General features: G+C 35.0%; 1 protein-coding gene across 7 annotated transcripts; it reads left to right on the plus strand.

Moving 5' to 3' along the window:
* Positions 1-9,519: 9,519 nt before the first annotated feature.
* Positions 9,520-57,614, plus strand: LOC127843160 (uncharacterized). Of its 7 annotated transcripts, none has more exons than XM_052373016.1 (7): positions 9,520-9,965; positions 10,071-10,156; positions 35,285-35,925; positions 36,540-36,695; positions 39,404-39,677; positions 41,883-43,667; positions 53,559-57,614. In XM_052373016.1, exons 3-7 carry the CDS (start codon positions 35,356-35,358, stop codon positions 55,250-55,252), a joined length of 4,479 nt encoding a protein of 1,492 aa, XP_052228976.1. In that variant the 5' UTR covers positions 9,520-9,965; positions 10,071-10,156; positions 35,285-35,355; the 3' UTR covers positions 55,253-57,614. The 7 variants fall into 7 exon arrangements, with proteins under 7 accessions (XP_052228976.1, XP_052228979.1, XP_052228977.1 ...); XM_052373019.1 differs by lacking the exon at positions 10,071-10,156 and adding an exon at positions 26,298-26,432; XM_052373018.1 differs by lacking the exon at positions 9,520-9,965 and adding an exon at positions 26,298-26,432 and having other exon boundaries at positions 9,976-10,156.
* Positions 57,615-72,089: the final 14,475 nt, after the last annotated feature.

The raw sequence follows: 72,089 nt of genomic DNA on the forward strand, positions 1-72,089 counted from the left end.
CCGCCAAGATGGCCGCCAAAACCTATTAATGATCATAACTATGTAAATATCAACTCAAATTTGATTATGTTGGGGGATATAAATAGGTTTCAAGGGGCAAAGAACACATGGAGATCATCAGACATTGTTTAAGTTTACTATATTACACACAAATCCAACATGGAGCCCAAAATGGCCGCCAAGATGGCCATCAAAACCTATTAATGATCATAACTATGTAACTATCCACTCAGATTAGATGATTGTGTTGTCTATACCGTGGTTTCGAGGGGTAAAGAACACATTTTGATTGTCAGACATAGTTTAAGTTTATTATGTTACACAGAAATCTCACATGGCGTCCAATGACACAATACAAAGGACCGCAAGTCCATTACTTTTGACGTGATGCTTGTTATGTGAAACGCCATAGTTTGGACCTGCCGCAATTTCTGGATTTTGACAAGAAGATCGATATTTTTCAGCTTCAGGCAACACTGAATTGGCAGGGAATGATGCGTATCTTGCATCAGCAAAGCCAGTACCCTGGGCTGTTTTCAGTCAAATTCTTGCCTATGATTAATATGTACAATGGGAACAAAGCGTGCATTCTGTCAACATAAGTCTTAGTTTGCAACCTTGCCACAACCTTCACACCATTGTAACGTTTGACCAACCCTTGTATTGGAAATAATCATTGATGCGCCACAAAGTAGTTGAAAATGTTGTTCAGAATTTGGGATGTTTCATAAACGTATGAATTTGCGGGCGGGTTGGGCAAAGGATCCCTCGTGGAAGAAACCGCTCTCAAAAACACAATTGAGGCTCTCTATTGAGTAATGCAATTGTGCACATTGTGACACGCAAAGCTGTCAAGAGGCCTTCACGGGACCATCTTCTTGTTTAAAAGTGCATACACAGCAATCTTTCAGCCGAAATGACCAAGGAAGATCCAGACATTCAGATGCTGCTTGATCATGCCAAGGATTTGTACCCTTCCCTTTTGAGGGGCAAAACGACGCTAGCAGATGATATGTTATGCGATTTTAATCAAACTCGAGAGGGCTACAGAGAAATAGAAACATGAAATTGCCCAGACCTCAAAGACAAGCATAGTATGGCTGAATTATTAGCTTATGATTAACAATTCAATGGTGGTGATTAAACCATATCGTACTGGGTATTGGTTGATGCATTAGGCAGTGCCCAATTTGCTATATATCTTTGCCACTGCTGGATTCATTACCTGCAATCTGCGTATTACTTCATATATCTGCAGCAAGCAACCTAGAGGAAACGCACCCGGACGTTTATCGAAAGTTCGGTATTGGTTTTCACGTTGTTTGTAGGAGCCATCTGTGCTGGGCTGGGCTAGGACTTGATCTTGTTATTGAGAAAACATTGATGATGTTTTTATAGAGCACATGTGGTCTAACTCGCGGCAGTGGAATAACTAAGGAAATGCAAACCCCTCGAACCCTATCTGCAACATCCGAGCACGTCAGTGCGATGCAGGATTTCACAGACCTGACCTATACTACAAGTCCACAACACAAAGACTTAACTGAAGCGTGCATCAAAGGGGATTCTTCTGATATAGAGAAAATGTAGACTCAGATTACAACCTGATCACCATACACAGCTGACCGTACTCTCAGAAACATGGTAAATGGGAAAGTGGCAGGGTCACATGTGAAAGTTCATTCAATTGAGGCGGTTGGGAAAACGATCATAAGAGATATCATAGGAAAGTCGGTCTTCGGTTATAAATTCACGAGAAAATGCAGAGCCAAATCTCTTTGGAATAGCTTGGCTTTTAAGATCGCTTCTGACAGTGCTTTTGATCATGCTCTTCTGTTCCAGCGTTTTCTGGTCGTGTTAAAATATAAAGATCCTTCCCTTGTACTCGTATTGTCTTATGAACTGAGCTCCCATCCTGCTGCCTTCTTTGAAGCCTAGAACATACTTTGTACAGCAGATAAGCCTCAGATCGCTCAGGTAATTTGAGAGTATGCTGTAGACACATCATGTGAGGCTGTGATGAACTGTATTCATGAAACAGATGCATGATGGTGGCACTTCGCTGCATCGTTAACCATGGAGAAGGGCGACTCATATAACGCAATAGCCGAGTATTATGTAAATGCAGTGAAAGGCATTACGGACAAGCGACAGTGGGGTTCGATGTCTACGAAGACGGTGATTATAACAAAGACAAAACGCACCGGAAACGTGAATCATATTGTGAGTTTCAGCAAAGAGACAGAATGCTCATGTTAAAAGGAAGACGTTTTGTCTCGTGACAGAAACAAGGCCGGCATGATTGCTCTAATCAGCACAACTCTGACTAAAATGGGATGCTATGTTGTTCTGTCTTCAGGGGATGCAGACGTTCAAATTGTTAAATACAGTATAACGATCCCGTCGAAGCACCACAACGTTGGTGAGCGAGGATACTTATTTACTCATCTTGATCCTGCATTACACCAAAAGGGACAATAAGACCATCTACTGCCGCTTTTATGTAAATAAATAGTCAAAGGAACGCAAGGTGTATAATACTAACCTTTTGAAAGAACTCGTGCTTATTCAGGCTGTTATTAATCTGTAATGATTTTCAGCAACGATAACAAAATCAAGTCTACAGAAGTTAGTAAAACCTGATCCTATCATGAAGTCATGTGCTGGTTCATTCTCTCTTCAAGATGTCGTAAATTGGATTTTATGAGTATTCAACTTCTTGCTTGTCTCCTAAACTATGGCATTTTACATAACAACCATAACGTTTGAGTAACAAGTTATGGACTTGTGGTCCTTCGTATTGTGTTGATGGCCATTGTACGCCGTGTTGGATTTCTGTTTAACATAATTAGCTGACATTTTGTCTGATGATATAAATGTGATATTAATATGTTGCTTGCTCTCTGAAACCTGGGAATATACACCAAATTCATCAAATTTGTTTGGATAGTTACATAGTTATATTTTATAATCATAAATAAGTTTTGGCGGCCATCTTGGTGGCCATTTTGGACTCTGTGTTGGATTTGTGTGTAATATAATAAACTTAAACAATGTCTGATGATCTTAATGTGTTCTTTGCCCCCTGAAACCTATGTATAGACACCAAATTTTCAAATTTGAGTGGCTAGTAACATAGTTATGATCATTTTATAGGTCTTAGCGGCCATCTTGGCGGCTATTTAGGACGCCATGTTAAATTTCGGTGTAACATAATTAACTTACACTTTGTCTGATGATATTTATGTGTTCTTTTCCACCTGACACCTGGGTATAGACATCAAATTCATCAAATTTAAGTTGATAGTCACATAGTTATGGGCATAAATAGGTTTTGGCGGCCATCTTGGCGGCCATTTTCGACGCCATGTTGAATTGGTGTGTACTTAATTAAACTTAAACAATTTCTGATGATAATTATGTGTTCTTTGCCCCTTGAAACCTAGGTATAGACACCAAATGCATCTAATTTGATTGGATAGTTATGATCATTAATAGGTCATGGCGGCCATTTTAGCGGCCATCTTGAAAACAACATCTTTCCGTAGGTCCGAGTGTGGTAAACTTTTGATATGTTTTAAGGACCTTTTACCCGACCAGGATTAGTTAAAAAAAGTTTTGTAGCAATTGTTTGGTGGTCAAATTGTATATTGACCCTACTTCGGTTCAATTTCTCCCAGACAATTTATGAAAATTAAGCTGATTGAGGCCCGATTCAAAGGAGAAAAAAATACCAAAAGCTGCCAGTACCAGACTGTTATCAACCATTTTCACATGCTACTGGCATGCATCTTCCAAGATATATAGGTGTATTTTGCCCCCCTTACTGGTACACCCCACCTCGATTTTGCGTACTTGGCTGAAGGACTAAAGGGGGAAAATTCAAACAGTGAATTTATAATTTTTTATGACTTTTGTTTCTATTATATTTAATTGTTTACTAAGTACATTTTGTGAGCAATTCACATATATGTATACAGCTTATTGTGTGGAATTTTAATGTAAAAAACCTATAATTTAAATCATGTGTGCGTGTTAAACATATCAGGTTTTGGTATAATAAAAGATTGTAATACAAATAATTGAGTCTTGCTCTATACAGTAGACGAACGAAAATGTCAAGCACACAGTTCGGGTTTCAGTAAGGGATTTCTTTTGAGCATGCGCAGGCTATTAATATCCCCGCCAGGAGGTCGCATAACATTCCTACGAGATTTGAAAACATCACACTTGTTTAACTTTAAGACAAGCATTTAACGAATTTTTGCTTTCAAATTAAAAAAAAACAAACATCTGTAAGTATCTGACGAAGCAAATTCAGTTGCAGCGTTACAATACACGAAAAAAATAGAACGTCCGGTAAATACTGCTGTCCGACAAATACTCGCTTACCAGTATAATGGAGTACAAGGATTGGTTGCGGGAACTAAGTTCCCTTGATTGTATCAACCTAAAGGCAGTTTGTATTGCACTCAATACATGTATGTCGTTTTTTAGAAATAACAAAGTAAACCGAAATCTATATTCAGATATGAGAAAAAATATTCACACACTAACGAGTGGACCATTATGTACTGATAAGAAGTTTCACCTAAAGTGTTTCATCCCTACCTCCCTCCTTCCCCACGAACAGAAGGAAAGAAAGAAAGAAGAGAGAGGGAGGAGAGAGGGGAGGAGAGCTCAGAAGAGGGGGAGAGAGAGAAGAGAAGGGAGAGAGAGAGAGAGAGAGAGAGAGAGAGAGAGCGAGGAAGAGAGAGAGCGAGAGAGAGAGAGAGAGAGAGAGAGAGAGAGAGAGCGAGAGAGAGAGAGAGAGAGAGAGAGGAGAGCGAGAGAGAGAGAGAGAGGAGAGAGAGAGAGAGAGAGAGAGAGAGAGAAGAGAGAGGAGAGAGAGAGATCGAGAGAGAGGAGAGAGAGAGAGAGAGATAGAGAGAGAGGGAGAAGAGAGAGAGAGAGAGAGAGGGAGAGCTAGATCTAGATAGAGAGAGAGAGAGAGAGATCTAGAGAGAGAGCTCTTAGAGAGCTCTCTCTCTCTCGAGATCTCTCTCTCTCTCTCTCTCTCTCTCTCTATCTCTCTCTCTCTTCTCTCTCCTCTCTCTCTCTCTCTCTCTCTCTCTTTTCTCTCACACCCGTCTCATCCCACTTTGTAATATCTTTTTACATTTATGATTGTTTGATGAAAAAATATTAGAACTAAGGTCTGGTGAATTGTAAATACCTACTCCTATACTTATTTAAAATTGAAAATAACGTTAAACAAGACTTATCTCGGACTTTATAGGACATGGTACAATATATTACTTTTCGGGGTTTTATTACAAAACGGGTTGTTACTGTCGATCCGAAGTGTAATAATGCATCGCAACCCACTTTGTAATAAATTATTACATTCATGATTTGTTGATGGAGTCTATAAGAACAAAGGTCGGGGGAACATTCAATACCTACTCTAAAACAAATTAAAACATGAAAACAACTTCTAAAAAAGTCTGTATCTCTGATTTAATGGACATGATAAAATTTATTACATTTCGGGTTTTTATTACAAAACGGGTTGTTACTGTCGACCCGAAATGTAATAATGCAACGCAACCCACTTTGTAATAAATTATTGCATTCATTATTTGCTGATGGAGTCTATTAGAACAAAGGTCGGGGAACAGTCAATACCTACTCTAAAACTTATTTTAAAAAACCTACTCTAAAACTAATTTAAACATGAAAATAACTTCTAAAAAAGTCTGTATCTCTGATTTAATGGACATGATAAAATTTATTACATTTCGGGTTTTTATTACACAACGGGTTGTTATTGTCTCAACCCGAAATGTTATAATGCATCGCAACCCACTTTGTAATAAATTATGACATTCATGATTTGTTGATGGAGTCTTTAAGAACAAAGGTCGGGGTAGCAGTCAATACCTACTCTAAAACTAATTTAAACATGAAAATAACTTCTAAAAATGTCTGTATCTCTGATTTAATGGACATGATAAAATTTATTACATTTCGGGTTTTTATTACAAAACGGGTTGTTACTGTCGACCCGAAATGTAATAATGCATCGCAACCCAATTTGTAATAATTATTACAATTTGGGTTTTTATTACAAACGGGTCGTAAAACTAGTATAAATAAAGTATAATTCTGTTCTACTTTGTTTTTTTTAAAATAAACTGTTAAAAACAGTAGACAAGTATAAGCTTTATAGCCCCGTGTATTGAATATATGGCCATGCATGTTCTCATATGGGTGGTTTTAAAATGAAAAAAATACCTACGTAGCGACAACAAGTTAATACCTAAAGGTCAGTGTATAGTGGTAACTATTTACGTTCTACTCGCTAATAGTTCTTCATTATCCAATTAACGTTATAAGGAAGCATACACATATTGATAATTTATCGACAATAAACATATTTGATAACTCGCACAAACAACAATGTGTCATTTCATCATTATTTTTCTAAAATCATTATTGTTTGATTTTGAACATTACAGTTCCAAACACGAAGCATCCATTCATAACACAAGCTGCAAAAGCTTCTTTTTCATAACAATCATTACGTTCTAAACATATGGGCTTATGTAAAAGAAACGTCAACAGTAAACGTTTATTTTTCAATGATTTACTTATTGTGAACAGAGGTATAAGTATAAGTATTTTGCTAATGGTGTGGGTGTGTTGTGGTGGACCACATCGTTAACAAAAGCCATGGGCGAAGTTATCAATTTTAATGCTGACATTGACCCATCAATATAGATCAATATAGGCATAACGGAAAAACAGTACAAACGCAATAACACACATTAAAAAAGAGAATAAAAAAACACAAACATTATGAAGAACGAAATGAAATTAATATAACGTTTATTTCACACATATATCAGAATTATTTCACACATATATCAGAATACAATAATTATTATATTAACATAAAAATACTGAAACTCACCGGGTAGTAAAAGAGATATACTTGTAGAACTGGCGTCAAATTAATGTTATGGCTAATTTGCAAGCGTGGACAGTAAATTCATAACAAATGCAACAGTGATATTGAATTACCAGTGAAAATCTTGCCTCGGATAATTTTTTTGATATGATTTGACCTAATACTATTGCATCAGCACTCATGGGTGAAAGCGCACTAGAGAGAGGACAGAATTCCCACAAAACAAATAAATGTATATAAATACATGGACTGCAATTAAGTAGCAGTTTTCCAAGTGTGTTCGTCGTGCTTAATAAAACTTATCACAACCTTATTTCACGTCAGCATTCAATTTCTATCACATATTGGAGGCGTTACCTATAAGGGACAAAGATTGGAATCATGGGATTGCTTAATAGGTACGATGAAGCATAGTAGGAAAAAATATTGTTGAAATCTTCAAATCTTTATTTTCATGCAAGTTCATGGCAAATTACCTATATAATACACGTCAATAAACACAACACAATATAACAATATAAAACATTAAACAAGGATTAAAGCTGATAAAAAAACGTATGTGTGTTATTTCATTCTTATGCAAAATAAGAATGGATGGGTTGGTATCTAGGGAATTTTCATCACTGCAGTATTTATTAAAATTAAATGTCATGTATTTAATCGTAACAAACTATAAACATTTACTCGGGGGGAGGGGAGGGGGATGGGGGTTTCTTGTGCAGACTACGTTCAAGTGAGTTCAGCATATTTGTTTGGACGAATATTTTCACCCTTAAAGCCACTGTTTATATTTTATAAAGGACAGACGTTTTAATGTGTTAATGGTGTTTGTGCTTCTTTCGTTGTTTTTTTATTTGGATTAAACATATTTATTTCATCCAATACACATTTGTTTTACTTGACTTACATGGACAATTGATACAATGAACATGATACTACGTATAATACAATTTCCTCACATAAAAACGCAGGATTTGTGCCTTTGTACACTGAAATGTGACATAATCGCTGTGTGTATTTTTTAAGGCTCTTTTATCTACCCTAATCAATTTATGAAGAAATTAAATATTGGTAAAAATCCTCCTTGTAATAATTTTTAGAAGCACATTATGGGAGCTTACTAACAAACGACAACCACAGAGACCATACCAATGTACAATGGCTTAACAGATCATATGTTTTATTTGAAAACATATTCATTTTTTAAACACAATAATGTAGTATTTGTATTATTAAAGTAGCAAACGTGCAATTTTATGTATGTTTATTTGTATACAATATTTAAGCCGGAGTGACAAGGACGGGGGCGGATTGACAGACGAAGACAGAGAGAGAAAGTAATACAGAGAAACAGAAAGATAGCAAACTTGACATATGTTCGATAGATATCGGTATGAGAACACTTGAAAATAACTTTATCGTTACAAAAGCGTGGCGTTGAACGTCTTAATCGAAACTATGTGTGAAATAATAACCTAGTGCAGTGCTATGGTCACGATACGTGTTATCTATTTTTCAGTTAAAGATTATAGTTTCATTTAGTTTTATTCAAATAGAAATCAAGTTTAACCTCGCTTGTATTCCCGTATTTTATTTATACACACTACATTAATTGTATTTTATATATCAAGATGAGAATGATGTTTATGCAGATCAGTTTATAGTGTTAACCCTTTAGGTTGTTATATATATTTGTTATACGTGTTTAGCAAATCTATGAAAATTATAGTTGCACATTGATATTACTGCTATTCAATGGTTGTCACACAATTTACAAGTTGCGTAACTCCCATGAAAGTAAATAAAGCTGTTTACGACCTCTAATGCGTGCGGTTAATTAATAACAAGTGTTATTAATATTTGTGTTGTTGCTGTGTATTAAGAAAGATACCGTGAGTAAAATTTGGATAAAATTCATCGATTTGTGGCAGCGAGAACATGCCTAGATATATCAAGAATACAGGCTTACTGGAAAACAGGCTTACTCGGACGCCGCAATTCACTGTTTTATTTTAAACCTATTCATTTTAGCTCGATTGCATCGAAAGCCTAAGGCTTATATAAACGCTCTCGAGTCCGTTTCCTGGGCCTAGAATCAGTACTTGGTGTCTTTGGGGGAGATCTAAAGAACGTTCACGCAATGGGAATCGATACCGTGACCTCCCTGTCGCTAGGCGGACACCATATCCATTACACCACGGCGACCTGTATTACGCCACGGCGACATGTTTTAACATCAAGTAAATAACATTTTTCACAAATTTAATTGAAATAATATATTGTGGTTATAATCGTTAGATATTTATTAATTATTGATAAGGCATTCATATACAGGCTGAACATAACGGCCTAAATCGTTGATGAAAAAGCTGTCTGTTTAATTAAAAAAGAAAGCCTACTTGTCACCAATAAATAAAAATGTGAAAGGAATAGAACGTCAACCTTTTGTTAATGGCATTTGTAGGTTAACAATCCACTTAAGAATCTGCTATCTACTGAACATCCGATTACAGTCGCAACTTTATTTGTTGTAAATATTTGGTTAGTACATGTAGATGTGAATTAAGTTTAGTGTGTGCCACAAGGTTATTCGTCGCTTATCAAACACGGATTAACTCATAAACATTGCCACTTCATTTTTTATGAAAATGTATCCGGTAACCCATTTATTAGACCGATATTCCACAAAGAAACTGGATTTTTAAATACATCAGACAGTTTTGTATCAGGTCAATATCAGCCGTTCAGTATGATACCGAGACTATGATTATAGACGTCCGTGAACCTTACAACTGTTGATAAGAATATCTGACAAAGCGTTTTTTCTTATCTGTCATTGACCGAGTTTCGGTGATCACGCGTCCTCTATGTTATCAGTTAAAACGCATGTAAAATTCGTGTTTGGTTTGTTTCATATGTCTTTCAGTGTCGTTTAACAAATCACGTTTACATTCCAGTATAGCCTGGGGAAACCGTCTTAGTGAGTGCTTTCAGTTGATAAACGCATCCACAAGTAGGTAGAACAATTTAATAACTTATTTAAACTGGCAAATGATAATTATAAAACCGTCTCAATAGGAAAGCATTTTAAACAATACAGTTATGTGATATTTAATAGCGATATGGCGTTTTCAATATTCCCGAAGCCACTATTGCCCAGAAGTTGAAAGTTAGAAATTACCTCTTGATGTTCTGAGTTCGAAGGTAATAAGTTTTATTCAATTTGTAGTATTGCTATTGTATGTATTTAATACCATTCCAAATGTTAGTATAAAGTAACAAAACATTCGTTTATATATTGTATTTACATGAACTTTTGTACTCGAAAATCGACATGCATGTCTTCTACTTATTTAGGCAATATATCATTTTGCATATAATGTGAGAAACAAGAAACACCAATTTCACGTTCGAAGGAAAATATACAAACATGCTTAAACAGCTGTGTTATTACAGTTAAGAAACAACCATTTGTAAAATCTGTTTTTTGCTCATTAATCGTTAATATATTGACGGCGGTGCTTTGTTCTAGCGCATGAAGATGCATGTGAATAAAGTTTTGGCTTATTTTGGTAGGACATTACTTAAGCTATTGACCTTTAAATGAGTCAAATAGAGCAGTTTTTAACGCATGGGGTTAGTTTCATAGCAATAGCAGTTAGATGGTTCGTTAAATGTTATTGATTGGAGATTATATAAAAAGTAAACTGAATGTTGAAAACCATTAAGTACATTGTATAATGCATCTCGTTTATGAATTGCGTAATAGTTCATGCAAAAGTAAAATATAACAATATATTCGTAAAAAATGTGCCGGGTCACACTACTTTTAGTTCTTTTATAAGTTTTCAAAAATATAACACATCCCGAGTTATTGTAGTTAAATTAAAATCAGATCTTAAATGGACTTAAATCTTATTGTGTATTTGTGAACTGTGTATTGATAGTATCCCTAAGGTGGTGGAAGGGTATTGTAATCAAGTTGTGCTTGCCTATTAGATATTTGATAGCAACAAGATATGTACATGGGATATTTTTTAGTTAGTATTGAATACCCGGATGGCTATGTAGTTGATTTTGAACGTGAATGCAACTTGATGTATATTTAACTAGTAATTGGTCTGTATGAATTGCAATCTTTATTGTGTGTACAGTACAGCTCACGCCGCGGACAGATTCTTCTGTTAACGTATTTTAGCCGCGTATTTACTCGGCATGATGCCGAGGCACTCGGCGAAATTTCGCGGAGTGACGCCGCGTCTGTTTTTGCCTCGGCATCGATTCGCGGAGTAACGCCGCGTAGATGCGGCGATTCGCCGAGTATAACTATTTACAAATATTGATTGTATACTAATCTATAACACATGTTATCGAAATATAGAAACATACACAGAAAATACGCTGTGCGATTGTTAACATTTCTCTATATCTGCATACATTTAATTAAATTATCAATCGGATGTCATCTGTCAAAACAATTATTGTGTATGTCGATAACTAGATCTATATTGAGTAAAAGTTTACACAGTTAAATCCCGTAGATTATTTCGGAAACGAGACTTGCTTTAAACGTCTGTCATGTCGCCAAAATTGTTGCTCAATAATTTAAAGAAAATAAATGTAGTATTAGATACACATTTTACAACATGTACATGATTCTAGGCTTGTTATTCTTTAGCAAGGCAACCAGAATTCTAAATATGGCTGCCAGTGCAGCAACCATCTGCGAAAAAAGAGAGATATATTGTTGTTGCTTTGTCTAAGTTATCTCTATAACATTAATATGAGGATAAACAGTGCACCCACATCTCAACCTGTGCTTTGCGACACACTCTTTATAAATTTGAATGGGTTGTGTGCATTTCAAACTTGCGGTATAAAAAGCTATAACATAATTTTGAAAACTAAGATTATGCAATAGCGAACAACTTCAGTGCCTTCAGCGATTTGATATAATGTTTTATTTGACCGTACGATTATTAAACCTTTAACATAACATATTTTTATAAATCTTAAACTTGTAAAAATTCCAAAGTATGTATGTTATGTTCAAATACCCGTTATAATATAAAATGAAGCTTGCACTCTGGTATATATTGTTGGGACGCATTGGCCATGGCATGTATTACTAGTATGTATTTGTCTTTTGTTGAAGATCGTGTACCTTAAACATGATGAACGGGAGGGCTTGTGCGCTTGATATTTCGTTTATGTTAATACACTCAATATTTATAAGACCCATGGCGAACGCCTCATAAGTTTAAATTGTACTTGTGAAATCTGATACGGCTTTGGAAAATCCCGGTCTGTTGCAATCGATACCCCTGCAAAGCTTGTTTTTGTATATGATAAAATAGGTTTGCAAGTACGTCCTTTAATTTTTTTGGCTTGCTGTCTTAAGATTTTGTGAAATGGGAAGAACATATTTGCAATGCCAATTATTTTCAATGAATAACTTAAGTCGGGCAGACATAGCTGATATCTTATTAACTACTTTTATGTATAAAACTTCCGTGTGTAACGCAAATGCTTGATATATATTTGTTATTCAAATTTTCGGAACTGGACAAACCGATCGTTAAACTGATACTAGATTGCACACTCTTAAATAAAGAAAAGAAAATTCCCCTACAAGCTGGCCATTATTTACGTTATAAATAATACACTTAAAGTTTTTAGATGTGTATTTATATTCTTTTCCTACGAGACATGGTTTACTGGGATATACACGTAATAGGATGAGTTATTTTATTAAGTGCGATCAGTTATCATTTTCTGTTTGAAACAAGCATCATAAAATCGATTAATTGTATAATAGAAACACATAACATATTTTTATTATATATATTTATGGTTTTGAATTCATGTTGCATTTTATTATGTTTGTTTTTTTAATAAAAAAAGGGTATATCCTATGTACTGCAAATGACATTAAGTCTCGTCTTATTATCTACCATGTTGTTCTTTATATAATCGTCTTTTCCATAAACTCATTATAAGTATTATGGATATGTGAATAATAAAGCACAAAAATATAGTACCACATATAAATGGGGGACACACCTTCATATATTGGCAATACACCTCATTCGTTTTCTTATTTCATTCAAAAGTGTAAGCTCCCTTTAACAGGCCTACTTTTATTCCCGCATCATATTACAAGCTTAATGTTTACAGCACACAGCGGTAACATGTTACGAAACTGCAACTAAATTGCATGTTAAAACCCTCTTAAAAATGCAATAATTTATGTCAAGGCCTCAATTTCATTGTGGAAAAGTATACCGTACTTAAGCATGGCTTACGTGCATGTTAGCGCTGAAAACATGACAGTGCGCCGTTAGTTGTCAAACAAACATTTGAATACGTATTGTATCTTGCAATCTGATACAACGCCCGGAAATGGCGGTCTGATAAAATCAATATCCCAGCCAAGCCTGCTCTACATTAATATATTTTGCATACCAGCAGGCTGAATATAGTTTCTTAATTGTCCATGACAACAGGCAGATAAGTATTGAATGTGTAGAATTTCCAACGACTACAGGTGCATGCCATGGTGGTCTGATGTGTCATTATGCAAGGATATTTAATACGTGTTTCTTCCGATCATATTATTTTCCTGCCATTGTAAATTTTTTGCAATATGCATTGTATTATACATCAAGCCTTTTCAGACAACTATTTGTATGATCAAGGATAAGGAACATTCATGAACAACACGCTTTACATTGTAGTTAAGATCTTTAATCCTGTTACTTGCAAACGCCTATGCGCCATAGTGTGGTTTTCAGTAGTGAATCACATTATATTACATGTTAACTTGTATAAACAGCCATTGTATTTAAGTAGGTCATGGTTGTATTGATTGCTGAATATTTGCTTGGAGAGGCTTCTTAAGTTACAGGCGCGATTATGTAATTTGATTATTTAAGTCTAAAATAGTGTTCAGGTGATCATTTTCGTCGTAATTTTAAAGCTTTTTGGTAATGCGATCATTTTAAGTGTGGCAGTTAGAGCAGGTATAAATACCAAATGTTTCAATGCATATTTTGCCAAAAATCATGATAAAGGTTTACCACTGAAAACTTCACGCATCATTGCCTTCGATACGTATATGTAAGGCAAACGTATAATGGTGTTACGATTACAACCTTTTGGTAATTCATGACACGCAAGGAATTTTGTAAGAATAATGTAATGACAGTGTTCTTATTTTCTTAACGTAATGTTCTACACATGAATTTGCGGGGTACAGAATTCGCGCTATTTCGATTGCCAATGTGCTCCTGCGGTCTTTATCTTTAATACCCAGTCCATGTGAAGTAAAGCTACTTATTTGTAATCAGAACACTCGTTTAACCCTTTCCCTATCAGCAAAGTGGAAATGGCTATGTGCAAACAGCATAAAACCAGAACAGCCTGCGAGTAACTCGCAGTCTGTTCAGGTTTAATGCTCTTTGCTGCTCATCAGTATCTAATGTTTGTAGATGAAGGCTTAAGAACTTGAATCGAGTAAGAAAGGTCTTAAATTAAATATAACTTTCCAAGGGACTTCAAATGCGTGAAAATACGTATCTAAGTGGTAAAGGGTTAAATTGAAGCCTATTATGCTTGTTCGATGTACATGTATACACGTCAGTTCTAATGTTTAGCGGTCCACTTCTACATCTATGTTCAAATGCGGTCGTGATATTGAACATAATCAGCATCATCATCATCAGCAACAGCAGCAGCATCGGCGGCGGTGGCGGGGCGGCGGCGGCGTCGTGGTCGTCGTCGTCATTTTCATCACCATCATCATCATCATTTGCATATGATACTTCACGTGTCTGAAATATATGTGGTTCCATTAGCTGAAATACAATAATGTTCTGTGAACAGCAGTATTTGGCATACGTACGTGTTTTTTTTATGCCCCCCGAAGAGTGGCATGAAGTTTTTGAACTGTCCGTCAAGCCGTCCGTCTGTCTGTCTGTCTGTCCGTCAGTCCGTCCGTCCGTCCGAACACTTTATCATTGGTCATAACTTTTGCAATATTAAAGATAGAAACTTGATATTTGGAATGCATGTGTATCGCATGGAGCTGCACATTTTGTGTGGTCAAAGGTCAAGGGCATCCTTCAAGGTCAAAGATCAAATATATGGCTTCAAAGCGGCGCAGAAGGGGGCATTGTGTTTCTGACAAACACCTCTCTTGTTAGTTGTTCGCTTGCGAACAATTAAGATTAAGAGCTAGTTTTGCAAGTCGGTCTGCTCTTAACTACCCTAAGAACGATGACCACCGCATCTGCTTGTGCACACTGATTAGCCTGTTTATGCTTCACCACTGGTACACTGCAGACAGTGAGTGTGTGTATGTAATCAATAGTGTTTAACAGCCTGTGCGACGACATTGGCCAGTTTGTCATTGAAATCTGTACATATTGGCTGCATTCAGGGAAAACGGGGCCTTATGTATGTCCAATAAGTGGTGTCCTGTGCACACTGATTAGCGAGTGCAGTTCGCACAAGCTAATCAAGGACGACACTTTCTGATTCTATGGTGTTTTTCGTTTAAAGACAGTCTCTGGTACTGGGTTGACAATTTATGCATATGCATTAAGCCCTGTTTTTCCAAGAAGCTGCAGTCAGTATACAATACACTAATTGTTTCAGTAATGAAGGAACTGAAACAGCGTAACGGTAACGATACAGTGTGTTTAAATTATATTTTATTTAGAGGAATTGTCCGAACGTAGTTAATCTACATTGAATAAACATCATGATTTCGGAACTTGTAATCAGTTTCTATCCCAGGTAAATTATAGTTTATAAGATTGCTCGCCGAGTGACTCAGCGTCATATCACCAACAATTTCCTCGGCATCATGCCGAGGCGTGCCGCGGCGTGTCTCGGCGAACAGACACGGCGACTCGGCGACCAGATGGTCGATGCCGAGTCGACTCCGCGAACAATTGATGTCGTCAAACTCCGCGGATCGCGGAATTTGTTGGTTTTGCGTGAGCTGTACTGTATGCTAGGATAAGTAATTGTTTTATTTATGTATGGTTATACTATTGCTCAACATAACGCTTTCATTTGATTATATATAAATAATGATTAAGGTTATATAATGTGCGTACCGATCTATTTTGTAATATACTTTGCTTAACCAAAACTAATTAAAATTGTTTCTCCCGAGAGGGTTAGCTGTAGTCATAGCAGTGAGATGTAGAATTAATTAATAATTGCAGGAGAGTCAAACAGGTCACTTTTAAATTATTCATTTTTACTCTAACGTTCTTTTACTGTAAAATGGTCGATTTGAATCAATTTGCGCATGCCCAAAATGTCTTAAGATGCATAAAGAACTTCCAAAATCACCTAACGTACATATATATGCTCAATATCTTACGATAATAACAATAAAAGCAGAATTTTAATACCTAATCAATCATGTTAAACAGATATTACTGAGATTGCTTTTTATCGCTTAAATTATGTAGCAAGAGCATTTGATGTGATCGACATACCCGTAATTACAAACGATAAGAACACTTCAATCAGGTTTGCTTAACATTCTTTGTAATAATTTTATTAAACTGACTGCATTTGCATCAACAAAGTCTATCAGTCAATTAGCCAAGTATGCTTAACTGCCTTCATTACATATTTATATTTCTATATCGTTTTACAAATTACGGAAGGTTAAGAAATGCTTGTTTAATTTGTAACGAAACGATACTCAGTCCAAGTATTCTTTAACATTCCTTCCATTTTTGTTCTAAATTTACAGAGCATGTTTTGCAAATCAGTATGAGTTAGCTACGCTAAGGACGGTAACTCACTACGCTAAGAACGATTACCGCTGCCTGTTTATACTTCACTGGTGCACAGCAGACAGCTTATAATTATGTCAACAATTCACAATTTAATAAATGTTAAAATCCTTGTTTATACATTTATTGATTCTTCGGTTTAATACCATCTTTTCTTGTGATTTACATAATTTAATGAATGTTCTTGTTATTAACATAATAATGTAATACACATAATTTAATAAATGTTAAAAGTAAATATCATAAGAATATAATTTAATAAAAGTTAAAAGCCATGTTTAAGCATTAACTGATTGTTAGTTGTAACACTATCTTTTCTTGTAATTTACATAATCTTGTACTTTACACAATTTAATAAATGCTTTTGTAATTTCCATAATCTTGTAATTTACATAATTTAATAAATGTTACAAGCCCAGTTTAAGCCTTTATTGATTTTCAGGTTTAATACTATCATTTCTTGTATTTTTATAGCTTATATATGTTCAGAACCTTAACGGTAGTATGCTACATATGTATTGCTTGCGCATAAATTTTTTCTTTAGATAAAGAAATAATAAATAACATTGAAACGGTGTTATCCAATACTGAAGCTTTGCAATTAGGAACACAACAATAAAATACCATAATAACAGAGGAATGTATAAAAGTGATAAACTGATATGTATAGCTCGCTGGTAAAATCTATGTTAACCTGTTTCCATTCACTGGCGCTATCTTGTCGATACAGTGTATTGGCCAGCCAAGTGTTTATAACAGCTTGTGCGACGACATCTGTACGTTTATCATTGAAATCTGTACCTATTGGCTGCTTTCAGGGAAAACGGGTCTTAATGATGCATTAAAAGTCTGTCATGTGGGCAAAATTGTTTCTCGGTAATTTAAAAAAAATAGATTAAGTATTAGATACACATATCACAACATGTACATGATTATAGGTTTGTTATTCATTAGCAACGCAACCTGATGGTTAAAACGTACCCACAAAAGGGATATGCGTGTTAATCAAACCGAAATCTATACACAAATGTGTATTCAAATGAGCAATCATACATGTATGTGATTTACATGAACTATTTCAACCAAGGGCTGTCCTCGCCGTCAATTGAAACATTAACAATTGGTTTGATTAAACGAATGTAGTTTCCTGCCTTGATCATTCAAGGATTAAAGAAAGGTGGAGGGTTTTCTCCAACGTGAAATTTTACTTTTCTTTCATTATCACAAACGTAACAAACATAAATATGGTTACTTTAATGTTGCAATATTTGACAAATATTATGTTGTAGTTGCTTTTAATTGTGGATGGCTACTTAAAGTAAACAATGGTTATTATTCGTATTATTCTATATCCAATAAATTCATCAAATCGGCATGCTTCATATATACCAGGTGACCGTCAAATATATTCCGGTATCGGATCCTAAAAGTCTGTTTTTTTACCATATTGGACAGTTGATTACAAGTTCTCTAAGCAATTGTTTTATAACAAAAAAAGCCGTTACCGAGAAAAAGTATCCGACTGTACAATAATCGATTCACACGGACACTTGTCTTGAAAAAAGCATAGATGCAATTAAAGCATTTAAAAATCAAAATTAAAATTTAAATGAACAAAGAACTGAAGAAATTGATATAGAATAAAAAGCTAATCAGACGTTTAAACCGTACAATACGTTATACATTTGCACTCGCATACAGTTCGAAGTCGTATTGGACTCGTCCAATATGACGTCAAAGTGTCTGCTCGTCCAAATATATCTCCGTATTGAACAGTGAAACGTCGAATAATCTAAAAATATATAAAGGCGATTGTTGCGTTGTATCAGTTATTTCTCCTTATAATCTGCTTCACTTGTGACTTAGTATTCCTCAGAATACTGCTACCACTGCCTTAAGTTAACATACATATTATATATACCCTAATCCAGCAAGACATTTTTACCTTTATATAGACTCCGTTATGATTCATACTCACGTCGTATCTGTTAACAAATGCCAACAGGACGTATTCTTTTGAAGACTCGATCGTATGTTTTTTCGTTGTGCTCTCTTCTTCAAGTGATATTTTTACAAAACTCAGTAAAACCATATAAACGCACGCGACAATACCACTTATTGGCCAGCTGTTCAGTTCTCTAGAAAAAGCGAAAGCACACGCACTTAGTTATTCTTACACATCAATGAATATTACATCACTGGTATCAAATTATATACGTGCATATAGTAGCTTATAATGGCAACTATTTTTTCAAATATACAGTATGACAACACTATTCAATCCAATAGCGTTTTACAACAAATAGTTTATCGCTGTATTTGCCTAAGTGAAATAAGCAGCTAAACTTAAGAATAGCATACAATTAATGTTTTAAAGTTAAATCAGCCAGTGGTACATCAACAAGATTAAACATATAAACAAACAACAATTATAAAATAATTCTCAAAATCGACCCTATTGTAATCGAAAGGAATTTATACCGAGAACGTGCGGTTGTTTTAACTTTATCTTTGTACAATTAAGGTCAAATTGTACTGATGTAAAAAAGAAGATCTGATCAAAATTAAAGATTTAATGTATTCGTATTTTAGCCTGTTTCTATATAATGGTTATTTATAAAACAAACGGTTACCTTTTGACAAGACTGTGTGAGAACGATGTTGCGCGCACGTTGCGTCGACATTATTTTTGCATTTTGTTTTATGATCAATAAATATTCCATCAACAAACGGGATATAATCGTAAAGTAAAACCATAGTCTTTATAAACAACATGTAATTGCTTGTTCACGTTTTTAGATAAATGAAATGTATTGTATCTTGGAACAAATATTTAAAATATTGAATATTTTAATTTATTGTATGATGAGACGTATAATGCCCGTGTATTTGTGTGCATATTTGGTGTTTACGAAATCTGTAAATGGGTGAGGATCATCATGAATGAAACAAAAAGACGAACATCCAAATTTCAATGTCGACTATAGCCCAGTCGACGCTATAAGTGTCGTGCAATCATTGTTTAAATGTCATATAATTTATTAACAAATATAAGTGGTCTGCCTCTTGAATAACTTAAAGGATTATTGTTAAACGAGTCGTATGCATGTTAAGGATTTAAACTACTACTACTTCTACTACTACTACAACCACTAAGAACTAAGACCTTAGTCGAGCTTGTTGAAGGAACAAGTAGCACCTTGTTAGCTTATCTGAAGGGAACCAGGTACTCTGGTCGCTCTTAAAACTGCTTTATCTTGACTCAGCATGGGTTCTAAATGCCTTTAAAATCTTGCAAAGATCTGTGTGTTTGTCAAACAGTGGATTTTTTCAAACAGCATAATGTTTAGTAATGTCTTTCAAACTTTCCAAACATAAAAGGGTTGTATCTGTGTAGCAAAATGTTTGGTTTAAGCAGATTGGCACAACGCATAGAGTTTTATAGATATCAACTAATAAGATGTAATTGTTAATTATTTTAAGCATTTAAAGCCACACACCTTCAAATGAAAGTAAATTTAAGTACAAATAAGAAACATATTTTATCTATGCCAATTTGAATACATCTGATGGATACAAGGTTGAAATCCGTCTCTTTTGCGCTTTAAACTTTATAATAATCGCGTTTATTGAAATGGACGTATACGTCTAGAAATCCTTCTTTCGGTTTTAAAATTTAAAAAATAATACATGACTTGCTAACTAGGCTATAGATTTTTTTTATATGTCATTTAGAATATATCTGGTTGTTACAAGGTAGAAATCCGTCTTTTGGGGGGCTTTAAAACTAAAAAATAATCGCGTAGTCGAAATGGACGTATAAGTATAGAACTCATACTTTCGGTTTTAAAATTTAAAAAAAATTACTTGCTAACTAGGCTATAGATTTAATTTTATCAATGACATTTATAATATTTCTGGTGGTAACAAGGTAGAAATCCGTCTTTTGTGCGCTTTAAAACTTAAAAATAATCGCGTTTGTCGAAATGGACGTATGCGTATACAAATTCTACTTTCGGTTTTAAAATATAAAAAAATACTTGCTAACTAAGCCACATATTTAATGACAATTTTGCACATTTTCAAATTGCATCTTTATGTATTGATTAACATGTATTTCAGTTCAAGGTGTGTGGCTTTAATAGATAACACACACTCGAATTAACACTTAATTGCAATGTATTATTTTATGAATTTCATTCCATTAAATTGTGTTCATAAACTCCTAACCAAAAGTGAAAACTTAATACAAACACCCTTTGTTAAATGTCGGATCAATAACCCAACAAAGACTTGTTAGTAAATTAATAGCGCGTTCAGATAAAACCAAGTTGGCTGAAGAACTTCATTGTTTTCATTTCCAGATTGAAATTTGAAATTAAAATAAAGATAACTTCACAATTGCGCGGTAAACTTATTTTCAAATATGCCTACAGAAGTGTCGGAATATCTATTTCTGAGTGTAGGATTGCAGTTATCGAATAACGACTTATATGCTCATATACTGGTTAAAAAGCTTGCTTAGGAAATGTTGAAGTTGGTTAACTGTCAGGCGTCATTTGACTGAAATACGAATGATGAGAAGATGTTTCGCGCATATAAACTATGCATGCGTTGATTATTATACGAATAACTCAGTATTAATAAAGAGAAAAAAGTTAAGGTATTAGGATCAAATATTACGGTAAGACGGTATTATGGAGCTTTGCAATGTGTGTATTTTCTGCGCTGGTCTTCTAAATGTCAAAACAAATAACGAAATAAAAATATTAAGTGTTGACATATAACAATAAGTCGTAATGGTTGAGCCTCAAATTTAATGTCAAAAAGTTTCACTAAAGAATAAATGTCACAAATGTTCATTAAACAATTAAACGTAGTTGAGAAGACCTCAACTTGTATTTAAATGTAACGACATTTGTCTTACGTAATGGCGGCAAAGCGAGTCGTTAATAACGAGGCTTGAAATTTATTTACGCTGTGAAACATATTCATTTATTGATATGCTACGCTTTCCAAAGGGCATTTAGCTCACTGGGTTACCGGTCCTCAGTAGAAAAATCAAAGTTTGCAGACCCATAATTGTTAGAGACCTGCTTAATATAATATACGCAAAAAAGAATAGTGTTTATGTACGGTATAATACTTATGTGTCTTAATATTAACAAAGAATACATTTACATTTCTTCTTGTTGAACTACACACTACTGCTACACCAAAATTAGTACTTGAAATTCAGGAATCCAAGGTATAGGTTATATTATTGCACATATAAAATGCATTCAAAATGTTATTTTATACGCACGTATGCCTTGTGTTAAACGTAGTTTTAATTGATATATTACGATTTGTCACCTTAAGAAAATGCATATTAAAACACAATCACACGTCACCTGCATTGTCGTTAGAAATTTTCATACACTTTAAGCAATAAATAAATCAGTTATTGCTCTAAACATAGGTAGACGTGGACATACTTCGTAAAATTATGTTCAAATTATTTGAACAAACATTGAAAGGTAGACACAGTGAAACAGAAATAATTGTTGGACACCGACTTGCGGCGGTCTTTATTAAATAATTTTGTGTCGTGTTGTGCAGGAGGAGTTATGTAAAAAAAAAGTATCTTTATGTGATTGATAGTTTCTCTATCTATTAACAGTACTGTAATTCCAAATAAACAATTATAAATTGTGTCGATGTTTATGTCGTGCGTTTACTTTTTTCAGACGTTTTTTCATTACGAAAACTTATTGAAACAATCACATCCTATATGTTAACAGAAGAGTCATTCTATACATATTTGGCGGTGACGTCAATCTATTTGTATCACAGACCGTCGTCGACCAAACGAACACAGTTTAAAGTTAAACAAAATAATAGCCGCTTCGCCTGATGCTATGAACTTTGAAAAGCTTGCATTTTATGTCTGGAGATCTCGGTGTTTGCATCGATTTATTTAATAATATTTAGCGATTATCCGCGTAGTATTTGTTTATCTGATTACATTTAGGCATTTCAATGTCGGAGTTATTATATATGGTATATTCTTGTTCATGTTTTCATATTGTTAAAAAATCAGTTAATTTACAAAGTATAGTATGGATGTTTTCATGTTGTTTGTTATTCCATTATGTTCTTTAGCATGTGTACAAGACATTTAACAGCAATAACGGAGGCAAAAGTCTCATTCTCTTCGACAAGCAAATCTGAATGTATGCAATATATCTGACTCGCTTCAGCAGATTGGCTGTTATACAAAACATTTGGCTGAAAACGAATGAACTGGTATTATGTTTCACAGTAATGTGATGAATCTTACATTCGTGAATAACTATCATAGTATTGAGTATTGAAGTATCGGTCGTAGTTATGTCGAAATATATCACCGTGTGATATGAGCAAGACCCGAAACGCAGAATTTAAAATCAATAGCAAAATAAGGAAATAAAGCCATGTGTTCTATGTATGTTCTTATAATTGTGTGTAGATTGTAATTTTAGTTTCCTTGATTTGCATGTATGACCAATATGGGTTATTATTCTGACTAAGAAAATATGTTCTGCACAAGTTGTATGTAAAGCAGGTGTTATATAAATCTATGTTACATTGTTAGATTCACAACAACAAAATAATTGGCAAACACATGAACATGTCTTAATAATATTCCTATGTATCGTCACTTTTGCATAAAATGATAGCCAAATTATAGTAAGATTATTCTGGACAATTTCGGCTGTAACATATTACTGATTTCATTTTAATTTTAAATTTTCTTTTTTGTCTAATAATAAAACTAAAGATTCGTGGATTCAATGGATCAGTAATGTATACTTCAATAGCCTGCATCACATCATCATAGTTTCACTTATCAGTTACACATGTTCTGCGTTATCCCGTTATTAATGGGTGACCAGACGTGATACATCAATTGCGTTATTTTATACGACGACTTCTTTACAACCATAAATTAATCAATTATAGTTGAGCAAGCTTTGGAATCAATAGCACGATTTCATCCTCATCATCATCAGCAGCAGCAGAATCATCATCATCATCATCGTCATCATCATCATCATCATCATCATTATTATCATCATCATCATCATCACTATCATCATCATCATATTCATATTCATATTCATCATCATATTCATCATCATATTCATCATCACCATATTCCTCCTCCTCATCATCATCATCACCAACATCATCATCATCATCATCATCGTCGTAGTCGTCCTCGTCGTCGTCGTAGTCGTCGTTATCATCATCATCGTCATCAACATCATCCTCAACCTCATCATCATCACCATCACCATCATCATCATCATCCCCATCATCATCATCATCATCATTTTTTTTTAACAACATCCGCGTGCGAGGATCAAACGAAACTTGGAACTAAGGTTATGCATTAAATAGTCGTAAACAAGAAAAAATTTCAGCGAGCGAATGAAAACGTGAAGAAAACTTTACAATTATTATGGAATTCCCAGAACTACTTTTACAACATTACTCTCCGCCTATGGTTTGTGTCAGAATGTACCAGTCTTAAGTTCCTACTTGGCAAGTCTCGGTTAAGAGTAAAATGTACAATAACCCATGAGAACATTCCATGTGTATGGCCAAATAATCGCATTTTTTCCATGTAATATACAAACGACATTTAACAGTGGGAATACTTTTTTATTGTGAATGTGCATTAGGATATTAGTTGGACATTAGGTTTTCTGGTGATCAAAACAGAGAGATATAACCTTCAAAATTGTATATTGTCGATGACAAACACTTAAATTGAAATGGAGTGAACATTTAACAATCAGGCACATGTCTTAATATTGACATTTTGCGATAATATCACTTAAATGCAATAAATCAATGGTTTAATTAAAAACTTATGTCTTTGAAGCGGTATGGGATCACTAAACACATAGTAAAATTGTTTGCATAAGCAAATATAAGCATCAATAAATCAGGCCTCATTGCCCAAAAACAAATTTTAAGAATAGATAAATTACGACATAAATAAACAAAATAAATCGGGCAATATTTACAGAAGCTTTTTTAAGATGGTAGCTATAAATTTGGTTCCGTTTTTTATTTACATAGTCAACTTGAAGATTAAGTAGTGTTCCCTTCGGTATCATTTTTATGTAAGAGGGCATAAATATTAACCATTCAATACTTCACATCCCTTGGAGACCGCCCTACATGCATCGCATGCTCTTTTAGCCATTGGTATCAGTATGGCGTTTACTGCGCTTAATAAAACGTAAAACGGACTGAACCAAAGACCAATACTGACCCAGTACCCAATTTTAGGAATGTTGACATAAAGTAATCCGAACTTGATCTGAAATTCTACGAGTGTTGAGTTATTTAAAGTAAACCTTCAATTATTTATCTTTTAATTAAAAGCTTAAAAACATATTACCTTCGTTGCTTACCGGAGAGTACTTAGTGAAGAGAAGCAGTGGAAAATGTATAGGGCTGTGTGATGAAAGGTTCGCCTTTGGGCTGCAAATGCGTACATTTGATTTATAGAGTAGAAACAAGATGAACGTGATGGCACTGAAATGCTTATCATACTTCAAGATACACCAATTATCAAATACACTTACATTGTTTAACCCCAACGTTCTCAGATTCAAACATGGCCGTGATATTGTAAATAAAATTATTATGAACAAGTTTGATCAATGCTGATTAATACATAGGCCTACAACATTGGCTGTATATATATATATATATATATATATATATATATATATATATATATATATATATATATATATATATATATATATATATATATATATATATATATATATATATATAGGCGTTGTCAAGATAAAAAGTCTGATAAAGTTTCATCAATAGCGATTCATAAATGTTTTCTTTTGCATTTCGATATAGACATACAATTGGAATCTAAATAAATAACAATCTGTTTTAAGGTGTAATGGCTGTCTTGCTTTAGACTATTTTTTTTATATTCAAACTGTTAGATTATGTAGCATATATTCTAATTTATTACTTTATGGAGATTATACACTTTGCTACATGCACATTTCGTTTTGTATGGTTGATATTATGGGTAAATATATCATGTATGTAAAAACATATCCCAGTGATAACCTTGTTCATTCTATGCTTGGATGATCTGTTCGACACTTGAAACGAACGTTTATAGTTAAGGATACTCAGACGCAAAGACGCCTGGAGTGTGTTTAATATAGATTTTTGTATTCGGATTATATATAAGCAATTTGAAATATGAACGAAACGTATACATGTACTTAAAAGTATATTGAATTCAATCAAATATGAAGCGATGATCAATGCAGTCATATAAGCGGTTATATTAGAAATCGTATAATTGTACGAAACCGTGTACTCATCATACATTCTATGGCGGGTAATTAAGTTTTAACAACATTAAGACAGTTAAGTCTTTTAAATCCTTTTTCTTTCATAAATGTTGTTATCTTTATACGTTTACAACTCTTGTTTGCATTTAGCAATTGACGAAATATGGAAAGAATCGCAGCATACGATGAACATTTACACACACAGTGAGATTTGACGGCAATGCCGTATCCCTTACAACAACAGAGTAGTATTGCCAGTATATCGTCGAGTTTGAACTATCAATGGTAGTAACGTAGTTCTTATCTTAATAACGTTATTTTTTAAGTCTGTCGTTTAGTAAATCTTAACAGTAATCGTATTAAAAAATGTATTGCATTTAATACCCGACACATATCTACGCAACATAGATATACAATTCATGTTATATTTATCAATTACGGTAGTCCAGTCATTTTACAGTTTGACCTTAAAGGGATCTTTTCACGCTTTGGTAAATTGACAAAATTGAAAAAAGTTGTTTCAGATTCGCAAATTTTCGTTTTAGTTATGATATTTGTGAGGAAACAGTAATACTGAACATTTACCATGGTCTAATATAGCCATTATATGCATCTTTTGACGATTTTAAAACCTAAAAATTATAAAGCGTTGCAACGCGAAACGATTGAATAATTTGGAGAGTTCTGTTTTTGTCGTTAAATTTTGTGAAACTACGAAGATTGCTTATATAAGGTATAAAATACGTTCAGGTTGGTACACGGCGGAATAGCTCAGTAGGATAAAGCGTTTTTACTTCAGGACTCTGGCAGGACTCCAGGGGTCACTGGTTCGAAACCTGATCCGGGCAATGTTCTTTTCCTTTTTTTAATTTTATTCTTGATTTTTTACTGGAGCTTTTACGATCCAATGTTTACATGTATCGATATAAAGCATTTAATGAATAAGTTAAAAAATGCCAAAATCTGTGAAAAGGCCCCTTTAAAAAAATGCAACAGAAATTGTTTTACATTTTTTATTGATCGTATATAGTTATTAAACAAATATGAAAAATCTAGAATAATCGAAGCAGGGGAAATATGAAAATAATCGAGTTTATTTTTCCTATTATATAAATTAAAGAATTGTCTCAAATACCCCACCGTACCTAAGCTACTCGGAGGATTTTTCGGTGGTTGTTAACGATGACAACAGCGTCGATGAAGGTCGTTGGTGATTTAAATGGGATTCGTGCTTGATTTGTTTAGAAAAAACAACTTTACAGGTGAGTTTTCGTCATTTACAGGTCATATCTCTTGTGCGACAAGTATGTTAAGCCATTTAAAGTGCAAAAATACAAATGTTACATGTTTTCGCGGTTTAAGATTGAACAACATTATTTAGTAATATTTTCTCGCTTTGAGTGGCATTCTATTTTCATACGCACAAAATATAAGTTACATTTATAAAAAAATCAATCATAATCACCACTAAACACACATTTTTGGGTTGAAACGTTGTCCGCAGGAACGCAGCTGGGTGAATATTTGATTAGGTTCCATTCTTAATAAAAAAATATTCAAAAAAACATTTAGTAAAGCAGTGTCGACAGACCGTTTATCAGTTACGTACATGTCAGACGGACGTCAACCTAAGCTGGGCACGACCTAATGTGACCCAGATCGCGATTATGAAGGCTTATTTGACGCACGTCAAAAGCTGTGAAGAGAACACCGTTACGGACATAAATATTTGTTTGATAATATTATTTTATTTCAACTTAATTTAAATGAATTTTTCGGCGTTGTTTCATTGTATAAAGTGATCATGAGTGGCTATTACATCAATTCCAAATCGCCAGTGACTTTATTAAGTGACTTTAAGAACATTAAGTGCGTAACGGTGTAAATACACATTTTAATTACGTTTTACAACTTTAAGAATTTCTATAAAATGTTTGGGTACATGTTGATATACTAAATTCTTCTTTCATCGGACACCTTTTTGAAGACTTTATGATGTTAAAACACGTTTGCAGTTTTTGTTGAATCTGTATGTATATTAAAGTCTCCTTTTCATGCGGCGTAACGGTGTTTTCACATTTGTAACGGTGTGGACAGATTATCATATACTTTCATATTCTTGTTTATTCGCATCGTGTTTTTTACTAGAAATTATGTCAGATAAGTTCCATGTAAAATTTGTGATGTTGTTTGAAAAACAATCGGCGATATGAATACAAACTTTATTCGCATCATATTGTTTGTATAAATTTGTCCACACCGTTACGATGTTGTCAACACCGTTTCTCATTCATCGTAACGGTGTGGAACGTAACGGTGATGACATTCGGGAATTCTGACAGAACTGATTCCAAATGTAATAATTCTCCATTTTTGTCTGATAAATTCCATGTAAAATTTGCGATGTTGTTTGAAAAACAATCGGCGATATGAAAACGAAGTTTATTCACACCATAATGTGTGTATATATTTGTGCACACCGTTACGATGTTGTCATCACGTTACTCATTCAGAGTAACGGTGTGGACCGTAACGGTGATGACATTCAGGCATTTGATCATCCACAAACAGCATGCTACTTGTCTCAAAAACACATTACGCACACATTATTTTGTGGCATCTAAGAATACATAATATTTAAAAATCCTAAAAGAACAGGAAGTGGAAATAGCAAAGAAAATGGAAGAACGGTGTTGACACTGAATAAAAGTACGTTCAATATTTTACTTACTTTTTAATGATTTTCACATTTTTCGCGCTCTGTTCATTGCTTCATTATGACGTAAAAGGTTGAAAGAATGTTTACTTTTCGGAAAAGTTGTATCCCCGTATCATTCCCGTGCGGTAGTTGAAATTTTCTTCGTAACGGTGTCGACTTGAAAAATTAGGGACAGAGCCATAACTGACCATTTATAAATATTCTGCATATAAAGCTACTAAATGTAACTGTTATTCAGTTAAGTTTAAATATATTTAGCTCCAAATGGTTGGGTTTTTTATTTTCGTTTGACATTCTTTTATAAAACAATCAAGAAAATTACCCTTTAAGAATTCGGACAACACACCGTTACTAAAATACATGGGGGTTAGTTGCTTCGACAAAGCATAAAACTGCTTTAAGCGTGTGATCTGCTAAGAACTCTTATCTAATATTGTTAACATATTATTTAAAATTGTAATTATGAAACTTATCTCTGTTAATGTCTAACATTTAGATAATTGTTGAATATGGACAGTAAATGGAACCTAATCAAATATTCACCCAGCTACTGCATTAAAAACTCAAGTACGGAAGCGCTTTTGTGTCATAATTTCAATTCTGACTCTACTCATTTACTCATTACTTAAAAGTCTATAGCTACCAATACAACATAAAATACTTATTTTTTTCCTTTCCTTTATATTTCAGTTGAATCCAGCAGGTGTGTGACAGATGTTCAGACAATTGACAAAGCATTTGGTGACCAGTCTGTTTTTGTAAGTAATTCCTGGGTTTTGAAATAAATGACAGAAAATTAGTGTATCCAATATATTTTTGCCAATCTAGTTATCTATGCAATCTAAAATACATACATGAAATTGTCATTAATGGATCATTGTTTAAGCTCATGTTAATTAAGGTTATTGGTCTTCTGTTGTCATCCTTCTTTGGGCTTTCATGTTGGACGCTTCATGAATACTTGCATCAGCCAGATTCACTCATGTTTACGGTGACCATTACCAGACATGATAACAAGCATTTTGCTTTCTAACAAATTTGCTCCCATAACAAACATTTCTATTTTTTGTATTATGTATTTCAGACAATAACATGGAAGTGATTTACCTGATGTCTGGCGGATAATGTTAGAAATCCTGTCATGTGAGTATTATTGTGTCAAAAATAATGAAATTAATATAATTTATCGTTCAACAATATGAAGAAATCTACTATAACGTTTTACCACGCATGCCCTATTTTGAAACTAGAATCAGACCAACATTATACTAATAAATATGGTGCAATACAAGTGTACAGGTTCAAAGTTTATATATTATTAAAAATAAATGCAGTAATGAAAAAACAATATTCAGTAAGTGTGTAACATAAACCTAACAGTTGTCTCCTCTTTATATTACAGAATGGATATCATGATTTGCTGTATATGTCACCATGCAGTTGAAGACAACCAAGGCTCTAAACTTACAGTAAAAGGATGCAGTGGAATAAATGATGCTAGCTTGAAGAGACAGGATAATGTTCAGGCTGTTCCAGGAAATTTTGTTCACATTGCATGTCGAAAGACGTACACAAATGCTAATGTTATTGTTCGCGATACAAAAGAAAACCTTAGTCCAAACACCTGATTTGTGAGGTCTAAAGCTGATGTATTGAATTTTCAAGAACATTGTATATTTTGTGGTCATTCTGCTAAATACAATGACAGAAAACGCGGTTTGGATGTTTTTCCAGTAAGGAAATAAGAGTTTCAAAAAACTATAATAGAGTTGTGTTCAGCTAGAGGAGATGATTGGGCTGATAAGGTCCGGGGCAGGATAGAATATGTAAATGACCTACCAGCAGTTGATGCAGTTTACCACCAGTCCTGTAGCATCAATTTTAGAACATTTAAAGATATGCCAACAAATTTCCGCAGTGTTACCGAATCTATGACGATGACATCACCAAAACGACGCAGACCCACGAACGAAGCAGCACATCTAGCTTTTTAACAAGTGATCTCATCATTAAAAGAAAGTGACGATGAGCAAATAACAGTTACAGATTTAGTTGGCCAAATTACATGACTTCTATTCACAAGGAAAGTTAGATAATGCCGAAGCCCAAAAAGTGACTCTTTTAAAAACAGCAGCTAAGTTAATTCAAAATGAAGGAATGAATCAAGGATGTAAAAAGTGACAAATTAGTTTATCCAAATCCGGATGATATCGCCAATAAGCAGTTTGTGCCTGAAAGCTTATTAATCTTTTTAAGAGAAATATTTTCGGGGAAGGATTCTGATGTAAAATTGTGCTCAATAGGTAAAGCCATTATGCAAGCTTGTCGACCTAGAACTATCATAGCTCCATTACAGTTGGGGTTGGCTGTTCAGCTCCATCATCATTTTGCGTCAAGGTATCTCATTGATGTGTTGAATAGCCTTGGATTTTGTGTGTCTTACTCTGAAGTGCAGATGTTCGAGTCAAGTGCAGTTTTTACAAACAATACAAATATTGAAAACTATCATGAAGACATGTTCATTCAATATGTGGGTGACAATGTAGACCATAATCTACGGATTTTGGATGGACACAATACCTTTCATGGTATGGGTATGATTGCCTGTGTTACACCGGCAAACTTTGGTTATTAACCAGTGACAAGAAGGCGCATTACAACTGAGGATCTCTTGTCAATTGGAAGGATAAATAAACAATATTACACAGCACCATGTAATTCAAAGCCTTCACTGAAATTGTCAGAGATAACATTACAGAATAAAACTCGTTTATGTGATGCTTACAACAAAATTTCATTTCTTGCGCAGATCACTTGGCCACACAGGAAACCTGGACCCGAATGGTCAGGACTTATGCAGATGATAAGTAAAGGTGAACACCCAGGTAAATCATCGGTTATCCTGCTACCTATGATTGATATGGATCCGAACGACATGTCATGCGTTTTCACAACACTTCAGTATATTTCTAGCCATGCATACAAGTACAAGCAAACCGCAGTTGTCACATTTGATCAACCATCGTATTAAAAAGCAGTAACAATTGTATCTAAAGCTAATGATGGTACTTTGCTAAAGGACATGGTAGTTCGACTAGGCGGATTTCACTGCATAATGAGCTTTCTGGGATGCATTGGCCAACTAATGTCAGGCACAGGATTGAATGAATTGTTTGAAACAGTGTATGCTCCAAATACTGTGCCACACATTATGAGCGTGAAAGCAGTTGCAAGAGCTGTTCGCGGACACTCGTTAGCCTCAACTGCCCCTATGTATTATTTTGATGCGTGAGGAAATAATTAGTACTGTAGAAAACCCTATTGATGATAATAACAACACACCAGCAACTCCAAGTAAAACAAACTGCAATAATGCAGAAAGTACATTTAAAGGAATTAGCTACACTGTGTCTCTCAGCATGCAAACAATGACTGACCTCTATGAAAAGCTTGTATCTGGTAAAATCTAGCACAAGATGTGTATGACAATGAACTTTTAGATAAGTTATTTCGATCCTGGTTGGACACAAATCTCGTCTGAAAGTGTACCCATCAGCAGCATTGTGGATCCAGTATTTGGAAACTATGAAGAAACTTCCCTAAAGCCATCCAAATGTTTGTCAAGCATTTCAAAATGGTTTACAAGTTGTGAGACAAAGTGAAAGATACTGGGCACGCTTGTCACCAGACCTTGTTATTGAGCAAGTCCTAATGAGAAGTGCAAAAACTACAGGTGGAATGACACGTGGTAAGGGTATGTCAGAAAGCCAACGTACACAATGGCTTTTATCCATGCCTACATGTGTTAAAATGAACAATGCAATGCAATCTTTCTGTGAGAAAGAATTTCAGTCCAGTCCACAACATAATAAGGAATTTGGGAAAACTCGCAATGAGTGAGACTACAAGGACACACAAACATTCGTGTCCTTTCTAGAAGAAAGAACTCCATTTCGTAAGGATCCTCTTTTGTTCAATATAGAAACTGGTGTCACCCCCTCAGAAAACGTGAATGTACATAAGGCTTAAAGTGTTGGGGATGGAATTGTCCAGTCTATGATGGGACAAGATGCTTTTGAAATCACATTTAAACGGAACAAAAGGGCGGTTACTCTGGACGCTGCACCGCGGACCAAGACAGATGACGTTGTGAAAGTTGATCCACAATTACTGTTTCAAAGACTATCTACAGCAGCCCAGATATTTGCTGATGACATTCCGAGTATATTTTCATATGAGCTTTGTAGTGTACCATTTGCATTGTTTGATACTTCTGGACTCATTCGAAAGTCTCAAAAGTTCTTACTGGCTGATGCAATATGAAAACTTGGTGACTGTAGTGCATGTGAGGAATCTGACACTGTAAACTCAACTTATGTGCTTGATGGTGGATCTCTTCTTAATCATTTGCCGTGGAAGTTGGGAATGACATTTGCTGAAATCTGTAAAGCCTATATAAGCTACATAGCTGGAAGGTATTCCAGTGCAGTGATTGTGTTTGATGGTTATCTGTCAGGACCAACAACAAAAGACACAGCACATATCAGGCGAACGCATGGTGTTGTTGGATCAAAAGTCTAATTTACAAAATGCACTTCATTGGCTTCACGAAAAGAGAAGTTCTTGTCAAACCCAGAAAATAAACAGAATTTCATTTTCATGTTGGGAACAGAATTAGAAGGACACGGATATCGTTGTGTTCACGCTGTCCATGATGCTGATCGGTTGATTGTAGAAACCTCTCTCAAATTAGCGGAAACATCAAATGTAACCATTATTGGTGAAGATACGGATTTACTTGTACTTCTGTTACATTTCAATTCACCCAGCAGATCGGTATTCTTCAAGTCAGCAACCAGTGCTACAGCCTCCAAGGGATTGCGAGTTTGGCATATTCAGAAAACAAAACGGGTATTAGGTCTCAGCTGTTCCCATATCCTGCCTGTAATACATGCCCTCACTGGATGTGATACTACCTCACAGATGTATGGCATAAGCAAAGGAGCGGCACTGAAAAAGTTTTTGGGTGATACAGATCTTGTTACACTTGCGGAGACATTCATAGAATAGTCCACTGAAGAAAGCATATTAAAAAATAGAGAAAATATACTTGTTAGTCTGTATGGTGGATTGGATGAGGAAGGGTTAGACATGTTATGCTTCAGGAAATTTACGCGGAAGCTAATGACAAGTACTACCCATGTGCAGGTCCAAACATTACCACCTACCTCTAGGTCGGCTAAGTATCACAGCGTGCGCTCATATTTTTAAGTCCAGGAGTGGATAGGAGCTGACCCACGACTTCTGCCAACTGAATGGGGTTGGGCTCTTAATAACGACATACTTCTACCATTGAAAACAGATTTGCCGCTTGCCCCAGAGAACCTTCTTAACATGATTAAATGCAGATGCAAACGAAATTGCGATTCTAAAAAAATGCACATGTAGAAAAAACGAATTTGAATGTGCAACTGGATGTTCAGAGTGCCAGGGTGTTAGTTGCACTAACACAACATGTAGACGGGAATCAGACGAGTCTGACTCAGACTTGGAATTATAAGAACCTTGTTTAACATTTGTGTTAAAGACTTTATTACATGCGCCTGATACTTGTGGTCAAACATGAACGTAATGTGGCAGTCATATATCCTATTGAGGTTATGTTCGTTGCCCCACCCACTTCTTCATTATTGTATAATGTTTAATGTATATTTATCTCGCTTTAAATACATGCACAGATAGCCAAAGAATATATTTTTATATTATTTGCTACTTTTTGTGTACCGGATTATGTTCAAATATTGAAATGAAACTGCTCTTCTGAACACTATTAAGCAGTAGCAGGCAATTTCAATCTGAAATATTAAGTGTTTACCTAGTAAATATTTTCATTTTTTTACAATATTTCCCCTGCTTAGATTTTTTTTATTTGATATGTAATAGATCCTAGATGGTAAATTTAAAGGTTTCTGTTCTGTTGCAATTTTTTAAGGTTATGGCTATTTTGGGGATATTTTGACTGGACTACGGGGGCTTGACATGCGCTATAAATGAAACAACAGCGACACACCCTGGATTATTTTACCAATAGACAACCCGTAGGCTACTGACAGTACTCTTAAATAAAAAAAAACAAGTCAATTGGAATGTCCTTTTTGCATTGATTAAAAGTTATTGGTAAATTGATGTTATAATTGTTTTCATGTTGCTTCATTTTGAATCCGTATTTATTGTTTCTTACATTTTAACGATCAAAAGCCGGCGGCTACCTAGGTCGCTCTTTTCAATTATTTGTAGTATGTATTTCCTTAAAAACAGCATGCATACTTTAAAATAGTTACCAAAACCCATCGAATAATTGAAATTGTTTTTGTGTAATCTTAAACTGCTTATACTTATCGATATTTGTGTTTTAAAGATGATGATAGAGCCACAACGTGTTTCTTCCGAACGTTGATTTCCTTCGACGATGTAGCTAAATAAAACATCATGGCGAATCTAGCCGATGTGTTCACTGAGTCGGAAAGAACGAACTGGCTGAAGGCATTGCTTGCAATTAATATTGCAAAGTCTGGCCTAGAGCAGTTCGCGGAGAACGAGGCTAAAACTCTACACGGCAATATATACAACGCAATTTTGACAAGTGGCGCAGTCGCGTGTACTGGCTGTCAAACAGCAAACTTGCTGAAATGCCCTTCGTCGGGGATATGCAAAAAACGTGGAGCGCAAGGGCTATGCACATCTGTGCATGACACCGCGTCCAAACAACCGCGACCATGTCCTGCTAATGTTTGCAATAAAGTCCTTAACGAAATTGCAAAGCAACATAAATATCACAATCCTTCGTGGAAAAATACAGTAGCGATTCACTGGGCATCAAATCCATGGGAAATTGCCAAGGCTTATTTTCCTCCAGAAGGTTACGCTGAAAAGGCGTCGGCTCAAGATACTGACTTCAACGGCATCATCAGTTTTTTTATGAACTGTAAACACTTCGATAACAAGTTTTCGTTCCCCATAGCTCCAGGAAAAACACATCCACCATGCCTTTTAACAAAGGTAAATATATGCGATTCATATTTAATCTATCATTTTGAGTAAGTCCCTCAAAAATACCACAATAAAAATGTAACATAGCGTCCCTGCGTTGGTCTGCGAAGTCGAGTTTACTGAAATCAGCGGTTGTTTCTTTTCACTGAGAAAGCAACACATGCTATTGTTGTGCCATGTTATGTCAATGTGGCTTTTACTTTGCAATCTTGGACTTATATGTTTGTAACACTTCTTACCAATCAAATGTTGTTGTTTTTATGAATAGGCATAAGTGGATAAATTAAGACCGCTTTATGTCTTTCTTTGTTCTACAGTGGAAAACACGTTTCTTTAGAATGAAGTTATATAACATATGCATTTTTATTAATGTTTGTTTCAAACAAACTTTATTGTCTTAAAAGTGTATTTTATCTCACAAATGTGTTCATGAACACTATGAATATAATATAATCGGCTATTTTGGAATGTTCACGCAAAGTTTGGAATGCAGTACTGTTGACGGTAAAAGTCACAAACTAGCATAATTTCATAAGGCAATACTAACCTCGCATATGATTTTAGGCGCGAGCACAAACTAGCATAATTTCATAAGGCAATACTAACCTCGCATATGATTTTAGGCGCGAGACATAGGAAGAACTGTACGTCATTCGTCTACGTGCAATGTCACAGACACAGATCTTCAGGGCATGTTCATAACACTGACAAGCCTGTTGACTGACCAAGGTCTAGCAAACGACGTTGCTGCGCAGGAGGCTGTTAGGAAGCTAGCAAAGGTATTTTATAATCCATAGTGGCGATTCAGCCTATATATGTGCGTTTATCAGACATGGCATAAAGTACCCGTAGATGTTAAACATACAGCGCTGTTGATTTATGTGATTATTAATAAATAATAGGTTCGCATAGGAAAATATATTGTACAATATGATCCTTCATATATGACCATATAGATATGATATATTTTTTATGACTTATTTTACAATAATCGTATTATTCGTTGAAAGCCAAATATAATATAATGGGCAGCGTCGCGACAAAACCGACCTTAATAAATTTGATAACGTTATTGGGAAAACCAGCTTTAACCGACGTCATGATTTTACCCAAGAAGTATTTTAGTGTTTGGTGTAAAAATAGCTATTTGCGGAATTGTTGTGATGTTTTGAATAACATGATGGACGAAGAAATGGATGTAAGTATTTGGTTGTTCATGATTGCAGTTTTATGAACGTTTCTGTTTGAAAATTGTTAATTTCTATTGGTCTTATAACATGAACCGTCTGAAATGAAAGCAAAATAAAATGTTGCAGATTTGCTCAATAGCAAGTAGAAATGTAGTAAACTTTTTTCTATCCAAATCAAAAGCCATGATAGGTATGAAATGCGTTATAAAACTTTTACTTTCTGTACATTTGTAGTTTGCAAGCATGTATTTATCATGGATAGTTAAATAAATACTAACATTGCTTAAACGAGCAACGAAAAGTGGTGCACGTTGTTATAAGAAAAATATTATTGTCATTTGAGTTTTGACATTTCAAAATGATCGTTTCTTTGTTGTCATCTAATAATTATTGTTTATATATGACCCTTATTGTCCTACCAGGTGTGTGTAATGTAATGTATGCTTTGAAGCGCTATGAAATTGATTGTCAGAAGTTCAATTCCTGTCTTCGGAACATTTTTATTAACTCGTAATATTTGTCATTTGCAGATAGTTACATGCGAGTTATTTCTTATTTAAATAATATTGAATTTTAATCCCGTTACCATACCTAGATTTAATGCGATTTAATAACAAATTAAGCGCTTCAATATCACCTGTAAGCAAAGTGCAACATGTTTAAATGATTATTCTTTAAATTATTTTTAAGTGACTTAATACCATGCGATGTAAATTTAAAGTTAACATTTATGTTATAACTCTTATTACAGTACATCCCTTAAAATAGATATAATTGTATTAAGGATTCGGAAGAATTTATGAGATTGCTATTTCATTTTATTACAGTTTTTGGAGAGTGTTCTCTCGCAACATTTTGAATAAACACCCGTTTTGACACCATTTGCTTCACAAGAGCTCTGTTATTCGCCGAACGGAAATGATGACATCGAGACAGACGATGGTCCACATGACATTATTGTAATATTGGAAGGGCGTGTTCGCGATTACTTTTCTCATCAAGAAACAGTAAAGAAGATAAAGGGAGTGATGCTGTTGATGATTGAGAGGATTTCGCACCTGGTAACGACGCAGAATTTTCGAAAATACAGAAATTTTGCTCTGAAGGGTCTGGCTGCAACCGTGAGTGCCCTAAAGCACTTAGTGCTGAAAAGGTGTTCGAACACATTCTCAACGTCAGAGAAATGGAGAAAAGTGATAAAGATCTTTACCTGATGGGCGTATTGCAGAACGACAGAAGTTCTGGTGTCACCAAAAGAGGAATGAAAAGGCAGCGTAGTAGATAAACATTAAAATTCAGTGGACAAGTAGTGTTGCGAACAATATTTTGTGTGTGCTATGATATTGGAATAACTGCACGAAAAGGTATTATGTCGCACACGTTAGAACATGTGGTCGTGCCAAGAAACCACGGAAACATGGGCAGACGTTATTAGCATGCACAATGCTTTGACGACGTTCAACGTGGTGTGGCTTATCTTCTATTGTAAGAGCCTCCAGAGACGCGACAGCCATGAGAGTATGCATATTGAAGGATCCTGCATTCCGGTTCGGGGATGCTGGTAGACCTGGTATCGTTCACGCTGCCGGATTGAGCAACGCCAGACAACACGACCTGCATAAAACTGTTCGACCTTACGTTAGCCCTGCGTTTCAGAACTGTTTGTGTCCTGAGCCACAAGAAGAATAACTTCAGAAAAATGTATTTGACAAACACTATGTTTAACATTGTTTAATGATAAAAACGCGTGTGTTTCATTGTAACGTTGTCAAGCTTAATCTTCCTATCCATGCTGTTCGACCGTTGCTAGACAACGAAATTTAATTATTGTACTTTTATTTTTTTATTTTACTATTTATTAAAATATGTATAAAAACGTAATGATCGTATACGACGTTAATTATTTATTACCGCCTTTAACATATTGATATAGCGTTAGCTCGCTTCTGAGCGCGTCTAAAATGATATCGACGTCAGCATAAAAATGGAGAGCTTTAGTGACCTTACGTCATCGCGCATATCTTCGGCATCTTTTTCCCGATTTCAAATATGTTTGCACCAATATTCTACACATAAAATATACTATTAAATTTAATAAAATACTGAAAATAAAAAACTTTGTCATAAAGGCCGGGTTTTTTCACTACGCGGCCCAAATGTATTACTGAAGGGTAAACGGTAAACCTAACAACGCGATCTATATACTCTTCAATATGTATCAATATTTAAATAACATTATAAATGTAAAATCGTGTTTGTTATGAACATGTGTTTAAATACAGTCTTTGTCTGTATAGCTACAAACCGACGTTCTGAAGCTAACAACGGAGGAAATCATTAATTTGTTAGAATCTGCACGAAATGAACTGAAGAAAGTAGAACATATAACTGAAAATATAACTAAAGCTATGGATGAGATGCGTATTTACATTGAAAACTGTAGAAAGGATCTCAATGCACACACAGACAAATGTAAGATGGAACTTGATGAACACACGGGCAAATGTAAAGAGCACCTGGATAAACATCGTCAAAAGTCTACAGAAACAGACTACACTGAAGCTTGTAAAGGTATGTCCAGCCTTGTAAATGTATTACTTCCGATTGCACGATAATGTAAGTCGCCGAACAATATCACCAAGCTTATTGTTCTAAGCATTCAACATTTGTGTGAAACGCGATCAACTTTCAAAATATTCGCTATTATTTAGTTGCATTCTTGAACATCAAACCATTTATGTAAATGCTAAAACGTTTGCAAACTGCAAACAATGTTTTGATCATGTGCGCAGGATTTAAACGATATCCCCATGTAAAATTTATGTACCAAAGTGAAGAACATTCCATTATTACTTCACACAATTGAAGTTCAGTACTTACCATTGTGCAGTTTATAAAAAATGAAATACTACTTTGTGATATGACTGTATGATATACATGTATGCTTGTTGAGTCGTGCGTAATTTTCATAAAGTTGTTACATCACAAATATTCTATAAATATATGACTATGAATCATTATAATCATAATAATAAATCATTGGCCTTTATAGTTAAACCCCCACAAACGCAGTTTAGTGGGGTATATAGGAGTGAACTTGTCTGTCGGTTTGTTTGTCTGTCGGTCGGTCCGTATTAAGTGTCCGCTCTCTAATTCAAATTGTTTTCACCCGATCTTCACTTAAGTTAGTCAGATATTGTATCTAGATGATATCTAGGTCAAGTTTGAATATGGGTCATGCCGAGTCAAAAACTTGGTTACGGGGTCACTTTTTACGGGTGTATTTTATACATTGAGCATGGTGTCCGCTCTCTTATTTAAGTATTTTTCATCCGAGCTTTACCAATATTGGTCAGATGTTGTAGCTAGATGAATAGGCCAAGTTCGAACATGGGTCATGGTAGGTAAAAAAACTAGGTCACGAGGTCACTTAGTGCTTTTTAAAAATTGAGCATGAATACCGCTCTCTAATTAAAGAAGTTTTCATCCGATCTTCACCAAACATGGGCAGAAGTTGTATCAAGATGATGTCTACGTCAAATTTGAATATGGGTCATACCGAATCAAAAACTAGGTCACGGGGTCCCTTAGTGCGTTGTAAACATTCAGCATATTTTCCGCTCTCTAATTCAAGTAGTTTTTATCCAATATCTTCACCAAACTTGGTCACAAGTTTTATCAACATGATCTCTACGCCAAGTTTAAACATCGACCATGCCGGGCCCAAAACAATGTCACGGGGCCACTAAGCGATTTTTTTTAAATACGCATGGTGACCGCTCTCTAATTCAAGTACTTTTCATCCGATATTCACTTAACGTGGTCAGAAGTTTTATCTAGATGATATTAAGACCAAATTCGAACATGGGCCATGCCAGAGTAAAAACTAGGTCACGGGGTCACTTAGTACGTTTTACACATTCAGCATGGTGTCCGCCCTCTAATGCAAGTAGTTTTCATCCGATCTTCATCGCACTGAGTCAGAAGTTGTATTTAGATGATGTGTAGGTCAAGTTCGAACATGGGCCATGCCGGGTGAAAAACTAGGTCACGGGGTCACTCAATACGTTTTAAACATTAAGCATCGAGTCCGCTTTTTTGCGAAGACAACATGCAAAATATTCTGTGTCGATGCGGCATGTGGGTGTATTCGTCGCGTCTGTGACAAAGCTCTAGTTGTCGCGTGTATGCAAATGTTAATCATTCACAATAATACTAAATACTCGATTGTGTTGATGTGTCAAGCCGCCATCTTGAAAATAGGTTCGTGTGAAGTCGTGCGGCTTTTCCAATTTCAAGAATTGCATACTATAAATAGCCTTAACATTGACATTGCAGAGGTGGTTAATTTCTTGTGTAAAAATGTCAACATATGATGTAGTATGAAACATACTCATAACGAACGGTTTTGTGTTACTTACTGACACTATGTAAACAATTTAGAAAACTGGAAACATGTTATTAGAGTTCTAATGAATTACAATATTGACCTGATTTTGCTGCATTTTTTATCAGTAAACGATGATGACCAGGTCATATTGTTTTCCCTTAACGCTCGCATAATTTGGGATTGCTATATCACGTGATTTCAAGCGAGATCTATGATCACAGCTCAAAAACAACCCCCGGTTCTACAAGAACCTACCATACAAATGATCATTTTATGATCAACACTGCTTATGATCAGATAATCAATAAATCTTACCTTATGATTTTGTTTTAGAAAATTATTTAAGCAACCTCAGTATATGAATACATTCTGTCTTCTCTCTTCAGATTTTCGCAGACGGTTGATGGCACATTACGATGACACTTTTAGCAATATTCCTCTTTCGAACTTGGATCAGAGTCTTGATAAGCGTATAGTAGATATATACGCAACGCCGAATATACACCGAATTCAAATTGAAAAAGATGGAAAACGCATAAAACATGAGCAAGTACGGACATACACAGATATATTTTACACAGATCGTGAGCCCAATCGACGTATATACCTACAAGGTGAACCCGGCAGCGGAAAATCTACATTTTCAGCTAAGTTAGTTCATGACTGGTCCCATGGAATCCAGCTTACGTCGGCAACCCCCAGTAAAATTACTGCATTCGATGACGTTTCAACAATTCAAAAATTCAAGTTCCTATTTTTCGTCACATTGAGAGATTCGAAAGATCAGGCAGATGTGACGCAGATGATAAAGAAGCAACTTATTGATACAACATTTTCCGAAGACGAACGAGCCGATGTGTACAAACTTTTCGTACAAATAATGAACACTGAAATCTGCTTCGTAATACGGGAAGGTCTAGATGAATGGGTGCCTCCTGATGGTAGTAACCTAGCTGAACCTTCCATGGCTGGATTTCAGAACGACAAGTGCACGGTACTAACGACATCTCGACCATGGAAACTTGCTGATGAACGTATCAAGAATTCGCATATCGAAAATCTTTTTGAAATCAAGGGGATTAGTGATCCGTATGCATTTAGTGAAAATATAATTCGATGCCTAATTGACCACTCGAAAGATCTTAAAGAAACTGCGATTAAATTGCAGTCGTTCGTGGAAGATCGTGAGCTCGAATCATTATTTTCTTCACCTATGTTGTACACGCTTGTCATATGTACTTGGGTAAACACATTTGAGGAGGAGGAGGAACATTTTTTTGAAGAATCGTCACGGTGTGCACTTTACACTACTCTGCTTGAAAGTCTTTGTAAAAAAGCCAACAGTACGACTGGTTATTTTAACGATTCAAACCCGCCACCAGTGCACTGTTTTTCTAGCACAAGTTACCTTCAGCCAAACATTGAACACTTAGATAAGCTAGCAGAAGTAGCTTGTAAATTGCTTTTCTCTTCTGAGAGAGAATCGTCTATTGTTTTCAGTGATATAACATTATCCAACTATTTTTCTCCGGATGAGCTCAAAGTTCGCAAGAAGTTTGCTCTCAAGGCAGGGATATTAACAAACAGGAAACATAAAAGTCGAACAGGAAGATCCAACTCATTTGTCCACAAAACTGTGCAGGAACTTCTCGCAGCATATCATATCGCCTGCAATACATACGTTATTGATGACGTCAGATCAAGATACCTTAAACTCAAAAATACATCATATCTCGAAATATCGCAAGTTCTCATATTTCTGTGTGGAATGAACATCTCTGCTGCGAATAAATTGTCGGCTTTGATGAATCAATATGACCTTAAACATTGCAATAGATATAAGTACGATGTTGAAGATTGTCTGGATGGGGATCCCTGTGAGTTTCAGCGTATCATTGAGTCTGGAATCAGTGAGGCAGTAGCCAACAAGCAGGAAGGCATACTGCTGAAACTTAGTCACTTTTATATTGATGAAAGCAACATAAGAGAATTACATGACATATGGCCGACAGACACGTGCAACGTCGAGGTCTTAATTGTCAGTCTTGACATGAATGACTTTCTGAGTTCACCTGCACTTGGCGAGTCTACAACTCATTTTGAGTTTAACCTGTCATCGTGCCAAACTTTGAGGAAATTGTGTCTATGGGGCAGCGGCATATTGCTGAGAGGTAAAATACACAAATCTATACGATATACAATACATGCAACTAAATGACATTTAAAGACTACGGTATCGTGGCCCGTGATATGTTAGTTTTAACAACAAATACTGGCATCGATTTCAGTCTTATAAATTTGTTGTAGATGCTAGATTTAGACTGATCTTAGGTACGCGTTCTTTCCGTTAACTGAATAGCATTAAATCACAAGACCACAGTTGAAAACGTACATGAGCGGAAATCATTTCGTAACGATTCGTTCCTTTTAACTGTATGTTCCTAATAATAAAGTACATTGGTTTAATTGTTGTAAGAATGGACCAAAAATGAAAATATTGTGTGATTATTGAGTTCGTTAAAATCTGTCTCAGTGAAACTTTTTTCAATAAAATATCATTTTCTGAAAAGCAGATTGTACATTCAAGATAAGCCGATACGTACCAAATATGTTCAAGTAATGCTTGTCCTTCCATTCACAGCGCAACGCAAGTATTAACATAGATTAAGAAGATTAATCATGTGATCATTGTATGACCTATCAACGAAGACCTGGACTTAGTCTAAATTGGGGTTGTAATGAATGGCATCAGTCGTTTCATTTATAGCAACGTGCGTCAAAATTTCAGTTTAAACATATTTAGTTTAGCTCTGTTGCATAGAAGCTTAAAGCTTATTTGAAAAGCTCTATAGTCCTTGTTCTGAGAGCGGGACCTATATCACCACTGCATAATAATATTCTATTTGGTTCCTAAATGAAAAACACATACTTCCTTAAGTATACAGCTAGATATTGTGTGCATAAATATCTGCTTTAAGCACGTTATCGGCTATGGAGATTTGACACTAAAATTTGAAACAAAAATACAATCAAGTTCTACCTAAATAATAGAACGATGATGATTTTTAATAATGGCGATACCATTGTTGATACATTTTTTATAATATAAGACAACGCCGTTCCTACACTGATTATCAACGTGAATATTGCTAAAAGAAGAAGTTCATGATATGTTTATATAAAAATAATGACGAACTTGCGAGAATATTTCACAAGATGGAGTACGTTTATTGCAACTTGTAAGATCATGTACATGCCATGAAATCAATATCAGTGATCCGTCGTCGTTCTCCTAATTGCTCACTGGGCGTGCATCTATAAAGAAGATTTAACACGCAATTCATTATCACATGCCTTGGGTTCATGCCTCCCTCATCTCAGGTAACAGCTTGCGTCGTTTGGCAACCTCTTCAAATTCCGTTATACCGGTACCATTAAGATGTTATAAGGCATCGTAAAGATATAGTTTCAGTTACTTCTTAACAACTTTCAATGACACCCCGTATTTTTTTTCGGTAAAACATCAAAATGAGATTTGTATCTTACCGTCTAGAATTTAAGGTAAGAAAAATTTCCCTGAAGTCTGCAATATTGATATTGGCGGATTTCTTAGCATCACGTATTTTTGACATCATTCCCCACCACTCTTTATTCTACTTTATGGTTCTATTTATAGACGTTGATTTATTTAATATACTACCGACATCCTTTCCTAAAACTTTACAAAACATGAAACATTATATTCTACAAAGCCCATACGAATGTTCATTGAATTGAGACATTTTATTATATGTTCATGGGTGGTTTATCTGGTATCGTATATCCGGTATGGTATCACACGCTACAAATAAACTTTTATTAGCTCAGGTCTCCATCTCACCCTCAATATCAACATCAGTAACATATAGTACTGAGAGCGTTTTATTTGTTTTTTTTTTAATGAAATTTCACTCGTAAAATAATTCTAACCTTGTAAAAGGTTTCGAGAATCGATAAATATGTTATACGTACGTATTTCAAAAGTAAAAAGTTACATCGTTTAATAAATTTGCAGTAAGCGGTCTATATACATGACATCGTGTTGTGCAAGTAACGAACGACAGTGTAAGAAACTACATTTTTTGCTAGAGATGCAAATGAATGCTGGAATCTTCCATGGCCTTTTTTAACTTCTATCCATATGTACTCAACAGTTCTTCCTTTTGCTAAAAATGTGTTTTCATTATTTTATTAGTTAAGTTACAAATTATTACTTAAAAAAAGTAAAATTTGCAGCTTCGTCATTTATTGTTTATGAAAAGTTGTGTAGGCTACAGCCTTAGCGCTACCGGACCATACTCATCCGCATCATCGGTAGAATATAACGACACAAGCCTTATGCTTCAGTAAAAAATAATTCGGTCGCGGGCCGATAAGTCCGAACTCCAGGTATCGGGATAACTGGACACATCGGAACTGTGAGTGACACAAACTCGAACCTTAAGGGCTTCGGATGAGCATTGGCCGATGATCGATCGACAATCGTCAGTTTGAGAAAACCTGTGGAGCGTCAGAATGAAAATCGTACGACAATATTCGGACGGCTATCGTCGAGGTATCGACCTCGCGCCGCAAGTATGCGGGGAAGTTTTAATGAATCGAACGTTGTCCGGACGGCAATCTGGAGGGCAATAGCCGTGCTCCTTGCGGACATCGGGCGAATTCCACAAGGTAAGCGTATTAATTTATGTATTATATATATATATATTTATTTATTCGTTTATTCAATATATAATACGAGACTGATGGAGAGGCGAGCAATAGCCAGACACCGCCTAAACATGGTAGTTGCTGCTATGGTAGCAGTGGAGAAGTTCGAAGAACCACAGCGACGTCAAAGACGATGGTCGGTCAAGCCTTGGGTTCAGAGAAGATCCCTCTACAGGCAATACGAAACACTTTTGCATGGACGGCGTCTCGAGAACCCTGCCGATTTTGAGGCTTATTTGCGTCTAAAGCAAGAGTTGTTTCAGATACTTTCTACAAGAGTCGGGCCTCGCATTCAAATTACTCAAGAGCGTATATAAGTTGTCTGACAAACTTGTTGATGTACTTAAATACGTATACCCTAGTCATACTAGAGACCGAATGTACAAATACAGCGCCATGTACCTTAACTGAAAACTATTAATTATAAGTATTTTAAGAGTGATTTTGACCATAACAGTGTATGGATTTGATTTCATACGACTTATACATTTTTGTGTTTTCAGAGGACGGCCTACTCTTAGCATTGGCATGAAGCTGGTCATCATATTGCGTTTTTTTGCCACAGGCATTTGTAACCGTTCAATGGCGTTTGACTTTGGAAAGACGAAGTCTACCACTTAAGAATTGCGTGAAGTGGAAGCGGTTTTCAGAACTATGGTGGAACTATCCACATTGCTGAGACGTAATCGTCGAGAAGCATGTGCCCATGAAGAAGCCAAATGACTGTGTATCCCTGTTTCACAATTATAAGGGCTTCATTTCAATCGTGTTATTGGCAGTGTTATATGCTTAATACAAGTTCTTGTGGGCGAAGGTTGGTTCATTTGGCTCCAACTCAGACTGTGGTATTTTCATCGATTCTCAGCTGCCACAGGCCTTTGGACGCAATCAAGTAGGTTTCCCAGAGCCGGATTCTTTGCCTCATTAACTGAACATGCCCTACTTCCTTGTGGGTGACGATTCATTTCATCTTTGCACATGCATGATGTTACCCTACTCCAATCGGTATCTCCAGATGGACGAACGTATATATTACTACAGGACATCAAGAGCGCGCTGGGTCGTCGAAAATGCCTTTGGCATACTCGCAATCAGGTTTTGCTGCCGACTTGGTATATTGGGCGTTGTTCCGGAAACTGCCATCTTGATCACAAAGTGCTGTCTGTTGCTCCACAACCTTAGGAGGATGATGTATCAAAACCTTCAAAACGTTAATGTTGATCAAGAGGACGATGACCATCAACTGATTCCAGGGCTTGGAGAAACAATGCCGTCATGCACGACTGGAGGAAGAGGGCCGAGATCCGACGTCAACAGCAACGGCGAAGGAGCAGCGGGTATATCTCAAACACTACTGTGCGAGCCATGTGGAAAGTGTGCCATGACAGATGCATGCCATCGACAGATAGACAGCTGATTGAATGTTGAAGTTGTTTTTAAATTGTGAAACTATGTGTGTTACAGGTGTATATAAAATGATGATGAGTTCGAATACTGGTTTGTTATAAAACACTGTACAATCATTATGATGCATTTAATTCCGCAAATCTAACGTTTTACACTTTATGGTTAGCGTCGTCATGCATGATCATTTTCAGGATCCCAATGCGTGCTTAAACGTTTTAAACTAACAGCTTACAATAGTTCAATCAATATATTTTTGAACTACTCTGGAAACGATAAAGCACAAAAAACCAAAAATCTTACTTTTTACAGTTGTATATCATAACATAATAGTGCAGCACTTTTATTCATGGTACTTTTAGAATCGTACCGTGATGCTTAAAACATTTCATAGTATGTATTTAGGAAACCCTTAAAATGCGAGTTAATCATGAGAAGCATTCCAGAAAAAAATATGTATACTGTTTAAAGAGTTGGCATTTGCCGTGCTGCGACCTTTCTGTTTGGCATATTGACTTGAAAATTGAAGCTGGAGGTCTTATGCGTGGAATCTACCCAAGTGATCTGTGCACGTGCATTAACCGGAATCCTTCGGTCTCATAACGAGCTCCGCCCGGCGTTCGTCAGTCATCGTGCGGAGGACCTCCGGCAATCGGACGGTCGCCGGCCGATGCATATGTCTCTGGGAAATACCTTGATTTTTTCGATACATGTACAATGCATACGATGTTATAACCTGGCGTTGATCGTTCGATCTTTTTCGATCTCATCTTGATTCTTTTTCGGGCCCCACGTCGGGTAAACTTTTAAGTGATACTTTAAATAATTTCCGGACTCTGCTCGATGCTACAATCGGACCCTACGGAAGGCTGATGAGGGGGAAAATACGCCGTCGGCAAATCGGAAGTCTATTGGTCTCTTTTTGTGACTGAGATGTTTGTCCTATCCGTCCGGACCAAGAATAAAAGTCACTGTCTGAAATCGGATCGTCACACTTGTTGACCACGTTTTCGCGTCCTCGCCCTTTGAATCCAATATTTTGAACTCATAATATAAGGTATTTCGAAATTACGATTTGACATCTCAAAATTACTATTAAATATGACAGAATAACAATGCGACGTGACGAGATTTGTTCTTTAACATCGCACACCTTTCAACATTCAGTATGCGATGCAATAATACGAGAGCACAAGACTACAGAGTGAAATCGCATTATCGCGTCATAAACTCACACACTCGTATTGTGATTTAGCACTCAACAGTTCGGACATGCAAAAAAAAACGATATCCGTTAAAGAAACACCGTATACATTGACAAAATAACTCTCGAAGACATATCCGGTCAAAAATAAATACTGCTCCATTACAAGCCCAGTCTAAACTCATATATATATATATCATCCTATTATGTTTTGTTTGTATTCGTCTTTATTGTAAAAATATATTTCATTGTTGCTGTTTGTCCGTGTGGCCTCTTATCATAATAAATCTACCTGTTCATTTGTCATAGTGGCTCATGGTACATGACAATTATTTATGTGCTTAAACTAAAATGGTATGCAAAACCGTATGTCACTTATCAAATATGAAACACATGTCTATTATAATAACACTTGCTTAATATCTCATATTCGTCTGCTTAGTTTTACAGTCACACGCGTTGTGATACTTAACTATTACCACTATTCATCATAATTGAAGTCACAAATTAGAAATACGTTCAGATATCTTTTGATCGATGCTTGAAATGTATCAGTTAATATTAATACGACAATATTGCGTGCAGCATTTTCAAAAAGGAGACATTAATACGTGCACGAATGTTTATAATATGCCAACTAGTAAAATTTTTTATTAATTAACTTTATAATATTACACAAAATGTGTTCTATTTGTTCACCCCAAAGGCGGTCGATATGAAACAACACGGCCGATACGGGAAAAGGTCGGCCAATATGAGATTGAGCCAATCAGAAACCAGGAAAACTCGTCCCTGTATGATAATCTAAAATTTCGACAATTTTGGACGCCATTTTGAAGTTGTATGCTTTGTTTTGGTGCAAAAGTTTAAATCTTTAAAGGTCAATTTTAACACTTTTGGAAACTTTATAATATGAAAGATAATTGTTTGAGATGCGGAATAAAACTATTTGCAACAATTAAGCGTTACGACTTATGCCATAAATCACCAGGTAAATCTTCCAATAACGCGCCGTTTTCTAAAAGTTGGACTGACTTACCTCCCTTGCTGTGACGTCAGAGCTGTACATCCGCTATTTTTAACAGCGTTATTTATGCCGAAACGATCAACTGCATTGCTATTACATCAATACTTTTATGTTAAATTATGGACTTTTCTGATGAATATGATCATTATGAAGATGAACTGCATGAAATTAGACCGTTTATGTACAGTACACGCCATTTTATCGATTTAAAAAATCTCAATTAGACAAGACTCCTTTCCCCAAAATGGCTGGAAAAAAACCCTAAAATGTTCGTTATTAGATTGGTTATCATATATCTAAATTATTGTATTTTTTGTAAATAAATGCAAGTGAACGAAATCGTATTATTGTAACACATAATTTAACTTATAACAATAATTCTAATCATTTACACCCATCGATGTAATTACATCGATGCTCTAACTGTTCATCGCGCATGTTTGGTCTAGTTCGTAATCTTTTCCACTTAAATGCATAGTGCAAATGTAAAGTTCAATAAAATTTCAGAGGACAGAAATCATACTACCGTATTTTTCGGGGGTAAAGACGCGACTTTTTTCCGAAGCGTCTTATAAATGGACGAAAATGAAAAACATAATATCCTAATTTTTGCGAAAATCCTTGTGTACTCCTCCACGATAAAATCGTAGTCAGTTAGATCTACTGATGATAGCAACCGGGTGTAATCCTCCTGGAAATCGTGCTTTTCACGCATTATATTATCAAAATAGTTTTTCAACACGGAAAGCTTTTTAACAAATTTATATTTAATTCATTACAAAAACATTACAAATATAAATGTTTTGTTGAATTCACAAATAAGAATACACATTTATAATCCGAAACACACTTCTGATTGTCTTCTCTTAGCGCGCCGTTTACAAATTCAATCGTCAAATAAACATTCGGGATTGTTAGCAGATATAAACAGAATATGTCTTATTTTCCAAATTTCGATGTTGTTAGCCTTTTAGTCGCCGATGCTTACAGGAAACCGTGCTCGCAGTGCTTTTCGCAGTTTGTACACGGAGTGTCTATTCTCATCTAGAGTCCGTGGTTTGTAGCCACGACGAACCCATAATTGATTTTTAATAATTTCACCATATATGTCTACATGTCGAATTTTATATTAAAAAATTAGGCTGCGACTATTTTGATTTGTCGGCATCCTGTTTCATTTCAGACTCCATGCAGTTCTCAGATCATAATCTCTGTGATTTATTACTCTAACTTGTTAGTTTCTGACCACGCGTGCTACTGAAAATAGCCAGCGGGATTGTGATTTATGGCACAAAGAAGCACACAATGGCTTCGACCAGTGTTTTTTTATCTCTAAATGTAAGATAAGCACGTGCAATATCAAATATTATGTTGGTCAGTACAAACGTTCTACCGAAAACCGCAGACCGCGTTTTTGTTTTATTGCCCAATCATGCCCTGAACATCCAATATCCTGTGTATTACGACACACAAACTTTAGATAAGCACGTGCCGTCTGTCAAAACAATGATTTTCATAGATCAGTAAAAATATCGAAGTAACTCACACAGTGAATTCCCGTATATGATCTCGGAAACGAGACTTGCTTAAAACGTTTAAAATAACGATAATTATTGTCAAAATAATTTCTAAAAGCAAATGAGAACCATCCAACATACATCATACACAGACCAAACAAAGTATAAATAATTTTGACAATTTGAATACAAACATTGAATTGTATACGATGATTTTTTGTGTGATCAGTATACAGTACAATACAAATGTATGCAATTGAATATAATTTTTCAATAATGAACGAACTAAAAGAGTGTACCGATACAGCGTGTTTGATTTTTATTTTATTCAAAGGAATTGCCAATGGCAAATAATTCGCGAGATACTCCGGTACTTAAGTTGATATTCACTACGAAACTTTTAATCGAACTTTCATCAAATCTTTAAATAGAAACATATGCCGAAATTGGTTTGATACTTTGGAAAAAATAGAGAAAGTTTGTTTTTAGGAATTTGAGCACTGTTTCTCTAATATTTACCAAAAACGGAAATCGGCCATATACGGAATTATCATTGTTTTGACAGTTGACATCCGATGGTAATTGTATGAAGTATGAAGAGAAGCTGACGAAATGTTGACACAATCGCGCAGAAGTAAATATATCAGCGTATTATCTGTATCTGTTTCTAATTTTCGTTAATTTTAAAATTATTTAACATTTGCTATAGTATACAATAAATATTTGTAAATATTTTTACTCGGGTAATCTGTGGATCGATGCCGAAGCAGAAACAGACGCGGCTGTTTTTGTTTGGAGAAAACAGTTTGTGTTTGGAAACATGGCTAGCACGATTTTGGTGCACCAAATCTTTTTCAGTTTTTTTGTCGTTCGGAAACTGGAAAAGAATCACATTATTTTTTCCAGAACGTGATTTACAGCGAAAGGCCGCAAAGATAACCATTTTCCCTATCACTGTGAAAACAATTTCACGAAAATATCAATTCAAACAGAAAAAAATAAAACCCGAATTCTGATCTATCGCTTATCTTCTTAGCGGACGCGAAAATGCATGTTCAGCTCTGACGTCACACAACAGGGGAAAACAGAGGAGATAAGCGAATCAACGCTTTGCGAGTTACGATCATAAAAGTCAACAAAATCATCTTTTTCAGGTTAAACACAACACGCAAACGTTATTTTCCCGTTTATTTAATCATATTTCAATGTAATTACCGTTTAATATATTGACTTGGGATTTTCTTTAAAATTGACCTTTAAAAATATAATAGTGCAGTTTACCGAAAGGCTCGCGACAAGAATTAGTTGTTTCATACCTTTATTTGCTACAGCAATTTTTACAGTGATCAATTATTTTTATTGTCTGTCTTCGGTTATGCTTTGCCTTCAATTGATAAAAAGCCGAGCTCATAAAAAGAATCGATAACTTTTTAAAATATACACATTATAACGCTCCGGCATCCATGTAGTTGACAGTTTTGCACGCGGAATAAATTGAGCACGATTACGAATAGTCCGCTCCCTTATCTGCTGCGGCCTTTGATAATGTCCAATTAACTGTCTTTCCGGCATCGCGGATGAATCAATAATATAACACACATCAGCCTGTAAAACCCGTTGTTCGAAAGTGAAATTCAAGCTTTTCTTGCTGAATAATGTTATAAAGTTAATTAATAAAATTGTCGTTAATTAGTTGAATTCATATTGACTTTGTTATTTAGCTTCATACAGCACAATTGTAATTCGGCTTGCGGCCTCAGGCCAATACGGCTGTCTAAATACAATTTTAACATTCAATCAATACAACTAATATAAGTGTGGGTTTCAATTAATTAAAATTTGCCTGCTCTGGAAATCGATCCCTTAACCTCTACAAGCAAAAGCTGACTGCACCACGCAGGTTTTTAAAACTATTTCATTGTTAGAATTCTGAATAAAGGTTTTGTTAAAGAATCGATAGGAATGCTTTTTTATTTCGATTGATAACCATTGATAACATAATAGATATGTTTCACCTTTGTCTTTTTCAGAAGATTTTTTTGCATGTTTAAATATGATACATAAATGTTTTTTTACTAAGTCATTTTGTCAGACGGTGTTCACGTCAAATTCATTATTTTCGTAACCGTTAAACATTGAAAACGATTGTGTCAATTTGCAGATACAGCAAGCTCGGTCAGATCAGAATTTCCGATCTGTATTGTACTTAACAACGCAGATCCAGCCCAATGTGCAGACACTCCCCCAATACTGCCCAGCATAACAGACATTTTCTTTAAAAGTGTCACATGTTCCTCAACCTGTCTACACAGTCTGTTCAGCACGCTGTTGGCACTCAATCATTACGTGGAGTGTACGCTAAAGTGTGTCATAACATCGTGTGTAGAGGGATCAGATATATGTACAAAAGCAGTCATAGGGACGAATTCAGGCGGTCAATTTCGCATGCATTCTATAAAGAATGACAGTCCCGGTCTATGGGAGGCTCTTCATGGTCTGAATATCACCAGTCTTAGCCTGGATGGCTATAAAGATGATGGATTTCGTTTGAATCATACAGAACTGTTCTGGAAGTTTCTATCATCGCTCACACATCTGGAAAGTCTTAGTCTTAAGGTTTGTGACATTCCCAGTCTGTGCAAGGCCCTCCATGGTATGAATATCGATTATCTGAGTCTGAGATTGAGTGATAAGTTTCAAGATTTGGAAGAGAACGATTTAGATTTATTGTCGAAGTCTCTATTGTCGCTTATACGGATGAAAACGCTTAAAATTAAAACGCCTGGAGAAGACTTTCCCGGTCTGTGGGAGGCTCTCCGTGGTTTGAATATCACGAGTCTTAGTCTGAGTAGTTGGGAGACTTACGGTTTGATTGTGAATCATGTAGAGTCGTTGTCGGAGTGTGTAACATCTCTAAAACATCTGACAACACTTAGTATTTCTGTGTGTGGAGACAATCCCCTACTGTGGGAAGCTCTCCGTGGTCTGAATATCAAGAGTCTGAGTCTGAAATTAACCAGCGGAGATTTGACAGTGGCTCATGGAGAGTCTTTATCGCAGTCTCTTTCATCTCTCACACAGCTGAAATCGCTCAGTATTAATGCTTTTGGAGACGACACCGGTCTGTGGAAGGCTTTCCGTTTTTTGAATATCAAGCATCTGAGTCTTGATATTAGGAAAGTGAAACATGTAGAGACGTCGTCAAAGTCTCTATCATCACTTGCAAAACTGGAAACGCTTAGTATACGTGTTTCAAGAAAGAGTCCCGGTCTGTTTGAGGCCCTCTGTGGTCTTAATATCAAGAGTTTGAGACTGTTTCTAATGGACCGGGAAATGTGTTCGGGAGTGAATCATGAAGAGTCGTCGTCACAGTATCTATTATCGCTTAACCTGCTGGAAACGCTGAGTATTGATGTAGAGTATGACATTCCAAATCTTTGGAATGCTCTCCATGGTCTGAATATCAAAAGTTTGAGTCTGACGCTAAATAACCGGGCTGGTCGTGTGAGAGTGAATCATGAAGAGTCGTCGTCGCAGAATCTAGTATCACTCAACCAGCTGGAAACGCTGACTATTAATGTGTATTATGGCATTCCAAATATTTGGAATGCTCTTCATGGTCTGAATATCACGTCTTTGAGTCTGAACGTTAGGAATGGTTGGACTCATATAGAATCGATATCGCAGGCTTTAGTGTCGTTCACAAAGATGGAAACACTCAGTTTGTCTCCGGACATCTACGTTCGGTGGGAAGTTCTCCGTGGACTGAATATAAAGAGTTTGAGTCTGGATTTTTGGCATTTGCCAAGACACATACTACATAAACAAACAGTAGAGTTTGTGTCGCAAGTTTAATCATCGCTTTCACGGCTGGAAACGCTAAGCATTAGTGTGGATGAAGACAGTCCCGGTCTGTGGGAGGCTCTCTTTGGTCTGAATATCAAGAGCCTGAGTTTGAGTGGTCGGCGGAGTGGAGTTTTGATAGTGAATCATGTTGAGTCGTTGTCGCAGTGTCTAGCATCGCTCAAACAGCTTGAAAAAGTTAGTATATGTGATTTAGAAGAGAGACTTGGTTTGTGGGAGGCTCTCTGTGGTTTAAATATCAAAACACTTAATCTGAGTGGCTTTTATAAGGTGTATAATGTTGAGCTGTTGTCGAATTCTCTATCATCGCTCACACAACTTAAGACACTAAGTATTATAGTACAAAAAGACACTCCCGGTCTTTGGGAGGCGCTCAGTGGTCTAAATATCAAGAGTCTTATTGTCAGTGATAAAGTGAATGGTTTACGAGTAAAACATTGATCAAAGGCACTGTCATCTCTCACACGCGTTGTGTAAGTGCTTCGGTAGACAGTCACGATCTGCAAGAGTTTCTTCGTGGTCTGAATATCAAGAGTCTGTGTCTGGGAAGTAAGTGGAACAATTTGAGAGTGAATCGTGATGAGTCGTTGCTGCAGTCTCTTTGATCGCTCATACAGATGGAAACGCTTACAATATATTTATAAATATGTCGACTAACGGATATCTAAATCATTGACTTTTTGACTTTTACTGTTATCAATTACATTCATCGGAATTGTGAGACCTATTCAACACGATGTCTGAATTCATTCAGAAAGTTGAAAGTAGGTTGGAATTCGGTCTTTCTCCTTTCAATCAAAATAAGTATACCCCACTGAAAGAATACACTGACATCCAACAGTTACTAGAAAAACGGAATATGTGTGAATATGTGTGTGCTAATAATGACCATGACAGCGTTGATAGAAAGGAGTAAAATGAGTTCTTTCGTAACATTCATCTGGACGCCATCAAACAAATTTCAATGTGACTTCAGAATATACCAGCTTTGAGCTCATGAATCAATGCATGCGGCCTTCATGACGTTGATGATATAAACGCATGCATTACGAATACAGGAAACACTATAATAATATAAGTCGACGGATGAAATTGTTTATGTCAAACATTGCATTACGAAGTATTAATATTTTATCAGTGTTAAAGTTCAACGTGTTAGGTATCATATCTCTTTTTTGCTAACATGATCTAAGTCTGATTTATTGTTTGTCTAACAGGCTAGTAAATGATAACTATTTGTGTTATGTATTCCACTAATGATTTTAAGAAATACATTTTAGTAATAAATGTAATACTTACAAAATCATCACAGTTCATTCTTAAATAGTAAACTGAAATGACATCGTAGTCATTTATATAAATCAAAGAACAATCTGACTTCACGTTTGCTACTTCAGCACGAGTAATATGTTGCAAACACAAATATCTTAACAAAATAATTCATTATTTCTATAGTTTACTTTTTTGAATGTTAGTTAAAGAGGAATCAGACTGCGCGTCATATTAGAATTCATCATATACTACTATGGGTTTTTTTTTGGCTTTATAAAAACAGCGTGTTGGGCTCAGTTGTCATTATATATGCCAATATGTGTTACATATAGAATACGAACCGTTGGTTAAGTTTAAATTCTTCATTTACTTATACATGTTTGTGTTATTTTGGCTATAGAAATCAAACTGCGTGTCATGTAAGAACTCACCACATACTATAATGTGTTAATTGACTATATGTCAATCAAACTGCGTTAAAGAACTCATTATATACTATTATGTGTTAAATGGCTATATCAATCACACCGTGTGTCCACTTTGGTATTTATAATATATAAGTATGCTTGTATTGGCTTTTGAAATCAAATCGTATGTCATGTTACAATTCATTTTATACTATCAAACGTTCGTTTGGATATAGAATTAACCGCGTGTCGTGTTAGAAATCATCGTACAGCACTATTTATCAATTGTGCTATAGAAAAAAAAGCGTGTTGTGTTAGAATTCATCATTTCAAACATGTTCATTTGGCTATAGATATCAAATTGCATGTCACGTAAGACTTCATCATAAAGCATTATGTGTAAAGTGTGGGGTTTAAAACACTAAATGCTTTGGATTGACCAATCGAGACAAGTGCCCACAGATCTATTCACGGTTTTTGCTGGTTGTGTATGTGATCGCCTTATCAATTACATGTGTCACATCGTTCAACAAATGGCTCTTAGCAAATTTACAAATAAGACATGCTATATATTTCTATCTGCTGATGAACACTGTGCTCATACTATAATGAAATAAATGTTCTTCTTTCTGATTTGTATGATAATTACGATAAAACAATAAAATTAAATTTTGCAGATGAGTTGTTATCTATCTTTTTTTGACATGATTATTCATGGCTGTGGTCACATTGATTGCGATATATGACAGTTGTTAAAAGACAGGTTTATTATGATATAGATGATTACGATGATGATGACGATGACGATGATGATGATGATGATAATGATGATGATGATGATGATGATGATAATTATGTTGATGATTATGATGGCGATGATGATGATGGCGATGATGATGATGATGATGTCGATGATGATGATGATGATGATGATGATGATGATGAAGAAGAAGAAGAAGAAGAAGAAGAAGATGATGCTGATGATGATGATGATGATGATGATGATGATGATGATGATGATGATGATGATGATGATGATGATGATTATGATGATGATGATGATGATGATGATGATGATTATGATGATGATGATGATGATGATGATGATGATGATGATGATGATGATGATGATGATGATGACGATGAGGAGGAGGAGGAGGGAAGGAGGATGGTTTTGATGAGAAAGATGAAGACGATTACGATGATGATGATTTTTTAATTTTACCTCGATGGAACTTACCTGAAGGAGGCTTAGTAGACCGAAAAAAAAATTATGGTAATGTTGATAATTTTGATGGTGATGATGCGGATGCTGCTGCTGATGATGATGCCTATGGCACAACAAAGACGCTTACAACAAAATTACAACCATTATCAAAGTTGCTTATTGTCAAGAAGTAGGTTGTTTCCTAGCATTATTCACCACAGCAGTACACACAAGGGCTGTCCCAGAATATCGCAAACAAATTGCATAGCTCTGTTATTGCGTGCATGATGTTGTGTTTATATTAACTGATATATCATGTAGAAAATGAACTAAAGAAACTATTCTCTAACGATAATTGCTAAGTAATAAATCAACATGGATACCATGGACCGACGCATGTAGCATTCGTGAAGTTAGTATTTAGTATTTAGTATTTAGTAGTTCAAATTATTTATATTACTTAGAGGTTAATACCTCGTTGCATGAGGGCCGTAGGCCTGAGGGCGATTATTCACTCCAGGGCCGATTATCACTTCTGGCCATCAAGCAATGATGGTATTAACGTCTTTTATACTTAATCCCCGTTAACTGTATCATTTAATCACGATACATGTTACATACCATCCTATTTGTTCCTTCACGAAAATATATTTCAGAACCAGCATTCCGTTCTAATATTTTCATTCAATTGATTACGCAATAAATGACTTATCTACCTTAAATGACGTAATTTCTGTGACGAAACACACAAGTTTAAGCTTGACTATCTAGATTCAAACAACAGCTCAGACGTTTTGGTTTATTTAACAGTAAAATATATATTTTAAAAAGTATCAAACGTATCCAAAACGCATTACGGATTGTTTGTTTGTAATTTATAATTGGAAACATGAGGAATAATTAAAGAAATTATTCCGAGCAGTCATTCGATTTCGTGAAACGTTTAAAAAAGCGTAGTTTAAAATAAATTAATGGGTGGAAAAACTGAAAATTGAAGTGTATATCGTTGTAATTTTATTATTAGAAGCAGTGGATTAAAATTGTTATTGAGGTAAGATTGTCGCTTACTAAATTTTGATGTTGGATGACTCCTGTTTAACTTAAAGCTCAAATAGTGACATCAATCTAATCTACAGTCTACAGTTTTAGGTGCAATCGATATTTTGTATCATTCTTATTATTTGCTACGTCTAAACAACTTTTTTTATATTATTTCGTTGATTTGTGGCTTAATTTTATTAATCACCGTTGGAAAAAAATGAATATGGACGCCATTTTGTTTTGTTGACGTTGCCGGGGCCGTTTATCGATTATCAACATTTGGCCCTGCAGGGCCAAACGTGATAATCACCTTGCTTTGACCGACAATCATATGCATTCGAGTCAATTTTGTTACTTTATTATTAACATATGTATTAAATAGATTTACTATATGATACCTAACGTCACGTTAGAGCAGCGCTTAGCACGAGAGCAATTTTAAACAACTTTAACTGTTGACAAATGAAAGTGGAACGTACACAGAATCAGTGGCGCAGAAGATGATCATTGAGTTATGTTTTAGTCCAAATAGACATTCACACATGCTTCATATTCAATACCATTAATATAAAAATATAAAACAATGTTACCGACAGGTGAATAAATGACCAATACAATTTACAGCCGTATGGAGCGATTATCAGAGACTTAAAAGGCCGAATTGTGAGCACCGACACCGATCCGACATAATTTGATAATGAGGTAAATCAATACGGCTGTCGATCAGTACAGTTCGCATAAAATGATGATCACGTTGGAAAAAACGTTGGTAACCGCCATTTAAACGGTGGTGATCTCATTACAATGTGCGTTATTATGTATCTATGGTCTACAGTATTCTGCGAGAGCCATCGTACTATTTCAATTTTAAACTGTATATTTGAGATATTTATATTTTTCCCTAATCTGGAGATTTACTAAATTATAAGGTGACACAAAATAATCACAACAGACGCATATATCAAACTCAAATTGGCTTAATAAACACCAATTATCAAATGTGTCAGAAACTAAGATCTGGGTCAGCCATTTAAAGTGTTCTACAACACCACAATGTTTAATGTCAAAAAGGATTATGTAATAATTATTAACAATATTTATGAATACAAATTTTACCAATGTTCATTGACTTGACTTAGCACTGCCTTGGCCTAAATGATCATCATGATCATCATCAAGGTTCATAAGGTACATAACTCATGATTCAGTGAATTGCTGCGCCTGATGATTGAATGTTGCACATTACAACTACATGGCGAAAACACATTTCAGATTTCAATTCAATCGCTTCAGCCATGTATTATAAATGTGTTCCAGACACTAATAGCATTTTATAAGAAAAAGTCAAGTGGTTAAGTCAAGTGCAAAAAAATCCGGAATGAATCAATGCATGTTGAAATTGTATGTAAAAAACTTCTATTCAATATGATGGAATATTTCAAGTTTCAATTCAGCGCTTGGAAAATGAACAAGTTACAGTTTACTCATGGAGCTTTTAACATTACATTTGTCACCCATATCAATGGGTAAATAAAGAGGTCATCACTGTTGAATTAGCAGATCACGTCCCATGAAAATTGTGTCCTTCACCTCTTTAGTCCAACCTGTCACCTTAGTATAGCGGTAGCCTTGTTATAGCGGCGGTCAGATTAGATCCCCCCGATGCAAATCATTTTTCTAGATTACACCTGAGTATAACGATCATCATGCTTTAGCGACCAAAGGCTAGAATATTTTACCCTGAAAACAGTTTTCACCTGAGCTAAGTGGTCACGATTGTAGTCATAGCGAGTCGCGAAAAGAAAACACTTAAGTCAATTTGTGTTGTTGTATCTGACTTCAGTCATCAAAGCGCCGATTGTGCAACTTTTTGCCGCTTAAAGCCTCAAATAACGGTAACTTCCTTTGCAGTGATAAATACGGTCTACTGTGAGAAAACAAAAATAGGTTGTTGAGGTTTGTTTTACGTTTTTAGCGGTCGCATGCAAAACGCTATAGCATGAGCGCATGACAAAATGAACATACCTTTAGTGCTGTAATATAGTATACAAAACTCAGCCAGCGAGTGTTGTTATTAACAGGCTATGAACGGATTTGTAATCGTCTTTTCTGGTAAGATAGACATTGAATAGCAGCTTTGCTTTAATAACAGATTTTTTATATATTAAGAATGAGTGTATGTGGTTTGATCATAGATGTCGAAAAAAGTTTCCTTACTTAAGATAAATTGTGCTAAGCTTTGGTGTTTCTTTTAATTAAAATGGGAAAGGCTTGCGTCGACCAGAGTGGGGCTTTTATACCAGCAATAGATATAAAGATGAATAATTCCAACAGCAAGGAAAGAGAGTTACCTTCCAAATAATTCTATTTTCCTGCTCCAACTACTGAGTGTTCTGGTGTTCATCCTTAGAACGGCTTTATTGAATGAACGTTGTAGACCCGCATCTCTGTGACCAAGAAGTCGTCTTCCGAAAGGAAAAGTCGTGCTCGGATCAGATCGCAACCTTTGCATCATTCTGGAACTGTCAAATTCATCGACTATCAGAAAGAAATTGACAGCGTTTACCGGAAGTTCATCAATATCAGCAGGACGTTTCTTGGAAGAGATGACCTTCATAATTATTTATGTCAGACATTCCACCGACGCATTTGAAATAAGAATTGCATTTACACAAAGCTGCTTACTTTCACATTTTAGGGTGGTAATAAAATGCGTCATGATGACCTCAAAGGTTCAGAAGCAAAACGAAATTGTGTGCACACTTTGGAAGCTGTTTAACGACCTGTACCAACGAGCTGGCTCTTCTCTCACACTCTTAACAACAGATGCAGGAAATGGCCTACATCCATGCAGTAAGTTCAGCTACATTGGGCCTCACATTGAACAGAAGAAAAGGCAAAATCATCTAACGACACACCAATCATAGCCGAGGGAAAATCGCTGGTAAGCTTCACCTATGTCTAAAGGATCCTGGACAAACATTAATAAAATGATGCAGACGTTCGAACTCATATTGGTAAAGCACGAAAAACCTACTTACTTAGCTTAAAAACATATGGGGACCCAGCGTGATAGGCATCAACTTCACGCTGAAGCTCTTCAATACCATTGTAAAGCCAGTACTGCATTAGGAAGCAGAGACTTGAAGTCAATCCAGTGCTTCATCAACACCTGCCTCAGGCAGATCCATAAGAGCCCCCTGGCCAGAAAAAAACAACAACGAAGCTTTATGAGAAATAAATAACAACGCAGCCCATTGAAGAAGTCATCCTTCAAAGACGTTGGTGATTCAAAGGCTACAGCCTTCGCAAGCATACATAGAAAACAATAAGGTAATATCTATCAAGGAGCTTCCAATTGAAGATGAAGTGACGGCGGCCTAGAAATCTCTAGATGCGTAAGCCGAGCAGATGGTGAAGATGTGGGGACAGCGCGAGACTCACCTAGAACCGCAACGACCGGAGGAAGCTGTCAGCGGCCTATGTTTCAGACAAGATCAAATCGAGGGGTGAAAGCGAACCAGCTCTACGTGCATTTTTCTAAATTTTACAGGCGGTTAAAACTGTATCAAATTGAAACTTCAAACAATGAAGGCTTTATAATTTCAAGTTTGATAAAGAATAGTCTATTCTAATCACATTTAAAAAAAAATTGAATTCTAAAAAAAAAGTTATTTGAAAAATGTCATTTAGACCCTTTCCGCACTGTAATTTCACATATTTTTACTCGGCGTTAAGAGCGAAACAGTTTTAAGTGATTGTTAACTTACTTAAATGATCAGTTAACAGTATTAATTTCCTATAAAAAAAACTTGTTCAATTTTGTAAATAGTTATGTTGTAAAATATTGGCACTTAGAAACTTTTCGCACTAAAAGAAATACTTGGTTCAAATTTTTTGTTCAGAGTACAAAAGTCCTAAGCGACATTCAGTAAAATGAAAAAGTATATAACTTCTCACTTTATGACATATATTTGAAATGAATACTCGTAGCATTGTGTTTAATTTTTTAACTATATTTGAAAAAAAGTTTCTTATATAACCATTTTGCTCTAAACAGATAGCATAAATATATTGTTCTTATATCATCTAATAATGCTTTATAATAATATATCTCAATCGATTATATTTTATTTATTATACATATTGTTTGAAGTTGTTTTCTTCGAAACATTTAGATTTAAAAAAGAATTCTTTTAAATATTCACAAAAGTATTATTTTAAATATCTCAAACACGGAATGTTTTTAGTTTGAATTTACAAGATATACTTAATAATAATAATTTGTTGTTGTGTTTCCAACATGTAACAAGTTAGAAAAGGTGCATTGTTGAAGCTTACGTGAAAGACCAATTTTTAATTCCTATCTGAAACTTTTTATTGGAAGTTAAGGTTGAGTTTTTCACTGATTTTTGAGGAATTCTATAATTATTTGTGAGGTTAATTTATGCTTTGGCAGATATTAGGCGTATTTTTTAGGCGTAAGTCATGTCATTATACAACGAAATTTATAGCAAAGTAATTAACAATTTTATATATTTAACAATTAACATCATATATATTAGTTTAGTACATACTTAATTTTACATACAGTGAATGTGGTATGTATTGACCTTTTTATAGAAAGTACAAGCTCAAAAGTCAACAACAACATCAACCATGATTTTAGCTCACCTGATTGCTCAGGTGAGCTTTTGTGATCGGTCTTTGTCCGTCGTGTGTCCGTCCGTCCGTCCACATTTATTCGTAAACACTCTAGAGGCCACATTTTTTTGTCCGATCTTCATGAAAATTTGTCAGAAGATTTGGTAAAAAAAGAGAAAACCCTTGTTAACACTGTAGAAGTCACATTTCAAGCCCAATCTTCATGTAACTTTGTCAAAATGTTTGTATTAATGATATGTTGGTTGAGTTCAAAAGTGGTTCCGGTCCGTTAAAAAACATGGCCGCCAGTTGGCGGGGCAGTTTTTTTATTTGGCTATAGAGAAACATTGTAAACACTCTAGAGGCCACATTTCTTGTCCGATCTTCATGAAACTTGGTCAGACGATTTGTCCAATGATACCTTAATCGAGTTCGAAACTGGGTCATGCTGGGTCAAAGACTAGGTCACTAGGTAAAAAAAAGAAAAACCTTGTAAGCACTTTAGAATTTACATTTCATGCCCAATCTATATGTAACTTCGTCAAAATGTTTGTTTTAATGATATGTTGGTTGAGTTTAAAGTGTTTCCGGTCCGTTGAAAAACATGGCGGCCAGTGGGTGGGGCACTTTTCCTTGATTGGCTATAGAGAAAACTTGTGAACAATCTAGAAGTCACAATTTTTGCCCAATCATCATGAAACTTGGTATAAACATTGGATTTATTGATATCTCGGATAAGTTGGAATATAGTCTAGATCGGTGAAAAAACATGGCCGCCAGTGGACGGGGCAGTCTTTTCTATATGCATATCGTGAAAACATGTGAACACACTAAAAGTCACATGTTTGGCTTAATTTACATGAAATTTGGTCAGAACATTTGTTTCCTTGAGTTGAATTTGAAAGTGGCTCGGGTCCGTTGAAATACCTGGCTGCCAGGGGGGTTGACGCCTTTTCCTTATATTTGTATAGTAAAAAAACATTCTAGAAGTCACTTTTAATGCCCAATCTTCATGAAACTTAATGAAAACATTGGTTTTATTTATATCTTATATGAGTTCAAAAATGGCCCGGATCGGTCAAAAAACATGGCCGCCAGGTGGTGGGTGGGGCAGTTTTCCTTTGATGACTATAATAGAGAAACCTTGTGAACACTCTAGAAGTCACCCGTTTTGCCTAATCATTGTGAAACTTAGTCAATACATTGGTTTTATTGATATCTCGTACAAGATGCATAACGGCTCAGACCGGTGAAAAAAAACACACTTTTCAGCTCACCTGATTGCTCAGGTGATGTTTTAGGATTGGTCTGTGTCCATCGTCCATCCGTCCGTCCACATGGGGTTTGTTAACACTGTAGCATTCACATTTATCAAGTATCCTTTATCAAATTTGCTGAGAAGCTATATGGCCACAAGGTCTCAGTCAAGTTTGATAATGAGCTAAATCGCATAATAAATGACAAAATTATTGACGCTAGAGGCCATAGTGTTGGTCCAAAAATGATAATACTTGACAGGAATGTTTTTCTTTATGATATCTAAGAAAACTTTTACAGTGGGTCATGTGGGGTCAAAATCTTGGTCATGAGGTCTAAATCTTACAAATACCTTGTAAACACATGTAGAATTAGCATTACTTGCAAATTTTTGCATTGCAAAGAAAACATGCAACTGGACAGTACTCAATCAGAATTAATCATATGCTCACACTGCAAAGTAAACAGAAGAGAACCAAGAGTACTGAATTTTCAACTAAGCAATGAACAAGGCCTTTGAAAAAAAAAGTTGAGCGAACTAGGGCCATCTTGGCCCTCTTGGCCCTCTTGTTTTATAAAATGTGAAGAGTCTAAATATAATAAGAGTAGTATGCAGAGACAAAGTAAAGAATGGCGAAAGTGGGATGTGGCTGTCTCAATTTTCATCAATAGCCCTTTCAGTTATTGTCGGGTTTTCATTATCTCCCGTTTGTGACGTCATGATTATCGAGTGTATGATGGTAAACGAGAACAGAGATCTTGTTTGAAAATGTTTTTTCAACGATGTAAACTGACTAAATATATGCACGAAATGTTTGTACTTACCTAATTGTTAAATATATGCACGAAAATGTTTTTACTTACGTAAGTGTTAAATATATGCACCAAAATGTTTGTACTTACCTTATTGTTAATAATGTATTATTTTCTAATGAAATGTTGATATTCGGTTTATACTGCTGTTAATGCAGCGGTACTGTTCATCAGAGAACGTGATCGGAACACTAAATACTGAAAATCCCAAAAATCAAAACAACTAAAACAGCCGTATTATTTCTTACAGTAAGACTTTTATAAATGATGTTTAAACATTAATGAAACATATTTTTCTTTGATCACAATTATAAGTCGTGTGGATATTGTTGTTGTTCATTAGTGATCGAACGTGTAAGAGGTAAATTTAATCAATTGTAAAACAAAGCCCTTAAAAGCGGAATACATAACAATTGTTAAATTTTATTATTTTCTTTTCCATTGAATGGATTTTCGTTTCGTTTACACTGAATGACAATATTAATAAATATACGCATACATATGGTAAAAGAACTCTGCATATTATGCAAATTGAACTGTCTTTGCAAGTATATTGAAATCTCTTTACTTATGATAAGGAGTGATAAAAATCGAGCATTTTATGATCAATAAATCTATACATTTAATTTATTTATTGCAAGTATTGTTTAATCTATTGGTATTGCTTGTTTTCATTATGGTGTTTCGTACACTGCAATAACGTACTTGAAATTTACACACGTAAAAACGGAGTTTACATTAGCCGGTGCCCGTTAAATACCTCTATAGCATAGCAGTTATATTGCACAATATTTAAAACTATTTATAGTTTTTAAACACAGTTTATTATCATTAAACTGGCTAATATTTTAAGACTCGTTCCTGTAAATCCATTTCCGATAATGTCTTCATGCTTTTAATGTTAAACTATTTTATTGAAGCAAATGTTCAGTATTTTCGCTTCAAAATTTGGCTAAATATGCCAAGGGTGGATACATGGGGATATCATAAATTATTTAATTACCAGACACTAGGCTGCAACATGTGGTTTATGCAGGGCCCCAAGTATAGGTCCCTGGGTTTATGACACCTTGTTTACTTTGTAATTGTCTGGACAGTATCCGATCATGACGAGTTAATCGGGTTGTGAAGAACAAAGGTGCAATAAAACAACGGGATAAAAATGCTGCAACAGAGAGTGTCAATATTGGTGTGATCAATTTAATCAAACATTAACATTTATCAATTGAATTTATTTTATGTGTAACAAGGTAAGTTTCTCAATATGTTGCATACATAAAATCGATATATTTGTTGTTTGTTTTCATCATTATATGTTTTCGTTCGTTAAATTTAATTTACATGTAATCTGAAATAAAATCAATTGGTGATGTTTTTTAACAAAAAAATGGTCGCGAAGAGAGTGCCAAGTATGGAGATTATTTTCATAACCACATATCGAGCTCTTACATTTTGTTCTTCTCCCGAGTTCGTTGTTAGTAAAAACAAATAATAAATTTTGATATTTTGCATGAATATCATTACAAACGATGCTTTTGTCAACCTTCCCTAAATGAGTTTATTTACTGATGACTGATATAAAAATACTCTCTTACAACTGCCGTGGATTAAATGATTGTAAAAAACGAAATGATGTATTTAATTTTTTAAAACAAAATTCAAAGCACATATCTATTGTCTACAAGATTGCCACTTCACTCCATCTTTAGAATAGCAAATTTATTCTCAGTGGGATGGTGAATGTTATTTTAGCCATGGAAATTCAAACTCAAGAGGTGTCTGCATATTATTTCAAAAGAATATACCAGTAACTATTCATGCCATTAAAAAAGACCAGTCCGGGAACTTGTTAATTTTAGATATAACATTTGATACAAAAAGGTTCACGCTATGTACCTTGTATGGACCTAACACTGATCAACCAAATTTCTACAGTGAATTACTTTCTGACATAGACAACTTAGGAAATGATACCTATATTATCTGTGGAGATTTTAATCTTGTATTGGATTCTAAATTAGATTATGTCCATAACAAAAATCTTAACAATAATAAAAAGTCAAGAGAATTGTTATCTTCTGCAATGCATGATAGAAACTTGATAGATAGTTTTAGACTAATGAATGGCACTATTAATCAATACACTTGGCGAAAACCAAACACTCTTCAACAAGGTAGGCTGGATTTCTTCCTTGTCACTAGTAATCTTGTTCAAAATATTAGAAAATCTGATATACAATCAAGCTACAAATCTGACCATTCAGCTATAACATTAGAATTAAAAATCTGCGAAACAACCCATGGTAAAGGACTCTGGAAATTCAATAACTCTCTGTTACATGATCAAGAATATCTCGATTGTATGAAAATAAAAATTGGAGATATAAAAAAACAATATTGCCTACCTGTATATAACATTGACTCTTTGAACACGATTGATGATTGTGAGATTCAGTTTACCATAAATGACCAGCTTTTTTTTAGAAACCTTGTTAATGGAAATCAGGGGCAAAACTATCTCATTTTCATCATACAGATCTAAACAGAGGAGAGACAGGGAAGATTTTATTATAAAAAATTCTAGAAAAAAATATTACTGAAAATAATATTGAAGAACTTCATTTGTTACAGCAGGAACTATCTGATATCCGTGATATTAAAATGAAAGGATCATTCATAAGATCCAAAGCAAAATGGATTGATGAAGGCGAAAAACCCACGAAATACTTTTGCAATCGGAAAAACAACACTCATCTAGCAAAACAATACCTTATATTATAAACAATAATGGCCACAATATATATGATCAAAATGAAATTTTAGCAGAAGCTGCCTCATATTACAAGACTTTATACTCCAAAGGTGAAACAAAAGAAAGTGATAACGCAATATTTGATGAACTTAATTTGATACACGGTGCAAAATTGAATAACGATGAAGCTCAAGCATTAGAAGGCATATTGACAATGGAAGAAATCTCAACTACCTTGAAAAATATGAAACATTTTAAAAGTCCAGGTTCAGATGGCTTGACAACAGAATTTTTTTAAGTTTTCTGGAAAGATCTTAAGTATTTCATTTTAAGGAGTCTTAATTATGCTTTTATTTCTGGGGCTATGTCAATCACTCAAAAACAAGGTATTATCACCTGTATACCAAAAGAAAATAAGCCAAGAACAACCTTTAACAATCTTAGACCATTAACTCTCTTAAATGTTGTTTACAAAATAGCTTCAGGCACAATTGCAAACAGACTTAAAACAGTTCTTGACAAATTAATTTCCAAAGATCAGACTGGATTTATAAAAGGAAGATATATAGGTGAAAATACTAGACTATTGTATGATATCCTAAAATATACAGAAGATAACAAAATCCCAGGACTCTTATTAACGTTAGACTTTGAAAAGGCGTTCGACTCATTGGCATTCAATTTCATTGAAAAAACTCTAATTTATTTTAACTTTGGTCCAATGTTCAGAAAATGGATCTCTCTTTTTTTATACAACACTATGTCAGCCATTCAAATCAATGGATTCCTGTCTGAATCATTCAAAATTGAAAAAGGCTGCCGTCAAGGCGATCCGATCAGTTCTTACATTTTTATACTATGTGCAGAAACATTGGCAATCAAAATAAGAAACTCAAAACAAATTAAAGGAATAACTATTGAAAACATTGAATACAAAATTTCCCAATTTGCATACGACACATCACTTTTATTAGACGGTTCTGAAAGTTCTCTTATCACAGCACTTGACCTATTGCATACCTTTGCCCTGGAATCTGGACTAAAAATTAACTATGACAAAACAAAACTCATATGGATAGGCTCCAAGAAATATAGTACACACTCAATAAAAACTAAATACAAACTTATATGGGGTTCAACCAATTTCAAAGTACTAGGTATCATATTTGATGTCAACCTAGAGAAAATGATTGATTATAATTATTCTAGCAAATTGACAATGTTACAAAATATCATAAATTTTTGGAAAAGGAGAAATATCTCACCTTTAGGAAAGATAACTGTAGTTAAATCCATGTTACTCCCCCTTTTCACTCATTTATTTATTGCTCTTCCCAGTCCAGGAGTACATATATTAAATCAAATACATAATTGTTTTTACAACTTCATATGGGATGGTCCTTTAAAAATCAAACACAATGTTCTTATCAAACCTTATGAAGAGGGAGGGCTGAATATGATAGATATATACTCATTTGAAAAAAGTATGAAGCTAACATGAATAAAGAAACTTGCACTATGTACAGGGAAATGCTTTGTATTAGTCTATTCACTGTTTGATGTTAAAAAAATGTTAAATATGGGTAATGCATATGTGCAAAAAATTGTTAAAAGATTAACTAACACATTTTGGAAAGATGTTCTTAATTACTATAGCATATATGTTAACAAATTTAAGATTTGTACATTTGATGATGTATTAAATATGCCATTATTTTACAATGACAACTTTAAAATTGGTATGAATTGCATTTATGATAAGAACATGTATGAAAAGGGAATTAGACTTGTTAGAGACATATTATGTACCTCTGGAGGGTTTAAGACCAAGAATGATATTAAGAATTACACTGGAAAAGTGCTAAATTTTTTATTCTATGAAGGAGTTAAAAGAACTGTAACAGATTTTATTAAAAAATCAAGTTTTGCTACTGTTAACAAGTCAAACACCACTGGAGTATTTTTCTCTTCCTATCTGAATGTTATTGTTTTTAAAGCAAAACCAAATAAATCAATATATAGCACATATACATTTAATAAAGAAAAACCTACATGTCAAAATAAGTGGAATGAAATATTTAATAACATTGACTGGAAGTTTGTACATAACTTTGTTTTTGAAAACTCCAGAGATACATATATACAATGGCTTCAAACTAGAATTGTACACAGAATCTTGGGTACAAAATCTCTGTTATATAAAATGAAAATTGTTAACGACAATCTATGTTCTTTTTGTAAAAAACATGAGGAAACCTTAACTCATCTTTTCTGGGAATGTGAACACATTCAACCCATTATCAACTATATAAAATATTCAATGAATCTAAACAACATCAATTTTCCCAACATCTCTTGCCAAGATGTTCTACTTGGGATTTGTTCTGAAAAAATGACCCCCATTAATATTTTATTTCTTGAAATGAAAAGGTATGTTTTTATCTGTAAAAAACATAGTAAAATCCCAACAGTACCAGGGCTAAAAAATAGTTTTCAACTAGCATGGGAAATTCAAAAGCACACCATTTGCCAAGGATCGGAATTTCCAAATTGGTCAGTTGTAAGATTATTAATCAATGAACCCATAACTTAAAATGTACTTGCTTTACATTGATGTGCACTGAAATAAATGCCTTCAACTATACACTGTGGTTTTGTTTTCACATATTTTTTTTTTGTTCAAACCTACACTTTCTTTACCTTTGACAAAAGAAAACAATGATATGTGTAGTACAAATCTCCATATTAAGTATGAAGATCCCTGTGTTATATAGAAAGTATAGTTGCTACTTGTATTTTCTGTGCTTTCACAAAGTTTTTCATCTACTATGTATCTATGTATACATTGTACATTGCTAAATATAAACTTGCATCCGCTGTTTATAAACGTGCACATCATTTAGTTGTATACTAACACAGGCTGTATTTAATTGCTACTAACACATAATTTTTGTAAGGTATGGAGTAGGATGGCCTCGACCTACACATACCTATTGACGAGGTAAATAAAGTTTTCTTATTTAAAAAAAAAAAAAAAAAAAAAAAAAACTTCCCTATATGAGCTTATATGAATGTTATCTCTTTTTGCCAACCAGTGGGCGGATTCTAAACTTTGCAGGTGGGGTGAAATGACATTTCAATTCCCATTTTCAATGGTAAAGGTCATGTTCCCAAGTTGTAAAAATGCGCTCAAATCATATGCCAATGATCAATACCGTTAACATATAAACGTTCGGCGCTTTTTTCAATATTTGGCAATTATATTATCAGCGACACTGTCACTTTTCTCTCAAGCGGATTTTGTATCATCGCATTACGTCACATCCGGCTAAGTTACACAACTCTTACACTAGTAAATGCGAATAACTTAAAGGGTCAATAGGGTGTCACAACCAGAATGTACAATCTTATTATTGCATGAAGCATTATTTACAA

This window comes from Dreissena polymorpha, chromosome 8, assembly GCF_020536995.1.
Source record: "Dreissena polymorpha isolate Duluth1 chromosome 8, UMN_Dpol_1.0, whole genome shotgun sequence".
Classification (NCBI taxonomy): domain Eukaryota; kingdom Metazoa; phylum Mollusca; class Bivalvia; order Myida; family Dreissenidae; genus Dreissena; species Dreissena polymorpha.

Coding starts and splice junctions, on each gene's coding strand:
- LOC127843160 (XM_052373017.1), top strand. CDS start 35,356: ATGGCGAATCTAGCCGATGTGTTCACTGAGTCGGAAAGAACGAACTGG. Junction 35,926..36,539: donor CACCATGCCTTTTAACAAAG/GTAAATATATGC, acceptor ATATGATTTTAG/GCGCGAGACATAGGAAGAAC. Junction 43,668..53,558: donor CAGCGGCATATTGCTGAGAG/GTAAAATACACA, acceptor GTCAATTTGCAG/ATACAGCAAGCTCGGTCAGA.